Below are 55,644 nucleotides of genomic sequence, written 5' to 3' on the forward strand. Positions count from 1 at the left end.
GCAGAGACAGTGTGAGGATTGGCTGAGTGGTGGAGGAACAACACACGGAGGGAGGAATAATTTTCACCAGATGTATGGTTTATTTGCTATTTTTACCAGGCAAAAACAAAGCAGTTCATGTTGTGTGGCCAGGTTGAGGAACAAACAAAACAAAACAAAAAAAACATAAAACTTGTCAATAGAAGGAAGCTCAGCAACCAACAAAAGAAAAAGACATTGGCTAGACGCATGCACATGCTGCCTCTTGCCATTTAAAAAAAAAATGTGTAGTTGTTTAACAGTTTAATATTACTGTACATATTAATACTACGGCAACCTAGTCAAAGCACAGAGAATAAACCCAGGTAGTGTTTGCCATTTCCATGCAAATACCAAAAATGTGTAGGCTCAGATGAAGACAGGAGCTGGTGCCAGCACGTTCAATGAGGAAGAGAGCTGAAGGTTTTCCTGATTTTGCAGAAAATGTCCAACAGCTGCCCAAAACACTTTTGTATCTGAGTGAACAAGAGACAGAGTGGTGGGTCTTCCAACGTGCAAATGTGTTTGGTATTTACAGCTTATTTACTGTTAAGTGGCATCTAGAATAATTATTCCTCTCATAGAACATGAGTAGACTGTAGACTATTTCACTTTTTGGAGAATACCTGTGTAAGTGTAAGCTGACTGGAGCTATGACTACTCAGCACTTGTTTAGCCTTTACACTCTGTGTATTCTGCAGTACAAACTCTAGCTGACAACATGGATAACTTTCCTCCTGGAAAACAACAAAGTATCATTTTTATGCTGTCTATAAAAATATTGTTCCCACCTGTTCTGAGAGGTGGCATATTTGAAATGGAAATGATCAAATTCTTTTACTTACATTTCTGAAACTACTATTTTTAGTAGCTAAGTTTGTTAAACTAGTTTATTCTACAAGTGCAGTGTTTTCAGCCTGGGAGAAACGGAATGTATGTGAGTACTGAGAAATGACAATAAGTAATCTTGAATTTTGAAAATGTGATAGGGTACTATATCACAGTGATAACATTTAAAGATAAACAAGATAAAATAAAAATATAAGAACATAATAACAAATACAGGTATATAATATCAGTACTGATAAGTCTGATCGTCGTCAGGTTTGATATGAGTTAAATCATCTCAATTTGCCCTGAAAAATTAGCCAAATACATATTTTCCAGTGTTCAGAAGACACCCTGATCATATTCTGACTTATTGAATGATGAATTCACTGTCAGGATTATCAAAAAATACAGATGCAAATAATCAATAAATAATATAAAGGTGTTTGTTAAACAGGTAACAGGCTGCAGACAGGAAACAGCTCTAGCGGTGATAACTGTGAACCTTTATTAGTGTTAGCACAGTGCACATGTGTACAGACACAAACTCCATCAGAAGTTTCTACAGCTGTTAAAGCCGACTGACAGCTGATCCAGCTGTGATCAGCTGTCGCCGTCATCAGAAACGGACGTCGCTTCACGTGACGCTTCAGAGGAGAGGACGTCTCATGTCTCTTAAAACAAATGTCCTCGTTTCCTCTCTCCTCGCTTGGTTTCCTTGCGTCTCTCCTTGCATCCACGGTGGGAGGAACTAAGTGAGGGAAACGTGGATGCAATTTAAGAGACTTGGGATGCACCCCCTGTGTGTGTGCGGGGTGGGGTGGGGTGGGGTGGGGTGGTGGTGGTGGTGGTGGGGGGCTGGGAAAGGGGCGTGGAATAAGCCCACATCACAGGCTAATGCAGCTTCCCACCATGCCATTAATCTCCGTCTGTGAACCGTCTGACCGTCAGCCAGGTTGCCTTCATCACCCGAAGGACTCCGCGTCGGACCGGCTGGATCTCATCTCTGGTTGTCTGCAGTAACGGGATGAAACCGACACAGTGATAAAAGGAGCATCTCCTCCACGTCCTCCTTTTTTTTTTTACCTCCAGAAGCGGAGCTCGGCTTTCACTCTCCTCCGGCGGAGATATGAGGAATCCACTGGCAGATTTAGCCCTGACACTCTGGCTATTTCTAGAGGTGAGGAAGCCTGCTGTTGCTATCATTAGCGAGCATGTTATCAGAGATTTGACAGACAAGCGCGTCTGGTTGAAGGACAGTGTTGCCCTTTAGTGGGTTTAATATGTAGCGACAGTCAGTGGTTTTGTTTTGGGGCTTATCGCTCTGCCAGCAGGCAGCAGTCTGTCATGTTGCTCTCTGTGTGCCGCTCGGTATTGTTTTGAGAGCGTTGCTCGCCAAATTCAATTCATACCTAACATTATTCAATATTTCCGCGCTTGACGCCAAAATTACACACACCACAGAGGACAAATTGAGGTCTTTGTAGGATATAAGGCATCTTCTGATAACTTCGGCATGCACAAAGAAGCACTTGATATCAATAAAATCTTAACTTTTCGATAGGTTGGCGCTGCTTCAGTATCTAGCACCATCTCGATGGTGATGCAAAGAGTCCTGAGGACAACAACAGAAATATCTAAAGAGCTACTGCTGATTGGATAATAATGTGCCTCTGAAAAGACGGACGGAGACTACTTCAGTCCCTTTTGAAGACAAAACCAGATTGAACTGTTCCCCTGTTCCAAGTAGGCTACCTGTGATTCTATCATCCTTTGTCTTTGTGTCCAGACCCCCATAACTCCTCAGTGGGTTACTGGGCCTGTAGGACAAACACTCACTGTATAGGTAAACAGTAGGTAGGAGGCTGAATCCAGATGTAGGCAATGATGTTCATTGTTTCTTTGTCTGATTATGTTTTCCCCCCCAAAACCTAACATAGATTAGTTATGCCTTGATACATTTATTCTTTTTGTGAAGCTACTTTAGTGTCACCAAAGTGTTGCTCTTTTCTTACCTTATAACTCAGGCACTCTTGATGTCTTAAAATGAGTATAATTGGCAGTCATGGGAATGTTCTATATGTCGTTTGGGATTTAAGGATCATTTAAGGAGGATGAGGGGCCATCAATGAGCTCTAATTTTATTTTACAGGGCTCTGAATGTGGTCACGATCTCCACTCTCCCTGCCTGTCCAGGACCGCTGACACTCATGTCTATTCATGTATTATTAACCGGCATCATTATTATTTTATTTCATTCAGCTGACTTAGTGAGCACATCCATTTTGAATGTGAGCAGGCAGCCTGGAGGGAATCGAGCCCTTAGACCTTTTATTGGTACTGCTGTGTTCTCTTTGATAAATGTTTTTGAGGACTTGTACATTTGGAGTGAGACTGCTGATGTTGTAGTTTCATTTTCAACAGATTCGACCCTCAAAATTGTCAATAACTTTGTGTCAGTCATGGTGGAAAAGATTGTGTAACAGCAGTCAGACACTGGGACACAACTCTTCAGTGAAAACAGGATATTGTGTGGAATTAGAATCAGTAACACTTCAAAGCTTAGTTTGTTTGATGCCATGGTATTCAAATGGCAAAATCAGTATTTGAATATTCACACATATGTACACAGTATATTTTAAATTTTTAAACCCCTCCTCTCGTCTTGTCTACCCGCAAAACCTTGCATGCCCAATGCAACGTCACAGGACATGTGACTACAGCTTTGATAAGATGTCCAAAAAGTTGTCAAGCATCTGGAATAACTTTATACACCATCTGTGAGGAAGACTCCCAAAAAACTGAGCGCCAGATTTGCCAAAAGAAACTGGTACATCCCAACTTTTTATAGTCTAAGGCTGTAATTTATTTCATTTCATTTTGGTGAGCAGCGTGGCTCCATCTCCACACACCCTCCTCCTTCACCCGCCCCCCCCCCCCCCCCACACACACACACACACACACACACACACACACCCTGCTCCCCGTCGTAGTGACGCTTTGAATAAATTTGAATAATTGCTGCCAAAGCTTCGAAGCCCAAAAAAGGGTGTTCGGGACAGCCCTATTCTTTTTTTGGTTTCTTCTTTTGGACATCAAGACAGATAATACTGATTTAAACAGGTTTTTTTTGATATGTCTATTGTATACACCTGGCAGGTTTAGATACATATCACTATAATTAAGTGTCCAGCCTGGGAGCTGCACCAAATTAGAATTTTCAGATAATAATAGTAAGTTAGTGATTCTTTTTCACAGTGAATGACAGAGCTTTCTACGGGACTGAGAGTGTGTGTGTGCCTAAAAACTTAGTCACGTATTCGGTGACAAGGGGACTGAGAGAGCCAAAACTTTTCCCTCATCCCCTGATTTTGGTGTGCTGTGAGGGCATTTATGCATGGACAGTGGTTAACAAGTGTTGGATAACTGATGGAGCCCTCCCTCTGCCCAAACCTTACATAAACCTCAACATTACACAAATCTTAACACCTGTAGCATTAGTGACGTGAGCCAAATGATGACGACAGCTTTGCTATCCAGTTGAAGGGCAGCTGGTGTACATCACATGATCATGTGATGGAAGCTAACCGGAGGGACAGCCAAACATTTTCAAGCCACGGCGGGCTGTCGATCCATGGTTTGATCTTGTGTTTGATGGCAGTGTAAGAGGTAAATCTCAATGCAGAGTAGCCATTATAACTTGAGATTTTGTCAGAGAGACTAGATATACTTCAGGTTGTATTCAGTGTGAAACCATTTGGTACCAGTTTGCCACATTTATAATGGTTGAACAGTGTATTCTCCGGAGGGGGGACAGCATTTTGCCAAATCAGACTGTGAGTGATGTGTGCTCTCATTTGAAAAATGCACTCATAGTGACAAGCCAATGTAACAGTGCTCATGGCTAATTATGCACTAGACTAATTGTGCACACTGACTGGTAGGAGTGGTGGATGGGACTGGTCGGACAGTGTGAGCCTCCTACGTGTTAAGCTCCAACTTCAGTTGATGAGCTTCACTGGGAATCAGTTTGTGACATTACATTAAAACCATCCATATGCAATTTCCCCCACACATAAATGATTATTTATAAAAAGAGAATGTGTGCATACACAATCCCTCTGAGGGTGATCTGATCAGGTAGAGATAGAAAAATAAGATGCGCTTCAATAATAAAACTTGATGGTTAGTTAGTTTAAATTGTTTGCCAATTTCACTGATTAATGGTGGTGTACAGGTACACATGATGAATTAATGATACAGGTGTTCTATACAGCCAAAGCTGTGCGTAATGACAGCGGCTCACTTTGAGATAACCTCATACTAATACAACACAATCTGTGAATACAATTTGTATTTGTGTATTCATAGGAGACAATACACATTAATCGAATTTGACATTTTAACAGTATCAGTGTAAATATGCCTAGGTTAGTGCAACAGCTAATTTATACCTGTGGTCCAGACATGGAATAAATAAAACAGATAAAATATAGGAATGTAGGAAGTGCATCATCTAGCTCTCCAGAACAAACAATTACATAATCAATTTAAAGGCATTTTACTCAAAGTTTGTCCATTGACACAGTGTTATTAAGGTATTAGACTAACATCCACACTGTACCATGGCTCACAAGACCACTAAAGGATGTCAAACTGCCACATCCGCACCGAGGCCTAGTTCATCCGCTGCATCCTCGACCTTGAGTGAGAAAGGAGACCGTGGTGCTGTAGCCCCCAGCGTGGCTCCCAATGTGGAAGACTTTAAATGTGAGCTGCTTTCCTCCTTGCTTGCAGACTTTTAAAAAAATGTATTATCGTATTTAAAAATGGAGGTCAGAGCGCACTTAATGAGCAAAATGGCAATAATTAGAGCAGATGTTCACATGGTTAGAAAGGGGTTTGAAAATAGCCAAGAACACATAATTAACCACATTGCGCAATTTCATGGGAGACGCAGAATGGAGCCTCATTGCCTGCTCTGACAACGATGAGGGTCTGAAACAGGAAGTAAAATGGCTGGAAGTTCTGACTGACTCATTACAAAATACATGTGAAGATCTAGAGAAGAGATCCAGGAGGAATAACATTAGGATTGTGGGGGTGCCAGAGGGTCCCAATAGTTGCTCCTCAACTTTGGTTGCAGACCTTGCAGGAACCCTTCAACTTAGATGATGCCCCGTCGATATACAGGTCCCACAGATCACTACAGCTGGTGCCAAAGCACTCCAGCACCATTGTAGCACGCTTTCGTTATCACAGTGACTGTGCCAATGTACTGCATCTTGCCAGGGAAAAACAGGAACGTGACCGTCTCAGTCTACCCTGACTACACTGCACGGGTGGCCAAGGCCTGGGCAGCCTTCAGTGCCGTCAGACAGCAGCTCAGAGGATTAGAAGGAGTCCAGCTCGGTATCTCCCATCCAGCCCGACTTCGCATCACCTATAACAGCATGGAGAAGATCTTCCTGAACCCAGAAGAGACGCAGACCTATGTCACGCAGACCATCACTCCTCATGCAGATCAAATGGACAGACACCATCCTAGTCTCTAGATGAGGCCTACACAAAAAATAAGAAGCATATAAAGTGATAATGACACCTTGAGACAATATTTTCCTCCACCTTTTGATACTTGAAAATATAACTGTGTTCTCTGATGCCAAATGTGGGCATAACGGTTATGTAAGTATCCACTCTGGACTGTTCCATTTCAATATTTTATAGGTTTGGTTTCTTTTTAAGGGCTATATTTTGATACTCATGTTTCTACCTCAGGTTTGGGCTATTTTTGCATGATGTTGCTATTACTTTTATTGCCATTGTGACTGCTTTTGATGATACTATTTCCATCTGCTGCTATAAGGTTTATACTATTCTGACTATTATTGCTTTTTGTGCCTTAAAAGTCTGTCAAGACATGTTCTACAGGCCTTAGTTAGTTTAGTATTTTCATGGACAACAAGCACTTTTATTGTACTTTTACTTCCTTAGTGTAGAGGAGATTAGTGTGATCTTCTATTTGGGGGGAGATCTACATAGGGATTTAGAACTCAATTTTTTCATTTTATTTTCTTTTACTGTTTGGTTTTGTTTTTTTCTTTTGTTTTTAATACAATCTTTCATTTTGAATTGAATAAACATGGGGACTTTAAATTATCCAGACCCCAACCACTTGATCCCAATGCACAGCTTTTAATATATTATGACATCACCTAGTTCCAGTACTTCAGGCTTCTATTCCACTCACCAGCTGGAATATTAAAGGAATCCACCATCCAATTAAACACAAGTGAGTGTGTGAGTTTGCACACCTGAAATTTCTAGGCTCCAAAATTATTTTTCTACAAGGGAATCAACTCTGCACTAACGAACACACCAAACTTGAGAGGCCTGCATTGGACAGATATTTTGTTCCAAATACAAGGACAAGTCCAGAGGCACAGCCATACTGATCAAAAAGGAAATTCCTTTTGTTCTAACTTCAGTAAAACCTTTTGGTTCACAAATTGTTTTAGCTAACGTCTGTGGTCCGAAATGGGACAACCCACGGTTTTTCTCCCGCTTTATAGCTAAACTACCAGATCTCTACACAAATCCTTCTAGTTTTGGGAGGTGAGTTGAGCTGCGGACTGCACCCAAGTCCAGATCCAGACCCGATAGTGCAATTTCCAAATCTGGTAAGGTTCTTCTGTCATTTATTGATTTATACAAACTTACAGACTCATGGAGAAATGTAAACCTTACAGCTAAACAATTCTTGCTCTTCTCGCCAGTTTACCATTTGTATTCACAAATTGATTTTTTCCTGCATGATAATGGATCTCTCCCATTAGTCACAAACTGCCAGTATCACAGCAGTGTTATCTCTTACCATAGGCTGGTTCATTTAGATATGCGTTTCCTCAGTAGTTTAGCACCGCAGTGCACTTGGCGACTAGACCCTTTGTTACTGTTCAGTTAATAAATTTATCAAGTTTATCAATGATCAAATTGACACTTACCTAGACATTAACCCAGGGTATGTCATACACTATAATCTGGGAGTCCCTCAAAGCTTACCTTAGAGGAGACGCACAAAACATCTTTCAGAACTGTCTGCTCAGATAACAGATACAGACAAGAGTTTTTCCACAGACCCTAAACCTGAACTATATTAGGAACGGTTACTGCTGAAGACTGAGGTCCAGATGGGTTTCCCATAGGATTCTATGAATCTTTTTCTTCAAAATGAACAAAAACTACCTGAAACGATGACACAGGCAATCATTTAGTTTCTATCAAAAAAAAGGCAGCCTATAAGCATTCTGTGTTCTGACTATAACATTTTCACCAAGATCCTCTGTCAATGCATTGAAACTGTGATTCCTAACATCATTGCACCTGACCAAATTGGTTTTTTACAGGGCAGGCAATCTTTTTACAACATGCGTAGACTGTTTAACCCTTTGAAAACAGACGGTCGCTGTTTACATAGTCCAATTCTAATAGATCTAAAATAAAAACCATAACAGCTAGAGCTTTCATTCTTTTAGCAGCTGAAAGCTATGGCTCTCATCTTTCACGTAATCACGTTGTACGCTTGTGTCGGAAGATGATGGTGGCATTACATTACATTATGTGTGGGTAATAAAACCGGGTAAAACGTAGTGACGACGCGGAGTGGAGCAAAGCGGAGAAACAGGTCGAAGTCAGAGAGATTGAGAGAAAATTGAGAGATTCAGATTCAGATATTGAGAGAGTGTATTTTTGTAGCATATACGTGTCTTTTTTTTGTCGTAATGGCGAAGAAAAGAAGACTTTGGAGGTTTTGTTCGCGGGTGGTGACCAAACAGAAGAGGCGCTTTCCTCTGATCCGGACTCCTTCAGTGAGGATGAAGACCATCAATCTATGTATCAGGATATGTAAGTACATTTTTTTAGGGATTGTTATTTATTTATTTGTTTATTTTTTACATTTTAGAGAGTTGGGTTTTTTTGCGGACGTGTGTTTTTCGTGGGTGTGTGTTTTTTTCCCACATCGGCCACACACACACGAGAAACAAGTGTATGGCGTGTTTGTGTGTGTGTGTGTGTGTGTGTGTGTGTGGTGGGTTGTGTGTGTGTGTGTGTGATTTTCGCTTGTGTGTGTGTGTGTGTGTGTATGGCCGGTGTGTGTGATTTTCGCGGGTGTTGGAAGTTTCAGACTTTCTGCACAAGGCAGAATGTTTCTGCTTGTGAAAGGATTATATTTTCAATTTCATCATTATTTTTAGTGATATATTTTTTATGTTTTTTCTAATGTCATTTTCATTTATCTTTGTTTTAGCCCTACTGGAGGTGAAGGAGCAACAGAGGACCACCCAGAGGCAAAGCATCCCAACACACATTTTGTATTTTGTTTAATTTATGACACAATTTCAATACTTATAGCAATCATTATGGTTTATTGGCTTACATAACCTCTTAGCTTAGTTTGTACAGATTTTAGGGATATGAAGCATTTTAAGATATTCTGGGAAATGACATCACAATAAACAAAAATACCAATGTAGGCACTGGGGAAATATGTCTATTGCAGATGAAACTAACAAAACGCCGTTGCACTCTGCTCATAAAAATGAGCATATCTCAAAAACTAAAAAATGCACATAGTTCAAATAATTTATGGAATGTTAAGAAATATTTTGCTCATGTTTCTCCATTCAGAAATGTTTTGGATCAATGTGTTTGTGTGTTTATTCAGTAAAATTTGATGAAAAAACATGTCCGATTTTAGTATTTTTTAAATATATGACACAATTTCAATACCTTTATCAATTATTATGGTTTATTGACTTACATAACCTTTTAGCTTAGGTTGTACAGATTCTAGGGATATGACGCATTTGAAGATGCTCCAAAAAATGACATCACAATAAGCAAAAATACCAATGTAGACACTGGTGGACCATTTCTATTGCAGAGTTCAAAGGATTAATGTGCTCTTCTCTTCTCATTCGGCCCAGCAAGCTGAAGTTGTGCTCTCCCTAGATACTGAGAAAGCATTTGATCGGATTGAATGGAAGTACCTTCTTGCTGCTCTGGAAAGATTTGGATTTGGCCCATCATTCATTACGTGGATCATACTACTTTATGAAAGCATCAGTGCACACAAATTACATATGTTCAGATGACTTTCTCCTCCATTGCAGCGTTAGACAAGGCTGCTGCCTATCTCCATATTTATTTACTAATGCTATTGAACCCTTGGCTATAGCCCTTAGAGCAGAAGAAAAGATAGCTGGCTTCTTGAGAGGAGGCTCTCCTCAAAAAGTTTCTCTTTATGCATGCAACCTCTTTCTCTACATATCTAACCCAGTAGAATCCTTACCTCGCCTTATAGATATGTTTCACCATTTCAGAAGACTCTCGCTATAAATTAAACTCTTCCAAAAGTCTACTTTTTCCTATTAATCAAATAGCATTAGATCTTAACTAAAATAACTTTCCGTTTAAGCTAGAACATCTTTTATTTGCCTATCTGGGAATTACTGTCACGCAATTTTATGAAGATTTATATGGCCATAACTTTAAAAACTTATTAGACTGTACAAAACTGGATGTTGTAAAATGGGCAATACTACTGATTTCCTTGGTAGGCAGGGTTAATGCAATTCAACTTACAGTAACGCCTCATTTCTTTTATCTGTTTCAAATGATTCCTTTCTTTTCACCTAAATCTATGTTTCGAGACCTGGACAGTCACATCTCTGCATTTGTTTGGAATAGTTCCAAGCCATGATCAAAAAGAACCCTTTTGGAGATGTCTAGGTCAACAGTAGGACTGGGACTGCCTAATTTTATGTTTTATTACTGCCAATATAGCTAAATTAAATTAATGAATCGCAAATGAAACAAAAATAAAAGTGGCCCCACCTGGGCCCCTATGGAAACCCTGTCTAATCCCAATGTCTCCTATACCTTTACTGAGTTCTCCACTACCTGGGGGAACTATCAAATATGTCAATAATCCTGTGATAAAAGCTCTAAAAAGCTCAGAATTTGGCGTCAATTCAGAATACGTAAATTTCAGTACATGCATACATACATCTTTTAGTACATGTGACCATATCTGCTTGACACATAACCATCTTTTTCCTCCCTCCCAGACTGGTGCAACGTTTCAAATGTTGCATAACAACGGTTTGATCTTCTTTAGTGACCAATTCATAGATGGCACTTTTGCCTCATTTGAAATTCTCCGACAGGACCATAATATACCAAAGACACCTCCACACCTTAGATACCTCCAGGCCTGCAGCTTCGCCATAGAACACTACTTGTTTCCTGTCCTACCAGTAAAGAGCATGTTTGACATCATATTGGACTGGGACCAAGATACCAAGGGAAATGTTTCTAAAATATATAAGATTATCCAAGCTAATGGTTCACCTTCCTTGGACAAAGCAAAATCAGCCTGGGAGCACGATTTAAACATCGAGCTCACTGAAGAGATGCGGAAACATTCCTTACAGTGCATTCACACCACCTCCCTTTGTCGTAGGCATTGCCTTATTCAATTCAAAGTGTACATTTCACAAGAGAGAAAACTGTCCAATTTCTATCCTAGCGTTGATCCTGCTTGTATTAGGTGCCACCTGAACCCAGCCACAGTTGGGTACATGTTTTGGGAATGCCCAAAACAATTGAATCCAACCCAATTACTGCTATCTTTGCAGTTTCCAGTGAGGGTGTTGACATCATTACACCCCAAGCTAACTTTATAGCATTTGCGTCACTTCACGCCCAAAGACTTCTTTCCCGCAACTGGAAGTCTGATAAGCCCCCATCATACACAAATTGGATCAAAGAAGAGCTATCCTCATTTCCATTAGAAAAACTCAGATAACATGTCATGGACTCATGGTTTTTGGACTCTTTGTGTTTTTGTTCTCGTGGTTACGCTTCTGTTGTCCAGTCCAGTCGAGTTTGAAGGACTGTCTTGCATTACTAGTTAGCTTATGGTTTTGTGTACTTGGGTTTATATTCTTGTATATTCTTTGACAGGTGAATGTATGCTGGTTTGTGATTAAGAGGTATTGTTTTCTGGGTTTTGGTTTGCTGTTTGCTCTGTGTTTCCCTCCTGTGTTCCTGTACTCCTCCCCAGCCCATTTTTTCCCTCCACACCTGCCCTGCATCAAGCTCGTTAGCCCTGCCCTGCTCTCAGTGTTATTCCCCAGCCTGCTGTTACCTTCACACTTGCCCTGTATCAGTCTCGACAGCTCAGCCCTGCTCCCTGTGTTTCCCTCAGCCTATCAGCTCCCAGCCTACCCTTGTGTCTTGCCACCTGCTCCTTGTTGTTTGATTAGTTCAGTTGTGTTTTTGTCCTGGTTTTCAGTTCAGTTTTGTTGGATCCTTTGTTCTGTTTCGTTTCGTTTCTTTCATTTCGTTTCTTCAGTTTAGTCTTGTATTCGGTTTTGCTCTGCTCAGCCAACTTTTGTTCTTGCCCATACTATCTCAAAATAAAGAAGTTCTTCAGCCTTGATCAGCCTGAAGTCTCTGCATTTGGGTCCACCTGCTCTGCTACTCATAACAGTCCCATCAGAAATTTAGGGACATTTGGTTTTATAGAATTCACTCTTATGCTATCTGTTTCATAAATATTATAGTAGATCTCTTCCATCTCAATTGACTACCCTTTTTATTCCAAGTTTTAGGACTAAGAATGGGTGACACTTGAATGCTCGGGATAATTTGGCTGGAAAAGTGCCTCATTCATGAGTCATTGTTGATGGGCCTGTCTTTGTTTATTAAATGAGGGTATACATATTTATGTCTGTCTTTATTTAAATATGTGTATTGAGATATGTAGGTATGTATATGTCTTTATATGTGTGTGAGTATGTGTATATACTGTATATTTCTGCATGTGTATATGTGTGCATGTTTATGTGTGCATATATGTATATATACCTTTGCACTAAGTGTCTGACTTTTGAGTTTTTCCGATTGTAACAAACAAAGCCCCTTTGTTTTCACACGTTTAATTAATACATTTATTTGTTTTATTTATTTATATATTTTTATTTTACTGTTATTTTTTTCCCTCTTTCTCCAATTTGTTTATTTTTTGGGTGTCCGGGGAGCGTGGGGGATATGTGCTTTGATATTTGTGTGTATGTTTTCTGAAAAACCTATAAATAAAGTTAAAAAAGCACTATATGCATAGCAAAGTTACAAACAAATTGAGGGAAAAAAACTGGAGAAAATGTATCACAACTTTGTTATGTTTGTTTAAGATTGTTAGGACAATCAGATAGGTATAAAACAAACAATCTATATCTATAAAAATGTTGTGAGTATATATGAGTATATTTTAACAATATAAGTTTGATTTTTAAAATGCTGTATGCAGCACAGTTCTTCATTTCCTTCAGTTAAGTATTCCAAAGATTTTCTTCTCTCAGAAAAAATTGATTGTCCAAGTTTGCTGCATCTATATGTGACAGTACTGTTGTCATGGAAACTATGTTTGTTTTCCTTGAGGGACTGTCCATACTGTAACTTTATTGAAGTGGCTTAAAGGAGGAGGTGCCATTCCATGCAGAATTTTAAAATATGAAACACAAATCAAATTATACTTCGATCTTTGCTGTTGTCTGATGACTGGTGGAGCAGGCACAAACAATATTCAAACAGCTGTTCAAAGGTGTGTCTACATCCTTTTGTAGCTACCTGTGATAGTGGAAATCACACACAGTTTCACAAACATTCGGATTTGTAAAACACAATGTGTATAGTATGTATGGTTTTAAATCTGATGAAACAGATAATTATGTACATATATTTCTGTGTTGTGTATATAGAGTTTTGTTTGTGAACTTACAGAGTTTTATGCCTCTAGCTGGCCCCTGGTGTCACAGAGGCAGCACATGAACAGTAGGATATCAGGGAAGACGACCACATTGCCTTGGGGATTTGGCATTCCAAATTGGGAGGATAATGCGGGAAAGATAGGGAGAAGATGCTTGAGGCACACTGTGGCTTTAATAGTTGAGCAGCTTTGTAATTCAACCTGATACATGGAAGTAAAAGGAGGGGACATCCTCAGGGTGTAACTGCATTACCTTCCAGAAGCTTTCCACTGGATGTTTATGTAAGTAATGCATCTTGTTTTTTGGGACCTATGTTAATGTTTGAGTGGCATCCTCCTGGCTATTCTCTTCTATACACTGTTTTATTGAGGTGAGGATTACAGCATGAATCAGTGCTGTAAAAAAATTTAACTGCAGTAATGTGGATTAGGGTTGTTTCTTGTTTTTGAATAGTTTCAAAAACAGCTTATATTTTAATCATCGCTCTAATGACACATTTTGTCCAATGTCTTCCTATAATCTGTTGCTGGTAGCACTTCCCAGCAACAGCAAAGTGGGTAGTAATTCCCACTTTTTTCCAAGAAATCATCTTTAACCACATGTAAATGGCAAAGAGACCAGCATGCAAACTTGTATGTTCTGATGTGTCAAGAACTATGGGTGCAGGGTATGTAAGGCTGACCATCATTAATCGGTCAAACACAGACACAAGTGGAAATTTCTTGATGTTAATTAATGTTAAATACAAGGTTAGGCTTTGCTGTTGGCTTCCACAGCAGTCCAGTCATCTCGAAAAGAGAGAGTGAGAGAGTGAATTAGTTGAGAGCACAAGTGAATGAGCATGAGAGAAGGTGTGTGTGGGGGGTGGGGGGGTTGGAGAAGTAGTGGAACGTAAGTTCAATTTTACGTACTCCTGCGAAGAGCTCTAATCATCCATAATAAGATGTGGGTATCCCATGGCTGTGCAGGGCCTTTAGATTGAACCAGTGGTTCCTAATATATTTTTTTACCATAAAAGTTGTGTGTAGTTTGGGCTCATGTTTGAGATCTCTACAAGACATTATAAACATCTATTTCCCACTCATATTAACATCAACAAACAGGAGTTCGCTAAACTCAAGGAGCTGTCACAGGCTATCCTTATGCTGGATGAACAGTATGCTCTATCACCTAACCCTGATATGTACAAGGAAAGGCTATGTCTTCAAACTGAATATGATCTGCTATCGACCTCCAAGGAAGAACGATTGCTATTGAAAACTCATCACAAGTTTTAAGAACATGGAGAGAAAGGTAGCAAACTTGTAGCATCCCAACCTCGACAATCCATCTCTTCCTGATTGATACCCCAAATTCAATCTCCCACCAGAAGCATATTACCCAAACACAAGGCAATAAATGAATGTTTCACTATATTTTACTCATCCTTGTATTTCTCAGAGCGTCCAGACAACCATCCCTGATCAACTCTTTCTTTAACAACGTAGAATTACCATCAGTCAGTGGTCAACTCAATTCTGGGCTCGGGCAGCCACTAGCTTTATCTGAAATTACTGGAGCACACACAGCTCCCCACAGCTATGTAGAGTGGGAAATTCCCTGGCCTGATGGATTCCCTGTTGAATTTTTTAAAGTTTTCCACATTGCTATCACTTCTACTCCTAGATTTGATGTTTATTGAATCCTTTGACTCCCAAAACACTAACTCAAGCTTCAATTTCTCTATTAGCCAAAAAAGAGAAAGATCTTTTAGGCATATCTCGCTTTTCGATGTTGATTACAAAATTCTAGCCAAGGCTCTTGCTCTTCAGCTGGAGACAGTCTTGCCTTCAATCATCTCTACTGATCAAACTGGTTTTATTCAGGGGCACAACTCAATCTGTGACAGCTATCTGATATCATTTATACACCATCCCCACCCAAAGCTCAAGAAATAATTCTCTCTTTATATGCTGAGAAAGCATTCGACCAGGTTAAATGGAAATACGCCTTTGTCACTATGCTAAAATTTGGCCTTTCTGCTGAATTTGTGTTCTGGCTGAAGCTGCTGTACTCATCGCCTGTAGCGTCTGCCTGCTCCAACAATGTTTATTCTCCTTATTTTCAGCTCCAAAGGTTGTCCACGAGACATGGTTGTTCACTCTCCCCTCTTTTATTTATAATAGCTGTTGAGCCACTTGCCATATCCTTGCAACACTGCCCATACTTAAATGGAATTATTTGAAAAGACACTGAGCCTAAGGTCTCATTATATGCAGATGATTTACTTCTTTACATTTCCAACTCCATTTCTTCTGTTCCACATATTCCTTCTATTTTAATCACAGCCTCCGTGTTGCTGTTTCAGTGTGTATGAAAATTGTGTTTTAAATACCTCAGTAGTTTTTTAATTTGTCATCGGTCTAATTTGTATAATCTACATTGTTCGTCAGATGCAATGGAAAAACAGGGAATGCAAAATGAACTTGTAGTTCTTACTTTATTTCCTGAATTTGGTCCCTCTAGTTCCACAGTTCCTGGAAGTGTTTGGTTGAAATGACTTAGTGATTTTGATCTTCTGAATGTTTTTTGATGTAGGGATTTCACTTACATGCAGTATGTAAGTGGGATGCATTAAGCCCACATTGCATTGGATCAATTTGATCAGAAATCTAAACATCTAACAGTTAAAGTTGCAATGGATGTTTTTTCCTAAGTCAAACAAATCATAACTAATTTCTTTGCATATAATTTAATTTAATTGCAGCAGTGATTCTTGCTGTTTAAGACAGGATAGCAGCATTACATATGTGGTCTCATCATCCATCCACATCATGTTGGGTGGAGAGTAAAAATTCTTGTGCAATTTTCAAGTATTCAATTCATATGACAATGCAAAGTGGTGTTGTTTAATACAAATAACTGCTTACTGTTAAAGGGGGGGTATTATGCTTTTCCTTATTTTCAGACATATGTATAATGTCACAATGTCGGATATTCATGTTAAAAGTGGCCAACGTGTCAAATAACAAGGTAAACGTATGCAGCAGTAGTCCCTGTGAGCAAAAAGCAGCAGCTTCAGATTGCTCTGAACGCTCGGTTTCCAACGATTTTTTTTACTTTCAGCCCGAGCTGACCTCAGTTTGTGATGGATTTCTGTATATAGTCATCTGCTAAACCCACAGCCTGCTGTGAGTGTTTTTCCATTACATAGCAGTGCAAAGTAAAATAAGTTGTTTACCTATTGTAGGTGTGCTGGTTTCTTTAAAATGGACTTATTTCTTTCTATGGACATCTGCTACATGCACAGCACACGAGTTTGCTGCTCCGCTCCGGGAGTAGCCATGACTCCATTACACAGCACAGCAAAGTAAAATAAGTAGTTTACCTGTTGGAGGTGTGCTGGTTGTCTGCAGTTCTTCATAAACATCTCACTGTGGTTGTTTTTGCTTGTACTAGTCCTCCCTGTGTTATTTCTAACTGATCTGCTGAACACATAGCTCCATATGTTGTTGTTTCAACCGGTTTTTAGCGCTGCTAACGAAGCTCTGCTAATTCAGTGAGGAACACGTTTTTACGTCCTGTAAATTCTTCACAATAAAAGTCTCCCATTAGTTAGTCATTTAAAGCTTTTAATTTGAAGCAGTAAAGCAGGAAATGTTTGGTTTGCATTGACGGTAAAGTGTAATGGGAAATTGCTGATCACTCAATAAACACACAAAGAGAGCATTGTTAGGTTATGAAATAATGTAATCAAATAATACAATCAGAAGTATAATGCATCATAGTTCTGGAGACAAAGATACATACCACCTAGCTATCTTTTCTTTGTCTGAAAGGTTGGCACTTAACCAGTCCCTTTAATACCACTTGTACAGAATTTAAGACATCTGTTTACTAACCTTACAGGTCAGCAACCAACCTTCAGATAGAAACACAAGTCAAAAGTTCAACTAACCTAGGAACAGTCTTTCTTCACGACCATATATGACAGTACATAAGCATGCACCAAGTAGCATCACAAAATAACATTACTACTATATTGAATTAAGGACAAACCACACTATCCTCTAAAAGCTTATCAGTTTTACACATGAACATCTACATAACTATAGTTTATCACTGGCTCAGATAAGGGTATAACAGAATAAACTGAACTGTTAAACACACAACTGCCTCATCTTACACAGCAAAGAACTAAGTTTAGAATAGACATAGCACAGAGGAATTTAAAATGTGTGAAACACAAACTAACACTAAACTGAACTTAAACACTCTGAAACATGTATGATATATTTAAGAAATACATCAAATGATAACCTATTATTCAGTTTTCTTTTACAAAAGTTACATAACTCTGATACGTAAAGCTGGCCAATCATAACAGAGTGGGCTCATTGGAAGGGGCGCCTTGAAGAGACAGGAGCTAAAACGGAGTGTCAGAGTAACTGTGTATATTGAGGGGCTGCATAAAGGGCCAGTATAAGATAAATAAGGAGTTATTTGAACTTTGAATCATGCCAAGCTACTCTTGTGGAAGCCAAAAATAAAATTTTAGAGCTGAAATTAGCATAATAGGTCCTCTTTAAGCTTCATTTGTAGACCAGCAGAAATGGTAATATGGGGGTAAATAATGTGTTCATGTATGTTCAAAATCAGGGTTATCCCTAATCATGGACTATGGCTGATGTCAGGCATCAGTGTGGGTTTCAGGAACATATAATTTACTACACAAGCCAGTCGCAATTACCAACTGGAAAATTATAATTATAGTCATCCCAGTAAAACATGAAATCAGCCTGACTGACCAACCCCACGCTGCAAAGATGTTTGTGATGCCACTTTGTCACTTTGAAATCACTAAAAAAAACATTTAATAGGTGGTAGAAGCTTATGTATTGTATAAAACAGCATCTCATAGAGCTATTGGATTAATTTTAGGAGCTTTTGGCCTTTTTCTGTTTTGTGACAGATGGCAGAATAGTTATGAAATTTTATTTCAATTTGAAATATCCTATCTTACATAAAGCCCACGCAACTAAGCTGTGTAATACAGTTAAGTATTAGTACAACACAGCTGTGTAGGGCAGCAAGAGTTATTTCTCTGGTCTTTCAGGGTAATTGAGGACCATATTATATGAAAAGTAGCTCTTATTTATAAAGTACTAGAGTCTGTTCCTGTGTTGTGGTTTGGTTGTCATTTATTGTGTCATAGTTTTATTGGAAATGGGGATGTACTTTATCTTCCTGTTCCAGCTCAGCAGAGCAGACTAGTTCAGACGTGTGTAATAACAGCAGGACAGAGAGGAGAGAATGCTGTCAAGTCTTTACACAGCACAGATTACAACTAGAAAGTTGAAAAATGTCTTTAGAAGAAAGCATTGGGGAATTGTATTCAATATGGACAAAACCAAGTTACAGTGACGTCAAGTACCTGTGCTGCCGCGCTTGTAGTTCTTGTAATGGAGGTTGTAGTTTTTTCTGTGCAGATAACAAAATGTTGTCTAACTTTGTTTTATATAACAAAGGTTTAAATTTCTGATAGCAGCTGCTGTCTTCAGGAAGTAAACTCCAGGAACACGCTTCATTTTTTCATGAAAGGCTGATAAAAGAAACACTGAATGAGAGATTGCATTGAGTTATAGAAGCTAGTGGAACTTAAGATAACTGGACGTGACGTCATGAACTTGGCTCTGTATTGGCAGAGCAGTCACACTGAGCCTGATAGCATCCTGCTACACAACACAAGAGCCACAGACTCTGAACAACAACCCACATTAGCTTTCCTGCTATAGTCTCCTTCTTATCTAACTTACAAACATGAACACACATCTTGTCCTGCACCTCAGTTTGTTGAATGATACATAAACCTGCAAATGGAACTCCAGACCCATTAGATCCTTGTTTGTTAGTGAAACACTAACAGTTTATCCATGACTTGTAGCTACAGCAGTTTGTTTACTTCGGTCTGTACCGGTAGCCTGTCAGCTAACATCAATCAAACAAGGAATACATCTTCATTATAATAATACAAAACTACTATAATTCCATTAAAAAAAGCATGTTGATATGTTTTTACTGCAAAGAGGGACGATAGAATCTGATTTCAGTTGGACTTAATCCCATATAATAGCATTTAGTGTTTACAGTTTACAATCACATTACACTGAATGCACTTAAACAGCCATGTGAACAGCCTTGAGATTTGCACCAACTCCGTATTTAAAAGCAAACTTAAGACTCACTGAGCTGCTTTTTTTTAATCATTGTTGTTCCTGTCTATTTCTTTTCTTTTTTCCTGTGCTATTCCTTTTACCCTTGCTTCTCTCTTCCTCTTTTTCTGTTGCTGTTACTGTTGCATCTTTGTTTTAATGTTCCATTACACTCTGAAGCACTTTCTAAATATACTTGACTTGAAATTTGAAATTTGACTAGCCACCAAAAGAGAAGTGTGAAAATGTCCAATTATTTTTTTACTTGTCTTATGCATTTATATAACTGCTCTCCACTGCAACAACAACATCTGTTTCTCCCCACTGCAAGAATATAGTGCTGGTGGAAACATACTGAATCTCTTTTTTTATTTAATAGAACTTTTTGCTTAAAAACAGTGAAAAGAATATGAAGAATAAATGTAATGTTATTGAATGTGACTTTCAAAGCAAGACAATGGTTGCAACAATAATTTGAATGCATCAATATCCCAACAACAGGAGTGCCAATGAAAAGACAGAACACACTCGCATTTAGTTACATCTGGTTACAAGTAATATTTTTTCTGTCAGCACTTGATAACGTTACATAAGCTTAGCTTTTCATTAATGTGGCCATGCTGCCTGCATGTTTTTACAGCTTGTCCAGCTGCTTTGTTGCTGCTTCTTGTTTAATTCTCAGGGGATTGTAAATTAATTTAGTCCATAAATCAGCTGCAACGTAGGATAACATTACTGACAGACATTAGTGAAAGAAGATGCTTCTTATTAACAATAGTGCAACAGGTAAAACAGCTAAATCAGCTTCTGGACGAGTGATATTATTGGCTGTAGGAGGCGACTGTTTTACTAATCAGAGGCTACGGTGTGTGGTTCCGCAGATGCTGCAGCTCATTGGATAAGACTTTGCATTAAAACAGGAAGTAGTTAATTCATCTGTCTTTAACATTTATCATTTAGTAAAACATTTCGTCATAGCTTTCATTTTCAATGGTTACTTATTTAGTTTGGTCCTGAAAAAATGATCTTAAACAAAAATGTTTTGTTTTCGAACATTGTTGTGATCATGAAAAACAAGCTGGGTCACCTTAGTGATGCTCTCAAGTTGTCATGCAAATACACTCCACAGCAGTGATCTTGTCTAAAATCTAACAAGAGTAGGTGTACTCACAGACCTCACTATTTTTATTTATATCTGTATTTGTAGAGATGTGGATGTAACGTTACTTTCTGTAAGATATCTTTTCTGTTGCTATCAGAAGGAGTGAGTCACATCCAGGAATAATGTTGGCAGTCAACCAGCTGAAATCTTCCTCTCGGTGTTCAGTAAAGTTGTACCAGTTTGGCTTCTCCTCTTAAGCTAAACACAGGCAGTAACAGTATTTAATTAACAGGTGAGTGAATGATCAGCTGCTCTGCAGTGGAGAGTGCAGAGTTTACTGAGGAGAGTCAGTCTGTTGTCTTACTGCAACACCTGTATAAAACCAAGATGCTACAGCTTCAAAATGCTTAACACAAAAATTGGACTTATATAAAACTAAAGACATGTTAGTCTAGTTTTCGTCAGCGAAAAAATCGAATCACTAAAATTTGACAAAACGAATATACATTTTCATCAAAAGACAAACTAAATCAAAATCAGGAGCCAGAATGTCCCTGAAGGTAACCTCCTGCTCTCCTGGATTTACAGTAAAACACTGAGTTGAAGCAGAAGCAGCTGGAGCTTATTATAATTCCTTCTCCCTGGTGTTCCTATCTTCTCAAAATGTTGTCATGTACAACCTGCACCAGCTCCATGAATTAACCTCTGCACCATCTGTCCCATCCTGGTGACACACTCTAAATGTTCCACAGCCTCCTTTATGCTCTTGTTTACTCCTCTTTTCTAACACAACAAAGAGACACTCTGATCTTGATTTGACCTGTCCAGGCCACCGTATCCCTCATTGTGCAAGAGCAGCCTTGCTGTGTGTGCAGTCATCTGGTTAATAAACAGTCCATTTCCAGGCTTGCAAGGATGTTGTTTCTGTGCCTATAATTAGAATGTGATTGCGTTATCGCACAGCCGTATAATCAAGGTTGGTTCTCTGCTATTGTCTCCTCTCTTCTATATTCAATAGAGGCTTTGAAATTGAATGACAACAAATAGCCTGTATCATGATATTCTGCTGTTGTATGGTATGATTTGATTTTCTTTTAATCCCATTTAAACATTAACATTAAACAGTGAAGAAAAAAATTGCAGCAGCTTCCTGAATATAAAAAGGATATCAGTGAATTAGAGATGCACTGAATGCAATTTTCTTGGCCGTTTCCGATTTCTGTTTCTGTTTTTATAAGTCTGACCTTCCGATTCCTATTTTGGCTTATTCCAATTTTCTCTCTGTGTAAGAACTATAATTGACAGCATACACAAACATTACTTTATGGAAAATTCAATTATATGTTCATAATAAAACATTGTTCATATAAAACATGAACATAGTTTGTTGTTTTCTAACTACATGATGAACTTTTAAGTTCATTGAAGTCAACTCAAAGTAAAATACTGATAAAACATTAGTATAATAAGTATTTTCCTACTCTATTTTTCACCTATAATACTGCAATTTCCCAAATATGATCTTTTTTTGGTGTAATCAGAAAGCACTTTACTGATATTGATTTGTAGCATTCGACAGGTGTACAGTTTTTTCACTCTGCTCTAATTATTTCATCATATATTTATATTTTTCCTTACAGATTGAAACACACAGCAGCATTCATGTCAGTGTGTCAGATAATGTTAAAGAGGTTAAACTAAATATAAACAAAAACAGCAGCAGTATTAACAGCAGAGCCACACCTCAGATGATTTTCAATAAAACATTAATGTCAGACTTTTCCTTAATAAAAGGAAAAATCACCTGGTTTCAGGTAAACTGCGTGTAAACAGCTGAACATGTCCAGGCGTGGAAATTTTGTGCTATATATATATATATATATATATATATATATATATATATATATATATATATATATATATATATATATATATATATATATATATATATATATATATATATATATATATATATATATAGGCTATTTTGGGCTGGACCAGCTTACCATCTGTCCCATCTTGATCAGACCTGGAATGGTCTGAGTGTGGTCCTTGTTCAGGCTACTGTCTGAGTCTGTTGGTGGCTGTGATGATGGTGTGTGACATGTTGCTGGTAAATAAAACGTTAATTCATCTTTAAAGGGGACCTATTTTACTTAGTTTCAGTCATATATACATATAATGTTACAATGTCAGATGTTGATGTTTAAAGTGGCCAACGTGTCATATAATGAGGTAAACACTAATGTTTGCTTAGCTTTTTTCTCTGATAACTAAAGATCCAGACATCTGATGACGGTTAAAAGACAGTTAAAAACAATCAAGATCTAAAAAGTTTATCATACAAAAGTGGCTTAAAAATTAATAAAAGTCCATTTATGACTGTCTGGCAGACATCCACAACACTGACATATTTTCTTGTATGTGTATTCTCTTTGGTACACCAACACCAACACATGCTTCTTGTGTGTGTATACTCTTTGGTAGAGGGGTATGATGCTATTGTGTGTGTGTGTGTGATACTAGGGCTGCAACTAGCGATTATTCACGTTATCAATTCATCTGTCAATTATTTCCTTGATTAATTGATTAGTTAGAAAAACAGCAATAGTCAGCAAATCCTTTAACTTATGATGCTGGAGGAGCGATTTATCGATGATCAAAATAGTTGATTTACAGGTTCTGTCCAAGAGGTGAGAAAACCTTATTAAAAATCACATTGTCCTTTTTTAACAACGCAATTTATGAGAAATCAAGCTCTGAAAAATAATCTTCCTCAACAATATGGATAGTTAGCCTCTTACAAAGACTGAAGAAAGAAACACACGTTCCCTGTTAGCCTGTTGCTGCTCACTAATGGCTGAGGCGTCTGTGTGGTCAGCAGCGATCAATAAGACAGGAAGGACAGGGAGAGCTGGATGGATGGATGGATGGGAGAAAGGGAAGTATAGAGAACTGGAGGAGATGAAACTGAATGCTACATTCAAACAGAAGAGGAGATTGTGAAGAAATGAAGGAAGACAAATATGACTGCGTGGGGAATTTAAAGACAGATATTGATTCAAATGTGTCAAAATTCAAAATCTCTTTTTGACCATTTTCATGATCAGAGAGATTACAGTTGTCAGTTGGAACAGTTGTCAGGGTGGGACAATTTAGACCAAAATCAGAGAGTAATTACCTGGAAATCCAGGATATAACAAAATGTATGAATGCCAATATGAGCAAAATGCCCCAATAGAAAAGATTTGTCTTTTTGAAAACAATATTGATACACTGCAAGCTAGCATTGGAGCAAAGCAGTGTTCAGTAACATCTGACTTTTCACAGGGAGCTTTATTATTGACCAGTCTCCTTTCAGAATCTCATCTACAGCATCCTGCAACTACAAAGGCAAAACACACTCTGATCACCACACACACTCCTGCATCTAAAGGTTTAATGTGCGGTGTAGAGCCATTTGAACTATTCATCCCCCCTGAATGTCCTCTAGCCAAAACCCATCTGAGCTGCTTTTAAAGCAGGAAAACACAATCTCTGGTTGCATAACGGTCATTTTTGTCCCGCGGGAGCACAGAGGGACATTTTCCTCCGCTGTCAGCGCTTCCACTGAGCTCTAATTAGAGAAAGACAATGAACAGAGCTGGACGGTGACCATTGCTGGCAGAGTGTTGGGGACAGGATAACAATTAGGTCCAAACTAATGTAAAGGGATACCAACAAAGTCAAGAATTGTGAAATTAAAACTTGTTTGTTCTAGCTATTTTTTGTATTCCTGTATCAGAAATGTATTGTTTAGTAATGTAATGTGTGTAATTTTAATATTATTTAAGGTATTGCAGTTTTCTCCTGTCTTTTTGCATGTAGTGTACATGCAAATGAAACTGTCCTCATTTTATCTTGCCTACACTCCATCATGTCAGAGGTGACATTGTTGACAGAGTCATAGAAAGGCTAATATTGGCCCGGATACTGTGAGATGGGAAGCCAAAAGCTATTAGATTCAGAGGATGATTGTGAGAGAGGATCAAGAGTGTTCATATCAGAGCCAGAGCTGCTCACAGGATCTGGTTCTGTAGCGTAGAAGCCAGCAACAGCATTTGACTGCAGCTTGAGAAGTGGATACATGGATGCGGAGAGGAGGGCAGATAAATGGATGGTACTTGCATGAAGTTGATGGTTTGTCCTCTCCTCTCAAGCCTTGTGCTTATTTAATATCTCTGGCTGATGTTAAACATTACATTCATAGTCTCTAGAGGATGCATCTTTTTGAATCTAATTACACTGGTTACGCTCTGATGTCAACTGCTGAACTCCATTAAATTTCCTGTGGATATCCATGGTCCCTAGAGGACGAATCCTGATTTTATTGTTGTGTTATTGTTGTGTCTCAAGCCACAATGTCAGCTAGGTACACAAAATAATCTTGTAATTTCACAGACAGTGCCATTAAATCAGTGCTCCTGAGGATGAACCCTTTAAATCATCCCATAACCTTTACACTTGTGCTGCTCTCTGGTCAGGCATCACAGTCTTTCTTTCTTTCTTTCTTAACACAACTTTGATACTCAAACATCACTAAGGGCCATCATTTAAAACCAGGGCCATCCATTCAGCTACCCTGTGATGCTTTAAAAGAGAGACAAATGATGATTCTCACTCATTTTTCCCTAGATGATAATTCTGTGAGGATTTGATTTTGTGCTCCCTGGGTGTGTGTAAGATTTCCCACCAGTGACCACATTAATAGCAGAACACAGTCTGGACAAATAGAGTGGAAGTACATTGTCTCAGTGAGAGGGGATGTGATGCTTTTCTCTGCTGCAAGCTCTATTTTAACATCTCCCCTGCCATCTTTCTCCCTGTCTCTCTCACTGTGTGTGTGTGTGTGTGTGTGTGTGTGTGTGTGTGTGTGTGTGTGTGTTCCTGCCATTTCTGTGTCACAGTATGGTCCCATCCTCCACCAGCAGCATAACAAATAACCTATTGTGTTGCCATGTTGTGAGCCACCAAAACAACTCGACCTGCCATGCCAAGCTCCAGCTCTGCTCTTCACACAGTGTCAGAGATGGAGTTGGATTTTGTTGTATCCCTCTGGGAGAAGATTTTCGCTCTTGGGTGCTGCTGGGTAATAAAACCAGGAAATATAAAGAAGACTTTTAAAAAAGGCCTTTAAATACTGGATTTAAAGGTTGATATCAGTATTTGAGTGTTAAATATATTTGCAGATATTTTTTCAACATAAGCACATAACATTATCAAAAATCTTTGGGATCCTTTAAATTATATTATTATATAATTGTGACCAAGATACTGAGCAGCACATTTTACAGTGTACAAATAAACTTGTCAGCGCTCTCTGGTGGACAAACTATGTAATTGCTCCTAAATGATATCAAATGCTTCTTACACACGCAATTTCTTGTTACTTACTGGTGGACACATACATAGATATATGTCTGTGATAGGGGTGGGGCGTTGGGGCAGCAGCCCCCACATGTACATCCGCCCCTGATCCACCTCCAATCTTATTAGTGACAAATATGACACTCTCTTTTGACCTTGCATTTGTAGTATCATTGTATTACTGTAGTGTTGAAAATAGGACACAGATGCATGAAGATGACCTGCAATTCAGACTAGATATCTTTAAAGTCACCCTCCAGTCAAAAATGTGTTGTTCTTCTTCCTTCAGTTGGATGTTGTTCTCTTCTCTGTGCAGAACGATGTATGTGCAGAGTTTGTTTTCACATGTATCTGCTGAAGGAGGAAAGTTTCTCTGTGCTCACCTTGAATCTAAGTTGAAGGCATGTACCTACAAGCAGGGTTTTGTGACATCACAACTAGTTTGGAACCACTTGTGGTCCAGTATACAACTTATAGAAGTGTGATACATTGAGAATGGACTTTACAGTGAAGAAGGAGACATCTTGTGTCTAACAGTTCAACTTTTAAAATGAAAAACACTTACATATTCATAGTTTCTGAATTTTTCAATAAGGGAGAAGGAGTAGATGTAATTTTAACAATTTCGGAGTAGGTAATTGGAGTTTTTGGTGGGGAAACCATACACACAAATTCTTATTCAAAGCAGAGTATTTTCATATGTCAATGATTTGTGTTCAATTATTTAACACATATGAAAAATGTCAAAATAAAACTAGCAACTGTTACACCACTTATAACTTTCACTTGGAGAATGTGGGCATCCGCTAGCCATCTCAGACTCCAAACAGCAGATGACCTTCAAACTGAAGTCTGGTTTGAACTCTCTTCCTGTTTCTTTCCCCCCAAAATCATTCCTAATAGTTTAAGGGTTAAACCAATTATAGAACCAGCCTTTTAATGACACTTGTTACTCTTGTGAAGTGGATACTCTTGTTCTTATCATTTTCAGCATAAAACTGGCATTGACCTCAAAATTCTGATAGAAAACATTTGAATTTAATATCCATTTAGTAATTACTGAACACATTGCCAAACATGGGATGAGACAGATCACCCTTTTAAATGTAGGAGACAATTAAGATGAAGCTGGCATCCTGCTTTCTATACTGGAGTTACTTGGTTCAGATGCACTGCGCCAGCCTAAGCAACACAACCTTGAGAAAAATCTGATATGACTGATAAAAACCCTGCAACACACAGTATGTAAATCCTATCCTCAAGCACACCACAGTAGTAAAATGTGTGTTGTGTCATAAAAATGCAGACGGGAGGGGGGGGGCTTGTTGGTGTAATAGAGAACAACTGGCATAACTGAGACGCTGTTGTTCCTGCAGATGAAACACCAAAGTCACTCACAAGAACTGCTACTTTTAATTTCCAAAGTTCTGAATGTTTGCTTTTATCACCACCAGGAGTTAATAGAGTTCAGAGCGTAACAGTTCTGTGATATGAGTGAATGTCATATTAATTTCATAACCATATCCTAAGACTGCATGTTTTCATTTGGCATTGAACCTCTAGTTCAACTTATCTTTAAGAAGTTGTTTCCACATTAATGGAAGGTGATGCTGTATATGCTGCCTGTCACCCTGAGGCAAGGCATGTCCCTGCAGCACGATTCACTTCATTTAGCACGCTCTCTCCTCTCTCCTCCGCCTTCAGCTGGCTCCTTTTCTCTCCTATCTCACCTTCCCTCTCTCTTTCTCTCTTTCTTCTCAACATCCTCAGCCTCTCTCATAACGCTTCTTTGCAGGGCGCAGAATGATAAAGCCCAAAATCCTCTATACGCCACTACAAAGCAGGCTGTATTTTCACAGAAGGAGATCATTTCAAAGACAGTTAATTAAAGGCGCTCTCCAGCCGGCTGGTGTCGGCACTCTGTGCATTCTGAAGTGAAGCTAGTAATGGAAAAGGGAGGCTTCATTCATACTCATAGGAAGCAGGGGGCTCTTGCTGAGTGTAGAAGGAATAAGATTGGTATCAGATTAAACAATGAGAATATTCTCATATGAAAGAATATGATGATTTATGCCTGGCAGGGATCGACTGACGGAAACCTGTTGGCTTTGATAATGGAGATGAATTCAGACTGAAAGTGTTCATTGAAATCTATTTTTATTGTGATTTTTGACTCTTATATATATTAAGTTTGCAAGCACTCCTTGTCATCATGTGATTTTCCTCAAACGCTCAACACTTGCAGTGAAAATGTTGTTGACCCATGTAGGTGTCCATACTGTGTCTGTTAGCCATGCAGGTGCAGGTGACATGGATGAGATGTTTCACTTGTATCTTGGTAGCACATTGCTGCCACCATGACAAAAAAAAGAAAGGCAGTGTGGAAAGGATGCTGTTAAAATAATAACATTTTCTTGTTACCGTATTGGCCCAAATATAGAAAACTCCCCCCTTTTCTAACAGCTGTTTTTGGAAAAAGACTTTTTGAAGATTCAACAGACTTTCAAACTCATCCTGTTTGGAAAGATTCCTAGAGATACTCTTAATCCAAGGAAAAGAGAATCCTCATCCATGACGCCTTTTTTCTCATAAAAGTGAAATACTTCCACATTTGTGTAGCTTGTCTATCAGTCACACACTCCTGTCAGGCTCATAGCAGTCAGAATTATTTTCTGACAATTAGCATCTTTCAGCGTTTTATATCATCTGTGGCTTTACAGATGATTCAGTCCACTATCTGTTTCTGTGGTTAAGATGTCGGTAGATGTCAGGAGAGACCTTTGACTCATTTTCACTTGTCATTAGTTGATTTCCTTCGTGGAGGAAAAGCATGGGACGAGTCTTCAGAATTTTGATTTAGTAGAGTTTTTTATTTAGTTGGTTAAACGGAGAGAACGAAACATTTTTATTGATGATTAACTCTAAAAGAGTGATTATGTATTGGACTATGTATTTTGTGCATGGCCAAAACACGGGTGACCTACGTTCCATACTGTGCCTGAACGCATCCTGTGGACACTGATGGAGCACTGAAGCTGCTGTGAGGAGAATTAGTTAAAAATAAGTGTCGATTATGGTTTGAACAAGTTGAGCTCTCAGTTACTAGTTTAAGATGAAATGAAAAAATGAAAAGACTAAAAATGCTGTTGGTGAGTGTTGTTTTTTTAATAATGACCTTGTTCTGTCTTCCTCTTTTACAGTGTGTAGAAGCCAAAAAGTACTGCTGGTATTTTGAGGGTGGATACCCCATCTACTTCATGTAAGTACCACAATATTTCATTCTCACAGCTGTTATCCAAACTCCACTGCAGAGAAAAAAGGATGTTTGGAATAGATGGCAAAGTGCTCCTCATTCCCCTCAATCTGGCTCCATAATGTCACCATCAGCCTGGCAGACTTGTAAGAGCAGCATTTTTTAAATTTGTCACACAAAGTGTACACAAACAAGCATGCATAAATAAGCTTTTCATAGCATGGCTATGACTATAATCTGAAGATGTAAATCTTTAAAGACTGGTCACAGATATATAGTTTCATATTTAAAAAAAGTCACTGTAGTTTTTAGCAAACGTTACTTAAACAGGAAGAAATAGTGCACTTGTTGGAGACTATTTTCAGCGGCGGAATAATCCACATTTGGTGCCCTAGTGAGTATTTCAGGACAGTGTGTGGGATGGAGTCAGAATAAACTACAGTGTGTGTGTTCATGGTGATGAAGGAACATGTCAGCCAGTGCAACAGTGTGGCTCATTCATGTGTTTTTAATAGTTTGGGACAACAATGGAGGTCTACAGCACAGAGAAATAAGATATATCAGGCTTTGATACACACGCAGTACTTGTTAGTAGATCAGCTCACTGTTGGTTAGAGTCTCTTAGTGGGATACAGAACATTGTGAGCTACATCTCTTCACCAAACACTCGCTTCTTCTGTGCATGGCTTCATCTTCCTCACCAACTAAAAGTGACCTGCTAAACAACTTAGCTGTCCGGAGTGTGATTTTAACTCCAGTAGCTAAAAGTTTGTTATTAATGAGTCAGTCCTTTATGTGATCAGCTTCATAAAGCATTTAATGAAGTCTACACCACCCATTCAACATTTGAAAAAGTGCTGAAAATGTCTAAAAGTTCTGGTCACATTAGCCAAAAGTGAATGTCACCATCATTAACTCTGGTTTTACAGTAATGGCCTACCACTGCTGTCACATTAAAATGCATTTAATAAGGAGTACATGCAGGAAGTGATGGTGTACGCCATGGATACATTTTAAACTGCATACTCAAAGATGACGTCTATTCACAAATGAAAAATGGTCGCTGAGCACATAACTCACAAAGTTTTCTAGCTTCTGGGTTTGACTCTGCGTTGTGTAGCCCTCTGCACATGCTCAGTACTGTTTCCTCCTTCTTGCCCCACCCCCATGCTCCTGCTCAACACATAGACTTTACACCGAGATGATGGAATTCACCTAAAAATTGCTTTTCTAGGCTCTGGGAAAGTTTTACAAATGGGGAAAATGCTATTTTGGCCACAGGAGATTGTTTTGTTGCATTACCATGAGTGGCCACCCACTGGGACAAATTGGCAACACGGCTGAGTAGTGTCACGTCATGAACCATGTGATTTTTTTATTTAGGAACATTGTTGTTCTCTCTCATTTCAAGAAAAAGAACAATCTGCATTTAAAAACAAAGTCAAGTGAAATTTTAGTCTGAATTTTCAGTAAACTTGTAAACTGCTGTTTTATATGGAGGGGCTAATGAGAGCTGTTAGACTCAACCATACAGTCCATATGTGGGCTGGAATAGTTAAAAGACTCTAAAATCTCTGTTTAGCAGAAAATGTGGCTATTTAATGTCTATCATCACTATGTGTGAGCCTTTCACACTAATAAAAGTTAAATTCAGTTTTATTATTCAGTGTTATCAATAAAACTCCTGCTTACTGGAGCTTTACATTCAGTTTTGGGAAGTAGAGTGTTTCACTGATTGAGACAGATGACAGGCTTCTCCCATAGTTCCAACTTTCATCCATTTTATTTGCTTTCTAGTTGCTGTCCACAGCTCTAGTGGTGATGAGATAGAGGAGAGAGACAGAGACAGAGAGCGCCAGTGAAGAGAGATGACCTAATGAAAAACAACTTGGAGGAAAACCTGCTTTCTCCTTCACTTTCTTTCCCTTCTCTCAGCCCTCAATTTCTGTTTCTCTGAGTTCACTTTCTTTTTCAAATTAGCAACCCACAGCATTTTCATATAAATCAGTGAAAAAGAGAAGAAAAGCTTTCCGCTCAGCGTTTATTACAGAGACATACAGTACATGTCTATTTTGATAATAGTTTAACAGGGATTATACTGTACTGCTGTATGTGTAAATTGTGCGTCATGCTATGCTGATTCCAGACGGCATATAAATCTCAAGATGGAAAAATACAAAATTGAAAAACACAAGTGGTTCCTCAAAACTTTCAAGAAAAAAAAACCGAATGAAAGAAACAGATGAAACAAATCTGTATCTAAGAAGCAGCAATTTCTTAAAAGAATGAACGAATGAATATTGGAATGAAAAGAATGCATTAAATCTGACTCAGTATCACATAATGGGTAACTGTCAAGAGGAAAACAATTCAAAACTTAAATCAATGCATCTAAAGCTTGGAGCCACATTTAAAAGCAATTTAAATTCCAACAACATTTGAAACATCACCCTACATTAGACTGCTTTGGCTCAAGTTAGGTGTATCTAATAAACTGGCAACAGAGTGTAAACATTGTTTGCAAAGGTAAAATCAAAGAATCAAATCAAAAAAATCTCTTATACATGCTAAAGAGCTTTATTTTGCAACAAATAATGCAGAAAATAACACCAACTACAGAAGCATTTCCTGCAGATGATGCATGTGATTGCTGTGTGGAAACGCATTGATCTTAATGTTCTGGCTGAGTTGTAAATGCAGTTGGAGTGAAAGGAGACTATAAAACACTTCTGCATCAGGCTGTAATGCATTTTGAGATTGGAGTTTACTACGTACAGGTGCTGTGTTTTAAATATAATGGGACTAAATGGCCCTCAATCATAATGAGCTTATGTACTGCTGATCATTGTGCAGTACTGAGCAGTCTTAAATCTTATAAAGGAGTGTGTATAATTGCTGGAACTGGAGTTAGATTGCTGATACACAGCAGTCTGAATGATTCAAAGCAATGTGGGCTATTTACTCAGTAAGCTTGCTGACAATTTTCAATATAATTAAAAACTGATTTCACTCAATATTTTTCTGTAATTACTATAATATTTACAGCAGCATATTAGTTTTATACTGTATCACTCCCTTGCAGTGCCTTTAAATCCCCAACTTTCCTCAAAGCTTACTATTGAAACCCAACTGAGGATAAAACATCAACATTTAACCATGATTTAAGTCCATAAACATACCCATCAATTGCAATTACATTATTGGTTTACTTAACATTACTCAATAATATAAAGATTGTGATATCTTGATATTCAAAAGTGCTTTTATATATATATCAGTTACAGTATGCTAACAATGGAACACTGCTGGTAAGTCTCACCTGTCATTGTCTTTATATCTAATACTGATGCCCTGAGAGTAACCCTGCATATTGTACCGGTCAGATGTTACTCTGAAAAGTTAAAGTGAAATATTCCTGCCCCTTTTTAATCTCAAGCCAAAACCAAATCTAGTGAAAAGGCTTTATCTTAATTCACAAGGTAAGACTCTTAACATATCTCTCCCTCCACCGTGGTGCTGCTTTTCTCTGCCTGCAGCCACATTTAGGAGCTTTACACGGAGGATCGCTGGCCTCTTTGTTCCAAGTCTCCTGAGAAAAGAGTAATTCTCTTAACTCAACTTCTCACATCTCTGTGTGACTGTGTGCATAGTCATGTACATCTGCCTCTATGAAAACAAAATGTGAGGATGGACAGAGGGAAGGATAAGTGGACTCACATAAGACAAGTGTGTAACAGAGGATAACCTCATTTTCTCAAGTTCTGCTTTTCCTAATGGTCATTATGGTCCAGCACATTATGTTTACAGGCAATGATGAGTCATCTGTTACAGTCTAAGTATAATTAATTAAGACATAATGCAAATAGATTATCTGCCACATTCCACTGGGGAATGAATCCTGTCACGTGTTTTAGCAAGAGTTAAATAAAGAGACTTCTCATATTGTAACAGCAAAATTCTGCCCTACCTCCAGCTCAAAGAATATTCATGTATACAAACTGACAGGGAGTTTGGCAGGAACTGGCATCCAACAGTTGCTCGTCCTCGTACTAGTGTTGAAATGCCAGACAGGACTTGGAGTGTGAAGTATACGCTGTCATACTGACTATCTACACTCATCTATCACACACACACACCTTGCTATTATTTCAGTTTTATTAATGCTCAGTTGGCCTCTGTTCTGAATGTTTGGCTTCCAGGCTGCTGGGCTTGCCATTTAAAACTTTTAAAAGTTTTGTTTATGAAGCAGAAAATGTGATTAATAGCATCATTACAATACACCTGTGGTTCTTAAAAGCAGAGGAAATGTCAGGGTGCTATAGTGAGGCTCTCTGTCAGTACAGAGACAGGAAGTAATTCTCTGCAACTGGACAGGAAAACTTTCAAACTTTTTTCTTTCAGTTCTGTACTTCTTCCCCCCTCTTGACATGTGTTTTAAAACTGCACTAATTAATATTTTTCAGTCAGGAACACTCTCATCATAGATTACACCATTTATTGTAACAAATGGAAATAAAGTTTACCTTGGCGCTGACGGCTCAGTTCTAAGATGCTTCCAGGATTAGACAAGCAGCATGCTAAGCCAAACCAGGGAGCACAATGCAGAAACCCCCCTGGGTATACAAGAGTGGGCCCAAAGCAAGACATTGAATTCTAGACTACCTTGAACCATGTTATGACTCTGAACCAAAAAGATGGAGGCTGGGGTGGTGGAGGCAAAGCTTTGCCAGCAGCAGTGTGAGTGTGGCAACACTGATAGCAGGGATCAGTGTAGGAAGGAGTCATACTTAAATGGACCGCCTTGTTGAGAGAATGGCTGTATGTATGACTGGTGTATGACTGATTGGAAACACTGATTCAATCAGTAGGCTGCCAGCTGACTACAGCTGGAGCGTATGACTTTCATGTCCTGCATGAACTAAAGTGATGCTTCATTTAGCAGAACAGTGGATCAAATGCATAAGTATTATGAGAAGAGAATTATAACTCTGCAGCTCTATGGAGCGTCTTAGCACCTTTCATCTCATTGTTTTGGTTTTATAGCCCACAACTTTACTGTTCTGGTTCAGTTTCAACACTCATCACTTTTGTCTCTTGCAGCAGCAGACATCTGTTTTCAGCTTAAAGGCTCCGTGAAGTGTACTGTACACTACCTGCCCAGCACCAAACAGCAGACAGAATAAGTTAGAGACTAGCTGTTGAACATCATTTCATCATCAACTGCAGAGCCAGATAAAGAGCCAGATAGTTCTCTCAGGAGTTGGCAGGGACCAAAGCAGAGCTAAAATGAAACAATTTTATAAAGTAATAATATATCAGTCTTGTATTACCAGGTTGTTCTGCTGCCTCCAAGTGGATTTTGCTAGATTTGGTCTGATGCCAACATTTTAAAAAATTCTTGCTTCCTACAATATCTGTGCATGACAACTACACACTGGTTACGATTAGGGAAAGATGGTAGTTACAGTTAATAAAAAAGGCAAACATTAATTGCAGGTCTGTGACTGGGTGGCAAACTCTGGTCTTCTTTATAAAAGTCAGATGCGCTACACATACCCCAACACCAGAACCTCCACTCACTTACTTCCCACCTAAAGGACCCATCATTACTTCCTGCACTGAATGTTGTCACTGGATGTAAATCGTGAAGAGTGGAATTGTCTAATATGGACATAGTTAATAGAGATCATTAATTAGTTTAAGGACAGAAAGTGGCCGTGAAGAATATTAAAAGCTAAAAGGGCAGAAATTTCTGGTACTAATTTATCTAATAAAGTGCTCTTTAATATGACATTGAACCTGAATTTGTTGCCATATACTAAAGTTATTATCAGTTTCCAGACTACAATTTCTTGTATATTGTAAATTTATATTACTATGATTTTGCCTGCCTGAAGAGGAGGGTAAATTTTACTAATGAATTTAGGTCCCTCAACATATTTTTATAGAGAAATTCTGAACATTGGATGTGTATGATTTGGATCAGGCAAACCATTTAGAAACAAGTAAGAGATCAAGGAGAACATCTTCTCACATCTGTCTATGTACCTGTTCCTCTATCTGTCAATAGAATGACAAGGAATATTCCTGTTCCTGCCAATCTAATCTTAAACAAAAAAATCTCAAACTTTCCTCAATCACAGCAGAACAAGGACTTAAAGAGCAACTTAACAGCTCCTTAATGTTGCTCCTCTAACAGAGTAAGCAACAGAACACCCCCTCCTCCCACTTTACCAGCTGGTGCTGCTGCAAAATGAATTACCACGGACAAATATGCATTAATTCATGTGACTATTAAATCTTACTAATGTAATTATATTCCAAACCTGACAGACAAATATACATGCAAAAACCACAATGTTTTTCCCTCTCATTTCTGCTGACAAGTGCATTCAGTCATTTTCAACATCTTTTACTTTTACATATAAATGAATGTCTGTTACATTCAAGCCCTTGCCAAACAAGTTCACACAATGCTGATTAAGCCTATCACTGCCAGATAAATCTGTCTGTATTTCACAGTTTACTGGAGCTTTTAAATCTGGTGCTGGGTTTGACATTCCCGTGCTGGCTAGATGAATGCGTAATGTGAGACTTCCGCCAGCCAAGTGGCTAACATCTGGTTAGCTCTCTGCTAACTTGAATGGGGATAAAATAATTGAATCGTGTGGCTCTTCTAGACTTTCTAAATGTTATCGGACTGAATGGATCAAATTCTGATAGTGAAACAAGTCATTTTGCGGGGGTTGTGTGACGCTCAAAACAATTTATCCACTGTTTTACAGCAGCAACAGTAGTGACTGAGTAGGCTACAGCGGAGCCTATGACATTAGCATGTGTCAACAGTGTTTTTGTAATTACCCTCACTGCCAGAAGGGGGAGAAAAAAGTCCCGCATTGCAGCTTTAAGAACCTTGGAGTTCAACATCATTTCATGACATTTCAACATCAGATATGCCAAAGCCTGACAGCAATAAAAAGCAAGCTATGACTTTGCCAATACTCAATTCAAATCAAAGGCCAAGGTGAGGATGTATGAGCAACAGTGAGTATGTGATGTCTGTAGAAACTATAATGCAGTTTTAAGTTGTGTGTTTGTTTACAATAGACCTTTGTCACAGGAGACATTTTGACATGTCACAGTAGGGAAAGCACAGGTATAATTAATAAACTTATTGATTGCTGCATTCCAATTATGTCAGCCAGTCCTGTTGTTGTGCATGCTGGCTCACTGGGAAACTTAAATGGAACAGAGCCATCATTCATGTTATTAGTAACACATGTGTTTTACTATTACAAATCAAAATGTCTGTGGTGAAAAAGGTTCATTATGCTCTACATAGTTTAGATCGTGCAGGCTGATACACACCAGTATTTTGAATTGAAGATGCTGGTGTGTGTTGGGGTCACTGATGATTTATTCTGATTATGGGATTAAAACCCGCTAGACAGAATAAAAATTAATGTGCAATTCTTATCAGAATCTATCATCTACAACAGCTAGTATCCTATACTGATGGCCTGGTCAGAAGGCGGCAGGTATCTATTCTCTTATTGAAGTGATGATGTCATTGTCAAGTCGCCATTACGCATGCCAGATCTGTGTAAAATTTTGTGCAACCAACACCAAAGTGTTGCAAAATAATCACAGAAACCTCAGTGCTCATGTGCACAACAAACTTGTTGGTTATGATGAATTATTATGTACAGTTTTTAATGCAAATCAGCAGCTGTGTTGGAGACACATTGATAAAACACAGTCATTAATCCACTCCTGGTGTCTCTGTCCAAAACAGTAACTGGAGGCAACAACTGCACATATAATCTTTTAAAGAGTCTGGCCAAAGTGTTGCCTGGAGCTCTGCATTTTTAATTACAACGCAGGTAGACGAGTGGCTGTGTTGAGCGACATGACGTGATAAAGACTGTTAAATTTTATAGTGGTGTGTCTCAGAAAAAAGTGTTATTTTAAAAATCCTAATCCATGTGTGGATCATCACTGGGATAATGTTGTCAGCAGTTAGTTTTGCAGGTTAAACAGTCAAATCTAATGGAGTTAAACTTTCAGAAAAAAATTTAAGGAAAAATTACAACATGCAAATACGACACCTCATTTTAAATTCTTAAATTTTATATTTGACAGTATGGTGGTATTTCACTGCAGATGGTTATTCATTATGATGGCATATATGAAAACATGGTGCATCATCAGTGTGTCCAGAGAAGTAAATTCAACTTAATAAGAGTCACCATCTGTTCTTGGCAGTATATTTGAGCTACTGTATTCATATTTGAAACTCCTGACATCACAGACAAAAAGTTTCCACTGAGGAAAAATCTCCACAGTATACAAACTGTCAGTGCATCATGACGGGGAATGCTGTGTTTAGAGCGGATGAAAGTAATGAATGTGATTGGCCATGATTGTCACAGCCTTTAACACACTATTATCTGCTCCGTGCTGCTGAGTTCATGAAAATAAAGCCCTTTATCTGCTTAACATCAGCATGTTAGCATTGTCATTGTGAATATGTTGATGTTAGCATTTAGCTAAACGTACTGCTGTGCCTACATACTGCCTCACAGAGAGTTAGCATGGATGTAGACTCTTAGTTTTGTTAACCTTTATTTATCAATGTAGGTGTATTGAGCACATCACATTCATAACATTACACTCACTCACACTGTACCCTAACCCTAACCCTAACCCATAGACCAATGAAAAACTGCAGTGTGTATCATGTGTAGTGTGTTGCATTTCTAAAGGGATATTGTGAAGCTTTAATTTTAGGTTTTCAGATTTCCACAATCTCAGTTACTTGAGCCAGAAAATTACAATTTTGTGAAGGGGCGACCACTGTGGTGGCATGTGCATTAGCGCATAAATAAACATGGCTTCAAGCACTGCCCAGCTACTGACACAACTACTTTTATAATAAAAATACATCTACTGTGGGCTCAGGTTTGACATAATTTCTAATCTTCTTTCTGGTTTGGGCAGATAGCTGATTTTCAAAAATATTAAGTTAGGGAACTTAATGATAAAACTCCTGATACAGATTTCCAGAGAAGTTTCTGTGTAGTATGAAGAAGAATGAATAGATGGAAATACAAGTTCAGTTAAGCAAAAATATTTTTTTTTAACAAAAAGCACAGAAGAGTAGATCTTCCAGTGTTCCCATTCCTTGGTACTTGCAGACTACTGTGTGCACCTGTGAGAGCAGCTTCTCAACTCTGAAGTATTTTAAGGGGACATATCATGCACATTTCCAGGTCTATATTTATTTTCTGGGGCTCAGCTGGAATATCTTTGCATGATTTACAGCTAAAAAAAAACTCTCCGAGGCAGCCCCTCAGTTCAGCCTCAGCTGACGGCCCCTCAACAGACTTCTAGCAGTTATATTTATATCAGTCACCACCACATAAGATAACATTGTCTACTTACACTTATTTCTCGATTCTAACTTTAATCTACCCTCATTGATATAAATAGAGTGGACAAAATAGAAGAAACACCTCTCTGTATTTAAGTCAGTATAATTCAACAGCACCACAAACTTTAAAATGACCATTAAGTTGAATCAACACCTCTGTAAAACAGTTCCAACAGAAACTGAGCATTATAACCTTCATGAAGGCAGGTTTTATTGCAGGACTGTTGCTATTAGATTGCATTAGTTGTAGCCAACACCAAGTGTACCCATAGAGTAAACTGATAGTTAACTGTCAGAGGTGACTAAACTGTAACTAAATACTGTAACATGAGTGTGAACTGAAAATATACAAACTGTGTCACTGAACTTTGGGTTTAAGAATGGCTTCTTGTCGTGTCCTCCTACTTCCTCCTTTTACAAGAGTGAAACAGTGAGAAAAATGGCTGCTCATACGAATTGCTACTTCCCAATAAAATAAACGGATAAATAAATCAGTTAAAATGAAAGAGTGGTGCAGTCCCACGCCATTTCTAAAATATTAATGCTCTGTGTGTTTCAGGTAATGCATCTGTGTATATTTTGCTGACCCATACACCTTGCTGCATGCCTTTTTGTTCCAGATGTCGCTCCTATGAGGACTGCTGTGGGACTCGCTGCTGTGTGAGAGCCCTGTCCATCCAGAGACTATGGTACTTCTGGTGAGTTACAGCTGTGGCTGCTGCCTGCTCTTCTCCTGCAGGGATGGACTGCTGACACAGCCAGCTGGGACACACTAGTGCCATTCACAATAGCTCTCTAAGCTTCTTTTTTCTTTTGTCTTTACTGTGACATTTACTCTACCTCCTGGCATTTTGTACTCTATGCCTGGTCGTCTGAACTAACAGCTTGCTGACTGCTTGTTGTTTAGCGAGCTTGTTTGCTTGGTCAATAAAGGGACAAAGAGTTTACATACTTTATTCAAATGACATGCAGTATTTCAGCTAGTATTACTATCAGTGTCTGTCTCATAACAGTCTGCAGACCATTCCTCTTTAGTGGAGCAGTTCACATTATATTACATTATATTATAAGGTTAATTAAAATTGGATGGTCCAACACATCCACAGAAATAAGCTACAATGGCTTCTTTCATTTTAGATGCTCTGGATCTCCAAAGAATTTGCACTGATTTGCTATGTGTGAGCAAGCACATCCACTAAATTTAGCATTTTTTAATGCAGATGTGACCAAGCCTTATGTTGGTACTTGACTGTTTTTTTTCTTTCTTTCTCAAATGATGTAGGGTCAGTGACTGTTTATTCAGGCCATGGAAGGGCTTAATATCGATGTCAGTGTCTGTTCAACAATACAACATATCATATTAGTCCTATGCTGACGACACACAGTTATACATATCTGTTTCTGCCAACCACCTTAACCCAGTGAATGATCTCATCCAGTGCATTACTGAAGTTAAATATTAGATGGCCAAAAATTTCTTGCAGTTAAATGAAGACAAAACTGAGATTCTTTTAGCAGGTCTGAAGGCTTTGAGACACCAGATTAACTCTTTGTTAACTCCCCTACCAGTAAAACCCTGTGATCATGTCAAAAACTTGGGTTTGATCTTGGATGCCGATCTTAACTTTCAGAAGCACATCTCCAGTATCTCTAAAACTGATTTTTATCATCTTAGAAATATATCCAAAGTTAGATCTTTCCTGTCACAGTCTGATTCTGAATAGTTGGTTCACGCATTCATTTCCAGTCGACTAGACTATTGTAATGGACTCTTTGCTGGACTGGCAAAGCAAACACTTAATAAACTCCAGCTTATTCAGAAAGCTGCAGCCAGCGTATTAACCAAAACCAGAAGGTGTGAACACATCACTCCTGTTTTAATTTCTCTTCACTGGCTCCCAGTAAAGCAAAAAATTGATTTTAAAATACATTTTTAAAGCTATGAACGGCCTAGCTCCCACCTACGTTGTTGACATGCTCTCTGAATACACGCCAGACAGACCCTTGAGATCATCAAATAAAGGTCTCCTCACCATACCTAGAATAAAATCAGCTCACGGTGCCTTCGGCCATTATGGTCCCACTCTTTGGAATTCTCTACCACATGAACTCAGGTCTGTTACAACAGTGTCTTCCTTTAAAAGCAGACAAAAACATATCTTTTTTCACAAGCTTTTAGTTAGGTTAATGGGTAAAACCTTCTTTTTAGAAACAGTATTATTATTGTTATTTCTTTTAACAATGATAATAATAATACCTTCTTACCCTACTCTGTTATTGTAATACCTTCTCGCCTTCTAATTTTTTTCAATACAGTCTAATATGTTTTTATATGTTTTTATATATGTAACATCTTCTTATTTTGTTTTATCTTACTTGTTTTATATATGTAATGTTAATGTAATATATTCGTTATATATGATCTTTATTTGTTTTTAAGCACATTGAGTTTACGCTTGCCGTATGAAATGTGCTATATAAATAAATTTGACTTGACTTGACTTGTTTGAAGAGCTCAACAAGAAGAGATCAAGAAGAGAGTGCATAAGAATGCTTACTAAGGTTGACAGCAGAGTGATTAGATCCCGCTGATGTGATACATCTTCAGTAAGTGTAGGCCAGTGAAGATAGGAGATAGATAGAATCCCCCAGAGGTCTAGACGCTGGTGGTGATGGAATGAAGACAGCATCCAATGAAGATGGAAGATGAAACTTTTCAGTTGAAACACCTGAATCGAGCTGTGGGATAAGGTGGTGGGTTGCGCAGTCATAGATCTATAAGAGAAATACTGTCAGGTTCTATCTGCAACTCTTTCAAGCAAATGAGCTGCTCATCTGAATAACTTGTGAAACTTTCTCATAGTTACGGTTCAGTGTAGCCAGCTGTGAAAGCTGTTCACTTCACACAGTCAAGATTTATGCATCACTGAGGTCTGTTCTCTGTAGTTTTTCTGGAATTTTGTTTTGGTTTTTAGCATACTGAGGGGAGTTGACATCCTACAGTAAAAGACAATCATTTTATAGGCTGATTCCAGTATTATTTGGAAATTTGACTATTTTTACACCAACAAAAAGTAGATATTATCTTGAGTGGGAGACAGGTGAAAACAGGTGGTGCGAACAATAATTTGTGTGCACAAGATACAAATGATATAATCTCATAGTCTGTTACACTAGTCACATAAAATGCTGACTAGTGTAACAGACTCACTCATACTGTTTTTTCTTTAACATTAATATTATATTAATTATTTGATAAGTGTGTGTTCCTTCCACAAGTTTGTTTACTTCATTTGATGTATGTACACATAATGAAGTATAATTATTCTGCCACAATGCTCAAGTTACCAGTGAGCCAGTTCATGGACAGTACATGAGATCTGAGGGAAAAACGAATCCCTGCAAAAGCAAAACTAAAGTATAAGCAGTGATATTGCAACCAGGTTAATAAACAGAATGCAAATGGTCACGCACACACACACACACACTCGCTCTTAAAGCAGTGATAAGTGTTTTCGTGCTTCCTGTGTAAAGTACTTGCACTTACAAAAAGGTTGAGCAGAGGGGGACATTACTGTGTGACATTATGAATCTCTCTGGTCAATAGGTGAATGAAAGTGTAGCCGTGGTTCAGGGCACCAGAGATGAGAAACTGAGCACATTTTTAACCGATAGAGAAGTGCTTTGTGTCAGCACATCCCCACAGAGAGCACAGATATTATTGAACTGCATGTTTTTGTGGGATGAGGAATTCACAGCTGTGGGGGGAAATATTTATCTCTGAAGCTGCTTAATGTCACTGGGTGTGACTTTGTTGTGACTGGTCATGGTGGTACCTCTGTGTCTGCTTGCTGTGTTGCAGATAATACTAAACAATTTAGACTAGATGAAACCCAGACTAAAACCAGATCTTTCCCTCCATCCTCCTTTCTTTCCTTACTGAAGTCTTTCTAGTCCTGCTAGATTGGTGACGAGGTTGGGTCTGTTGTTTCTCTCTCAGGGTGCTGCTGATGATGGGAGTGTTGTTCTGCTGCGGTGCTGGCTTCTTCATCCGCAGAAGGATGTATCCGTCCCCTCTGAGAGACGAACCAGCCTTCAACGTCTCCTTCACCAGGCACCCTGTCACCACACCAGGTACAGTAATATTCAAACTCATGAAAAGGTGGAAAACAGGTGGCAAAAAAGTGAAGGCTAAGAATAAAAGAATGAAAACGTAAGTCCTGCAGGTGAAATGTGAGACTCGACATGCAGGCTGCTGTCTAATGGAACAGTTTTAATCAATACAGCCACATAGTGCCTCACTCTTTATACACACAAGTGTAGCCCAAAGCAAATGTTGCCATATTTTTAGAACACTAAACTGATCAAATTTATATCAGACAGACATGGATTGTGGTTTTTATATTAGACAGGTGTTGGCTCCAGGCTGTGAAACACCTTTAAACAAAAATAAGTAACAACAGTCCTCAATTTTAAGTAAATTGATCAGCAAGCATTAGCTAAGTGAGAGAACTTAACGCAAAAGTGAATAAGAACCATGTTAACCTGAAATATCATAAGTGCAGCAGAGAGGAGAGTTTCCAATGGAAACCATGTTGATTGCATTCAGGCAGTACAGAATTACAACCATCAAGCATACATATACATGAATTTTAAAAAATGAGTGAATAGATATTTATGCTTAAAAATGAATCTGGTAAATGTGTGTACACTGCAGCCAGAGATAGCATGGCATATTTGATGTGGTTTATTCTCAGCCAGCCCTCTTTTCTAACATCTATTTATAGAGCAGCCCTCTCTACAAGCATCTCCAGAAAAAAAGAAAAAAAAAGAGGTGAGATCAAATAGAATATGCAACATCTTTACCTTTTTTTAGGCTAATCTATTAATCACCACTGGTTGATGATATAATATAATTGCTTAGTTTACAATTAATGAATGAATGAAACTAAAAGTGCTGTAAATAGCAGCCATGCATAAGCAGGGCCAATTTGTTTTGGTGAATTGTATGGTTTCTTTGGATTTCTTTTATTTGAGGGGCTGCTGGGGCTGCCAGAGATGTTCTCAGTTGATTAAAGCATCGGTTCATGATCTTTTATGTCAAGTGCCAATATACTGGCCATCAAGATTCCCTTCCTGATGTGTTTCCAATGGAAGTGATGGGGGATCATATCCAGTTGTGTCTGCCAACATGTTCATTTGAAGCTAATATGAGGCTTCAGATGTCCAAATTAATCAAATCCAGTTGATATCTGCCAAGGTTAGTAGTACAAAATACTATCCCTCCACTGCAGCTCAACCAGGAAACACAAAGAGAGAAGTTCAGTTGTACTAAAGGCTGTAACTTTAAAGGTTTTCACTTGATTTGATTAACACAGACTGCTGAAGCCTCATATTAGCTTTAGATAAACTTTGGAATGTGTTTTTGCACAGAACGACAGAAGTGTCAGTGGTACAGCCAGGATCAGATCAGAAATACTGGAGTTCTGATTGAAAGAACAGTTGTGATTAAAAAAGATGAGCCGCTTTGAAAAAATCACTGTCCCATCAGTGATTGAGGCAAATCCTAGTAAATGCTACATCTTTTATCCTTTTGGGTTTTCGCCTCACTGGTGGAAAGGCCGAGATGGCGTTGTCAGTGGATCAGATGGTCCAGAGCAAGATATTACAACAACTACTGGCCAGATCGCTTAGCAAGTGGGGATGGATATGTACTGTGTGGACACTGTAAGCCAAAATGTGTCCTTATGCAATATGATGAACAGATTCTTGACATGGTATCTGTAAAACAAATGGCAGGCTGACTATTTATGGTCCTGAAAAGATGATGATGATAATTCTGGTGTTGTGCACCATCAGACTAAAGTTTTCACTTAAACAAATATGGGTGTATCAAAATCTAAGACTAAGGCAGGTTTCTATTTCGGACAATTACAGTACACCTTGGTCACTTTTCACATAATCAACCGATAGATTAAATAGTAGGTTGCCATGAAATTAGCAGAACACATTCACACACTTCACCTGAGATTTGACAGCAGTTTTTTTGCCACTGGAGGTTTTTTGGGACTATGTCAGAAATGTGTGTGATGGGAATGACTCCCTGCTTAAGAGTTTAATGCGTTCAGATGAAGCAACCGTTCATAAAAAGGATTTGTAAAATCCTTTTTGTGAATGGTACAAAGGGAGGATATCTGACATTGTTTGGGAGGAAGGCATCCCGATGAAAAGAAACCTGAAGAAACCTGAAGGAGAGTTTGGCAAACCTCCTTCATGATGTTGCATTTGTGTAACAGTTTATGGTCCTCTTCTGAAACGACAACTGCCGTTTCAAAATACTGTTTTCTGCCTGATTCTTAATGTTTTAAAGCGCTATGCTGTTCATTGTGATCAACATTGTGACTGTAATTCTTAATTTAAAACTTGGGATTTTGGGGGAAAAGTAGGGCAGCCAATAAATCTCTGTGAGTCTTTCTATTAAATGAGTGGAATTCTGCTCTGTGTGAATCAACCAAGCAGAAAATTGAATGGAGAGCTCCAATAATAACTACAGTGTAAAACTAAATTCTGCAGGCAGACTAGATAGTAGAAAGGTGACCCAGAGGAGGAACTCCTCACTAGTTTCTCTCTCTACTGAACTAAAATAAAGTCACTATCACAGCCAGCTTCTTCTAATCATTCCTGAAATTCTCCTCTGACAGTTTGAAAGGATTTCATAAGAGTTCCATTTGGGTCTTTGGATTGTAGCCAAATATTTAATCCCAGAAGAAATAATTAAGGAATCTCAGTGATGTAACAGTGCCAGTGGCAGCTCAGGCAAAAAGAAAATGAACAAGGTGAGGATGTTATGTCAATGATTACATCAGGGCATTGCAGTCATGAAAAACCTGGAAAAGTCATGGAATTTTCATTTTCCAGGCCCCAAATCCCAAAACATTTTGGAAAAGTCATGGAAAATAGTTCAATATTTTAATATTGAATATCAGAGCCATTAAAGTACATGGCCTGTGTAGTTTTTTAAAATCAATTTGTTTGTCTGTGTGATCACTCACATGATGTGATGTGTACAGTAGGATACAGTAATACATCTTTGGCTGGAGTGATCCTACATTGCAGGTTAAACATGGACAAAATATACCAAAATATACCAGACCTGTCTTGGATTTTTATTTCACTTTAAGCATATTTTTTACACAGATGTTCCAGTACAGTACTCTGCCAAAAGGAGTTGAATTAACTGTTAAAGTAGGTCTGTTCACTTTGAAATAAACATGAAGCTATCCTCTTCTTATTGGCTCACAAACCTGGGGTCCCCCTTCTGTGCGGGCACACCACCAAATGAAGTGCAGCCAGATCATGAATGTATTAAAGGATAAGTTTCATAATTTTTTCAAGTCTGTCTTAAAACAACTGTCAGGAGCCCAAACAAACACTAAAACAGTTTTTTCTGCCGTTCATACTGAGCATTAGAAGATCCCTTCATAATTCACTTAAGTGATGGGGGACAAAATCCACAGTCCTCTCTTATGTGTATTTATTATTTTGTTATTTATGAAGCTTCAGCGTCCAAATGAGTCAAATCAAGTAGATATCTTTCAACATTACAGTCTCTTTAGTGCCAAAGTTCCTCTTTTTGTTACTATACTTCCACCACTGCTCAACAGGGAAACACTGTCTGAGGAAACACAAAGAGGGAATTTGATGCTAAAAAGACTGTAAATGTGGCAGATATCCACTTGATATGACTCCATAGCATATTTAGATGGAATTGATGGTGAGTATTAACTGGAGGAATTATTACAGCGAGCAAAACCTGCGTCAATGTTCATATTGAAAAATTGTGGACCTATCCTTTAAGAGAGCTGGATATGGCACCAATACTCATCTTTCCTGCCAGATTGTCCCATTGGCCACTCATGGTAGTTTAACAAAAAAGTCTTGTTTTCCCTGCAGACCCTCACTATAAAAGGGACATCTGTAAACTCCCACCAACTAGGAAGCAATGTTGGCCTCTTCTGGAAAGATGCTGTCAGTTGCTGTGGAGTATAATGATGACCTATGTGTGGTGTGTGAAAGATGATTGAAACAGACAGGGTCTATAAAGCAAGTCAACTGACACTAAATGAGAGCTGTTTCTCTTTTATCCAGTTTCCCAGCAGCCAGGAAGTATGCAGGGCTTCGGCGTCAACGGGATGACAGGTGGCGACGCGGGTGTTACCATGACACACCCCATGTTCCCGGCACAGCCTGGCTCTGCCCATATGATGATGGGTTCCTATCCTCCACCTCCGTCTTACTGCAACCACCCGCCACCACCCTATGAACAAATATTCCACAACAGTGACAAGAAGTAATTTCCGCTAAGAGCTTAAGAAATGGAACTTGACAAGAAAGATGAAAAGAAGGCTTAATTATCAAGAAGTGTTCATTCAGATGAAGCTGAGGAAGAGGAAACCCTGCCATTTGTTTGCAACTTAACTGTTTGTGGATGTAAGACTTGGAAAACAATGACACACAATCTGTTGTCCTGTGGAAAAGACAAAAACCAGGCACAGTAACCAGAATCTAGATGCACAGACACACACTCATTCGTTCACTCACACACACACACACACACACACACACACACACACACACACACACTGCTTCATCTGGAGTGCTTCTTTTACTCTTGATTTCTGTGGATCTATGTGTACAGTGACCGTGCCAGCCTTGTTAGACTGAGGACGAGCGAGGATGGACCTGTTCAGGTGGAGGTGTTGGATTCACTCACTGTCACCTGTCTCCTCCACCCTCCCAATGCAACTACAGATAGAACTGTGCACAATGTAACAGAAAATGTCTTTCGGGCTCATAATGTATTAAAATGCTGGATACTTTTTGGTGGACATTGGTGGAAATATTTTCAGCTTGAATAGCCCAAGAATAGAATTATTAAAAAAACAAACATTTTGAAACACACTAAAATGATTTCAAGGATGACACTAACTGCTTTTCTATCCAGCATTTTACTGCAACATGGGCTCTTTACTAAATGATGAGTTCTTGATACATTTTTTATCACAGTATGTGTAGAACGGTTATGTAATGACATATTGAGCTGCTACAGCAGTCACCGGCTCATTCTCCTCTCCTGTTAGAGCAATGAAGGCTTCAGTTCACAGGATGATACCATGAATCAGGAATGAACAGAGTGGCTGTTGCTGTGCTCATGTTCTAGTGTCATATGGCCATTCTTGCTGCTGCTGTTTGACTGGCAGGTGGGACATGACTGGCACTTTACAGACATGATGTGACATTGGTGAAAGGACATGTTGCCATAAATAAATACAGTGCTGCTTGAAAATTTGTGAACCCCTCTGCTCTATTTCTGCATAAATATGACCTAAAACGTGATCAGATTTCAATGTAAGTCCTAAAACTAGATAAAGAGACATCAATTAAACAAATGGGACAAAAACCTTACAGACATCGGGTCATGCAGTAAGACAATGACCCTAAACACACAAATTGTTCTACCAAAGAATGGTTAGAGCAGAAGAAAGATAATGTTTTGGAATGACTGAGTCACAGTCCTGACCTTAATCCTATAGAAATGCTGTGGAAGGACCTGATGCAGGCAAATAAACCCACCAACATCCCTGAGTTGAGACTGTTCTGTAAGGAGGAATGAGCTAAAATTCCTCCAAGCTGATGCACAGGGCTGATAAACAGTTACTGGAAACGTTTGGTTGAAGTTATTGCCATAAAAGGGGGTCACACCAGTTACTGAAAGCAAGGGTTTATTTACTTTTGCCTCACACAAATATGATGAAGACTGGATAATTTTCCTCAATAAATAAATGAATAAGTTTAATGTTTGTTTAATTGGGTTCACTTAATCTATTTTTAGGACTTGTGTAAAAATCTGATCTGGTCATGTTTATGCAGAAATAGAGAAAATTCTAAAGGGTTCACAAACTTTCAAGCAGCACTGTATGTATTGGTGTTTAACTAATAAGGAGAGGAAGGAGAGAAGTGGATGCAAACGGTTATTCCTCTGCTCTTTGACTGTGATGTTGATGTTGTGGTTGACAATAATTCTGCTGTGTAGGAGCTGCAGCAGTGATCCATGTCCCTCATCTGACATTCCTGCTGAATCAAGAGTGTTGTGTGCCAAGAGCCTCGACCATCGAGCGAGCTGCCTCCCAAAGTAGCTCGGGGGCAACTTTGCACTCAGCTTGTTTCTCAGAAGCATGACTGTTTCATCTCTCCAGTCACTTTCAGCAGAAATCTAGTGAAGAAAAGAAATCAGTTGCTCGAGACTCACTGGGTCTGTATGGTTGTAGTAAGTTACTCATATCATCATTCTGCATTTAGCTTATGTTTTTTCTCCTTAAAATTTATGTTAAGATGTTAATTAAACGGTAAAAAAAAATGGTTATAGCAACACGGTAAATCAAACCTTAACTGCAATCCAAACAGTTTTTTCAGTGTGGTTAATAGAAATATCTGGTGAATAAGAGAAAAAAAGGAGCCAGTCCGGACTGAGGAGAAGAATCTATTATTGGTTGAATCTGCCAGAAAGAAAAGGATTGTCCAATTTGAAGCTACAAATGAAGTGAGAAATAACATGTACTCAGTTTTCTTGCCTCCAAACATTCCTTCTTACACTTATTTGCTTTCTTGCTGTGAGTTGAATGAGAAGATCAATACCAGTCTCATGCATGTCTGGTAAATATGGAGCTGGAGCCAGGAGACAATTAGCTTAGCTTAGCTTAAGAGCTTTTAGGGGGGAAAAGTAAAAAAATAAAAATACCTACCAGCACCTATAAAGATCACTAAATAAAATGTTTTATCTCATGTATTTAATCTGTATACAAACAAATATAAAAATGGGAATTGTGGTTTTAGGGAAAGTTTTGTGCTGGGGACTCTGGGAAATCACTGCATCCAGCTGTTGTTCACCAGGAAATACTTTAAGCACATAACTCCACCTAAAACCACAAATTGTGTTTTTTATATTTCTGTTTGTGTGCAAGTTAAACAAACAAGATACAATCAGTGAGCTTTGGATGTATATTTTGTTAAATTTGGGCAGAGCCAGGCTGGCTGTTTCCTCTGCCTCAAGTTTTTTCATGCTAAGCTAGGCTAACCACATCCTGAATCCAGCTCTGTACTCGCACTCCAGGGTAGTGAACAAACCAACCTATCAGGCATGTCATATATCATTGTAAAGCTTAGAATGAACAATATTGGATGAAAAACTTGTCAATCAAGTCAAGCTTAGGTTGCAGCAAGTTATCTGTGTGCATTCTGATTGGCTAATCATTCGCATCTGCTATATTGGGATGGTGCATGTCGGAGGTTATTACTCAAAGAAGAATTACTGCAGTAGAAAAATAACCACAAAATCACCTTTGGCTTTCAAATGAGTGTAGTATTGCACATTTATTACAAGTCTGAAACATCGCTGAGCTGGGAGGAAAATGAGGGTTTAAGATACGTCTGGGTGCTATAACAAAACCAGGGAGTGTGTTTTTAAGGATAAATGATTTGTTTAAGGATACAGTCCAAGGTCATGAATTAATCAGGAAATCATGTAAATTATAAAAACACTTAAGTTAATGAATAGTAATTTAATTTTATTTGATGATGCACTTAGTTAGGCTGTCTATTCGTCAGTAAAGTAATTTTATTTTTTGCGTAATTATTTGCATGTGTGGTTCTGTCACCTCTGCTTGAAGGTGGATTTCAGTGAATGTTATTATGATCAAGACCAAGTGAATTATGCAAACATGCACCTTTGTTCCTTGGTTTTAAGTAATTCACCGAAATCAGTGTGGTAAGTGTGTTTGTACGAGAGAGAGATAAAGTCAGCTTCTTAGACTGTCTGCCGAATGTAAAATAGCTAAGCACTCTCCTTTTTGTAGTAAAGAGGAAATAAAAAGCAGCAGGTTCAGACCTAGAGAGCCTGTCATCACTACAAAACATGAACCTCCCATGCACACACACTTTATGCCTGCCTTTAAATATTCAGTTTTCAGATTTTTAGTGTTGCTCTTTTAAAAAGTTGGGGGACTCACAAGAATCAGATGGAAAAAAGAAAAATTTGAAGTAGTAGAGGCCGAGATATCTTGACTTTTATTAGTTAGGCTCAAAAAACAATGGATCCTACACTTCACATAATGCAACACGATAGACTCTCCATAACTAGTAAATGTCTTTCAAATTCTGTGACTATGGCTGAATTCAAATGTGCAGACCTCACCATACTTGCAGACTCAAGGACTTTTCAGGCACGTCCCTAGGAAGTCTGCAAATGCTGAGGTCTGTCCAAACCCACAATTCATCAAGTCCTCAAGTGGACCTTCAGCAGACTCGGAGTCCACCCGGGGTGCAGACTTTGCTCTAAAAATTACCCATAATCCACAACAATATGGAAGTGATGATGTAAAAGAAAATAATAATACAAATTATGTTATAAACAATAATTATTGTAAACAATAATTATTAACATAATAATAACAGCTGTGTAAAATGTTTACTTTTGATGACATTTGCTTTTTTCATTTTAGTTGTATAATTCAATTGATGCGGTGAGATTTGATAATCTGCATACAGAATAGCAGGCCTATAGGCTTAATAACATGTTTATTTTGTTTATTATAATCTGCTAAACTAGACGTGATGATGGTGAACATGTCATGAGATCACCATCATGACTGAAACCCATGAGAGCTCAGGCAGCTAGTCCAGAGGGTGGACATTTGGATTCAGCACAAGTTTGTAATGCAGGCTTTCTGTTATAGATTTATAGTTTCTAAGGCAAAGCTGAGATAACTCCTAATGACATCACTATGACATCATCAGGGGTTATTTTCTCAAACTTGTCAGCGCTCCTCCAGGGCAGGCTGACAGTACTCCCGGTGACTAGGAGACTCATCATCATAAAATGTGTTGTGGGAAGAACGTTGAAAAGATGCGTGGATAAGGTTACATTTTATTTAGTTGTATTGGTGCAGTATAGCTACTGCCCACCAGGGGCAGTAATGAGCACTGTGCTGCTGAGCAGGCATCTATGACGTTTCATGCAGCGTGTCCTAAATCCTTCCTCCACACTAAGTGTAAGCAGGTTTTAGTATGGAAAAGTGACAAAATAAGGTATAGTCAAACCACACAGCATGTGGACTAAATACGCACAATTTTTGGCACAACACAACGCACAAAGGAAATGGAGGAGCTCAAAGTTGAAAATAATGAGAGCTAATTGTTGATGGTAATGGGGCAGCTCCAGAAAGAAAAAAATAAGTATTAAATCTTTGAAGATTTTTTGATGTGTATTTGTTAGCTAGTAACACTTTACTCTTTTTACTGGCATTTATAAGCGGTATATAAACATTTAATAAATAATATAGTTATAAGCAGATACAAGGTCAATTTGAAGTGTTTATTAATGCACAATATTTGTCAAGAATTATAACTTCTCCTATTAGGACATATTTTAATAACATTTTATATTATTATAACTGTGCTTTACTATATTATTGATTATCTGTTTATACAGCAGCCTCCACTTATGGGTGTCCACAGGAGGAGTTATAGTCGATTAAACTTATATCTGCTTACAACTACATTATAATGTGTTATAAACCATTTATTAACTGTTTATAAATGCTAACTAAGGGGGCTTAAAGAAAAAATTTACCAAAATGGCAAATGATTTTATTTTTTTAATACAAACTGCTAAAACTGTGTACAAAGACAACTTACTGTGTAGAATTAGTATGTAGGATGGATTTTGGACACTGCAATGGTTTGTGTTGACTCAAGAGGGAGATAATAAATCACCTGATGTTGTTTTTTTTCCAGCTTTAGAGTCACTAAGAAGATTTCCAACCAGTTTGTATTTTAAACATTTTTCCAGTAACACTATGAGCAGATCTGTGACTTAAATGTCCCAAATCAGGGACAGCTGTGTTACTTTGAAATGTCGGGGCTATAAGATGTCATGAAGAATGACCATTTTTATGCCAGACAAAAAATCAAATTTCCTGCCAGAACTCTGTACTTATCAGGCTGAAAAAGGCTTTGGCCAGGATAAACAATCATTCATGAAAAGTGAAATCTGATCTAAATGTCTCATTAGTCTCATTATATTTGTCAATTCCTGATCACAATTGAATTTACATGTGTTTATTCTTGGTTCCTTGTTGTGTTAAGAGAATCTTGAGACATGGCCTCCACACTCTGTGTTATTAAAAAGAAGACCAGTATGTACAGAGTGATGTGTGTCATTTTGCTGAAGAACACAGTGACTGTACAGAGAACACAGAACTTGATGTTCATGAGGAGATGTTGCATTCATGAGATTTCATCATTAGCATTACTGACTGCACCAGATTATTGTATAAGGTGACATGTTACACTATGTTTGTGAGCAAGTTTCATTCACAAAAATTACTAGTGAAGATTAAAAAAGGAACTTCACACTGTGGAGCTTGAAGTGCTGCTGTCATAAAGCAGCAGCAGAAGATAACATAACTAATGTAACTGTGTATAATAGTACTTGGGAAGCTGAAAAAATGAGAATACTACAGCTGTCAACGCTTTTCCTTATGAGGTTATAATTATATCATTTTTAGTTACAATCTCATCATTATGGAAGCAACAACGAGGGACCATATCATAATTTCAAGATACTGCAGAATATAATTTTGACTTTGTATCCCTAAAAATGAGAACAAAGTGTAATGATGACAACATTTTTTCCCACAAAAAGTGGACATCAGGGTCCATAGGATAAAGGGGAAGTTAAGGAGCCACCAAAATGTATCACTTCATCTTGTGAAGACCATGAGTATCCATTACTAATTTAAGTGTACAAGAATCTGGCCTGTAGTTATATCTTGCTATTAAAATAATTCAACTTCATTACAACAGATCAATCAAATTTCAGTCACCTGTTTCTTACTTGTTATTGCTGTACTGCCAGGTACTACAGCCAGTCTCTCTCTCGTTTCCCTGCCCAGTTGTGGTGTATTTAAAAATTAACAACAGACTGTCCTCCAGTGGACTCTCATTATAGCACCAGATGTGGTTTCAAGAGATTTGTACAACTGCAAAATCTGTATCTGCACTTTGTTAGAATAGTCGTGTTCACTGTTTCTACTCATTTTCAGTTTTGAATATTGTTTCATTTGGAGGAGGTTCCACTCAGACTCCTGTCCTGGTCCATCCTGCTCCAGACAGTTCTGATGATGTCTCACTGTGAGAGAACATCTCTACTGTGCACACCTCTGTAGATTTGATGGAAGTCCACTTCAGACCCTTCAGACCTGGTGTCTGGGCTCCCACAGGAAACCAGTAACAGGTTTCAGAATAAGACCAGGGAGTTTTTCAGCAACAAAATCACCTCTGGTCTCTGGCTGTTGGATATTTGGAATACACAGTACAATATTAGAAAAGATTCTTTGTTTAAACATGTCAAACTATGCAACAGATTGTGTAATTAGTGAAGCATCTTAACCCTGTTACCCTCTGCTCTTCTCCTTTTTATCTGCTTTGAGGCTTTCAACAGAAAATACCATTATATAATGTGAAATATGTAAATAAACTTCACTTCTGATAAAATGTGATACTGGATTGACTTGAGGTTGTTTGTTCATACATATAATATTGTATTATAAAGTAAATAGACAAGAGGATTGACTGGGGCGTGTTTTCCATCACATTTCCACATGTCTCACTTCTCTACCATTAGGTTGGTAAGATATATTTAGGTATAAGGTATTCATTTTTTTGACCACACTATTTACATAATATGAGGGCAGAATATGATGTGAGGCATCCATATTTGTTTGGATTTCAGGCACTTCTGTATTATCAAGTGCCACATCAGTTTGATCAGAGCTTTCAGGAGTTTCCTCATAGTAACTATGACTTAGATGTTAACGGATTATTTACACAAATACTCGTAATTAGGACATGAATGTTCCTTTAGCATGTTAGCATGCTAACAATTGCAAATAAGTTATAATCACTAAGCATAGCTGAGGCTGATGGGAATGTGATTAGAATTGCAGGCATTTTGTTGATTATGTTACAGTGGTGAACAAATTTCCTGGTAATCCATCCAAGAGTTGTTGATATATTTCAGTTTAGACTAAAGTGAACCAACATTCCCATCTATGGAGTTTAGAATAAAATGCCTTATCCAGGAACAGCCTTAAACACTGCTGTTTGCTTTGCTCCTGCTCCGAGTGCCCTCTCCCTCACCTCTCAGCAATCTGAGAGCTGGCAAACATCTTCCTTACTGTAGAAAGGATGTTTAGCAAACAAAATGCCTGACAGTGTTACAGTGTGCCACAGTAAGAGCTATTTAGAGAATTGGAGTAGGTGATTTCTGATTGGCTGTTTTGTCTCCAGTCTGATGCTAATAAGGATGAGGACAACTGGTCACTAGGGAGGAAAAAGGGGAGACTGGGAGAATAGTAACCAGGAGTACAGAGGTTCCAGAGAACATAGTTTGACTTATCTGCCTTTCCTCAAATTCCCTGCTTTTGAGTTGTTTTCATTCAATTATTCTTTAATATAAT

General features: G+C 38.4%; 1 protein-coding gene across 1 annotated transcript; it reads left to right on the plus strand.

Moving 5' to 3' along the window:
* The first annotated feature begins 1,342 nt into the window (after positions 1 to 1,342).
* Positions 1,343 to 53,322, plus strand: vopp1b (VOPP1 WW domain binding protein b). Its single transcript, XM_067577865.1, has 5 exons — positions 1,343 to 2,026; positions 29,582 to 29,640; positions 39,688 to 39,765; positions 43,068 to 43,201; positions 47,216 to 53,322. The coding sequence occupies exons 1-5, from the start codon at positions 1,976 to 1,978 to the stop codon at positions 47,419 to 47,421; spliced, it is 528 nt and encodes a 175-aa protein (XP_067433966.1). The 5' UTR covers positions 1,343 to 1,975; the 3' UTR covers positions 47,422 to 53,322.
* Positions 53,323 to 55,644: the final 2,322 nt, after the last annotated feature.

The sequence above is a fragment of the Thunnus thynnus genome, chromosome 21, assembly GCF_963924715.1.
Source record: "Thunnus thynnus chromosome 21, fThuThy2.1, whole genome shotgun sequence".
Lineage (NCBI taxonomy): Eukaryota > Metazoa > Chordata > Actinopteri > Scombriformes > Scombridae > Thunnus > Thunnus thynnus.

Excerpts from the sequence above, each read along its gene's own strand:
- vopp1b (XM_067577865.1), top strand. The coding sequence starts at position 1,976 with ATGAGGAATCCACTGGCAGATTTAGCCCTGACACTCTGGCTATTTCTA. Across the intron at positions 2,027-29,581 it reads CACTCTGGCTATTTCTAGAG|TGTGTAGAAGCCAAAAAGTA; the intron begins GTGAGGAAGCCT and ends CCTCTTTTACAG. Across the intron at positions 43,202-47,215 it reads GCACCCTGTCACCACACCAG|TTTCCCAGCAGCCAGGAAGT; the intron begins GTACAGTAATAT and ends TCTTTTATCCAG.